At 30.7% G+C, this 72,089-nt stretch overlaps 2 protein-coding genes across 2 annotated transcripts; one reads left to right on the top strand and one right to left on the bottom strand.

Annotated features, from left to right (window-relative positions):
- Window positions 1–5,885: 5,885 nt before the first annotated feature.
- Window positions 5,886–12,043, bottom strand: LOC142223141 (esterase E4). Its single transcript, XM_075292966.1, has 9 exons — window positions 11,122–12,043; window positions 10,733–11,059; window positions 9,503–9,635; window positions 9,246–9,427; window positions 6,890–6,968; window positions 6,341–6,511; window positions 6,168–6,295; window positions 6,046–6,116; window positions 5,886–5,930 (listed from the first exon to the last, which is right to left on the bottom strand). The coding sequence occupies exons 1-9, from the start codon at window positions 11,831–11,833 to the stop codon at window positions 5,886–5,888; spliced, it is 1,848 nt and encodes a 615-aa protein (XP_075149081.1). The 5' UTR covers window positions 11,834–12,043.
- A 37,001-nt stretch (window positions 12,044–49,044) lies between these two features.
- On the top strand, window positions 49,045–51,738 carry gcm (glial cells missing). The gene is made up of 2 exons (XM_075296771.1): window positions 49,045–49,689; window positions 49,788–51,738. The coding sequence occupies exons 1-2, from the start codon at window positions 49,313–49,315 to the stop codon at window positions 51,100–51,102; spliced, it is 1,692 nt and encodes a 563-aa protein (XP_075152886.1). The 5' UTR covers window positions 49,045–49,312; the 3' UTR covers window positions 51,103–51,738.
- The last annotated feature ends 20,351 nt before the right edge of the window (window positions 51,739–72,089 follow it).

The raw sequence follows: 72,089 nt of genomic DNA, 5'->3' as shown, positions 1-72,089 counted from the left end.
ATAGAAATAACATTTTAACAAAATTTTCTATAGAAATAAAACTACACAACTACACTCAAATCGATGATTTGACAGTGGCATAGGAAAAGAGATATGTTTGTTTCGAATTTATTTCGGCATAAGCCGGCTATCATACAAAACCTTTTTTCGGAAGGTTCAAGTGTGGTTCATTGTTGGGTTTAATGAACTGCCTGAATTTATTCTTATAATTGGTTGATAGTTTTGCTGCAAGTAGAGGATGCTGATGAGGAATGCAGTCTTGCAGTCTATAGGGCTTTGCCCAAATAAATTTGACAAACATTCGTTTCCTCTGTTGGTTAAGCTACACTTGTAGTTTAGTCAATGTATGGTTTTAAGCTGAAATAAAAAACAACAACAATGGAATAAAATTTTGAAAAAAAATTTCTTTAGAACTAAAATTTCGACAAAATTTTCTAGACAATATTTTCGTTAGAAGTAAAATTTCGACAAAATTTTCTATAGAAACAAAATTTTGACAAAATTTTCTTTAGAAATAAAATTTTCTTTAGAAAAAAAATAAAATTTTAACAAAATTTTCTATAGAAATAAAATGTTGACAAAATTTTCTATAGAAATAAAATGTTGACAAAATTTTCAATAGAAATAAAATTTTGACAAAATTTTCTAAAAAAATAAAATTTTGACAAAATTTTCTATAGAAATAACATTTTGACAACATTTTTGTTAGAAATAAAATTTTGTGAAAATTTTGTATGCAAATAAAATTTTGACAAAATTTTCTATAGAATTAAATTTTGAGAAAATTTTCTATAGAAATATAATTTTTAAAAAAATTTTTACAAAAATAAAATTTTTAGAAAATTTTTTATAGGAATAAAATTTTTAGAATTTTTTTTTAGAAATAAAATTTTGACAAAGTGGAAGAGGCGATTCGGAAACTGGTCCAGCTTGGCAAAATGGAAGCAATTTAAGGAATCTATTAAAAACACAAAGTTCCTTGACAGAAGGAGGTGAGGCGTAGTGTGTTTCCCCAAAAATCATTGCTTTAAAATTTTGGATAATTTTATTTCCAAAAAAGTTCATCAGTAATCATTAGAGTTACTTTTCTCATCAATTCTTCCTAATAGTAAAAAAATCTACGAACTTATGGCTTGTGCCATAAATGACATGGGAAAGACAAATCGCAGCAGCTGCTGTTAAATGAGAAAGAGAAACATTGTTTTTTAAATTTAAAAAACTCCAACTTGGCATTCACACAAAGACATCATTTGTAGCAAAAGTAGAAAAAATTAAAAAAAAAATGTCAATAGTGTTGCAAACATACTTTCAACCACCATCATCTCATCTTTCTTTTTGGCTCGAATGTTTACACAACCCAAGAGTTCTTTTTTCTCTCTCCCCACTGTCTACTCTCCTTTGTGTATTTGTCTCATCTTATATTATCTGTTTATGTTAGGAAAAATTGATAAAAGCCATAAACCCACTTCAACATTGAAAGGACCTCAAACGTTTAAAGTCCTTTGTTTTGTAAAAGTTTTCAATTTTGGAGTGAGTTTGACTCAGGGCCCAAAACATCCATGTCTATGTGTCTCTCAGCAATCATGCTTTTGTCTTTTATGTCCTTTCATAACCTTTCGGTAGTTCTGGCTAGAGTAACAGATACTGTAATCATTGCTGATGACTTTAGCTCACACCCTGAAACCAGCCTTCATTGGTATTGTTCAAGTGACGCGCAGCATACGTTTTTTTTCCGGCTTTTTGTTTCCTGCACTTCAGTGTGACGTTATTAAAAGTCCATTATTAATCTAATGTGACACCGACCCAGTGGAGTGGAGTGTTGCGATTTTATGGTAGAATTGCTAGTTCCACCACCACTGCCACCACCACCATCTCCCTTTCGCAAGCAGCAAGCGTGAATCCTGCAACATGCATCCTTCCTTCCTGGTCTGCTTGGTTTTCGATTTATCGATTCCATTTCACTGGTTGATTGCTGCTGTCATTAATAGTGTAATATATTTCCGTGTGGGTTATAAGTGAAAAAAAAAAAAAACAACCAACAAATCTCATGGCTCCCACAGTGAAAATCCCATGAAAAGTCATCAAGATTTGGTGTGGCATGTTGTGTTGGCCGCCTCATTATGATGTGCTTCTGATTTTCAGTGGTTTATTAAAAAATGAACCACTTATATGGTATGTTTCGATAGTTCGGAGGTTACGGCAAGGGCGGAGTTTTAAAACCAAGTGTTTATGGTAGATAGGATATGTGGAAGGATTTTATAATAGATTCCTGTTGAGCGTAGATTAGGTAAAGTTAGGTATAACGACAGCCCGAAATTATAGGCTCACATAGACTATTCAGACCATTGTGATACCACAGGTTGTGAACTTTTCTGTTATCAATGAGAGTTGGCCAATTCCATCTATAGAAATAAATAAAATTTTTGACAAATTTTTCTATAGAAATAAAATTTTGACAAAATTTTCTATAGAAATAAAATTGTGACAAAATTTTCTATAGAAATAAAATTTTGACAACATTTTCTATAGAAATCAAGTTTTGACAAAACTTTCTATAGAAATTAAAATTTTTACAAAATTTTCTATAGAAATAAAATTTTGACAAAATTTTCTATAGAAATAAAATTTTGAAAAATTTTTCTATAAAAATAAAATTTTGACAAATGTTTCTATAAAAATAAAATTTTTACAAAATTTTCTATAGAAATAAAATTTTGACAAAATTTTCTATAGAAATAAAATGTTGACCATATTTTCTATAGAAATCAAGTTTTGACAAAAATTTCTATAGAAATAAAATTTTCGAAATAAAATTTTGACAAAATTTTCTATAGAAATAAAATTTTGACAAATTTTTCTATAAAAAAAAAAATTTGACAAATTTTTCTATAAAAATAAAATTTTTACAAAATTTTCTATAGAAACAAAATTTTGACAAAATTTTCTATAGAAATAAAATTTTAGAAATAAAATTTTGACAAAATTTTCTATAGAAATAAAATTTTGACAAAATTTTCTATAGAAATAAAATTTTGACAAAATTTTCTATAGAAATAAAATTTTGACAAAATTTTCTATAGAAATAAAATGTTGAAAAAATTTTCTATAGAAACAAAATTTTGACAACATATTCTATAGAAATAAAATTTTGATAAAATTTTCTATAGAAATAAAATTTTGACAAAATTTTCTATAGAAATAAAATTTTGACAAAATTTTCTATAGAAATAAAATTTTGACAAAATTTTCTATAGAAATAAAATTTTGACAAAATTTTCTATAGAAATAAAATTTTGTCAAAATTTTCTATAGAAATAAAATTTTGACCAAATTTTCTATAGAAATAAAATTTTGACAAAAATTTCTATAGAAATAAAATTTTGACAACATTTATATAGAAATAAAATTTTGACAAAATTTTCTATAGAAATAAAATTTTGACAAAATTGTTGTATGTAGAAATAAAATTGTGACAAAATTTTCTATAGAAATAAAATTTTTACAAAATTTTCTATAGAAATAAAATTTTGACCAAATTTTCTATAGAAATAAAATTTTGACAAAAATTTCTATAGAAATAAAATTTTGACAACATTTATATAGAAATAAAATTTTGACAAAATTTTCTATAGAAATAAAATTTTGACAAAATTGTTGTATGTAGAAATAAAATTGTGACAAAATTTTCTATAGAAATAAAATTTTGACCAAATTTTCTATAGAAATAAAATTTTGACAAATGTTTCTATAAAAATAAAATTTTTACAAAATTTTCTATAGAAATAAAATTTTGACAAAATTTTCTATAGAAATAAAATTTTGACAAAAATTTCTATAAGAATAAAATTTTGACAACATTTTTTATAGAAATAAAACTTTGACAAAATTTTCTATAGAAATAAAATTTTTTCTATGGAAATAAAATTTTGACAAAATTTTCTACAAAATAAAATTTTGACAAAAGTTTCTACAGAAATAAAATTTTTACAAAAATTTCTATAGAAATAAAATTTTGACAAAATTTTCTATAGAAATAAAATTTTGACCAAATTTTCTCTAGAAATAAAATTTTGACAAAATTTTCTATAGAAATAAAAGTTTGGCAAAATTTTCTATAGAAATCAAATTTTGACAAAATTGTTGTATGTAGAAATAAAATTGTGACAAAATTTTCTACAGAAATAAAATTTTGACAAAATTTTCTATAGAAATAAAATTTTGACAAAAATTTCAATAAGAATAAAATTTTGGCAACATTTTTTATAGAAATAAAATTTTGACAAAATTTTCTATAGAAATCAAATTTTGACAAAATTGTATATAGAAATAAAATTGTGGCAAAATTTTCTATAGAGAGTTTTTTTTTGGGAGTTTTTTAGTAGAATTTTTCATAAATTTTGGTAAATTATTTGTGGCGATGATTTTGGTGGCCTTTGTTCGGTAGTAATGGAGCGAGAAACTTCTTTTTTTAAGTCATTCTTGGTCGGCGGTTGTTGAGTGCAATGGTGCTGAGTCCTGTTAGAATGTCCATGGTCTGCGGCCGAAATATTTGTCTGCACTAAACTGTCATAAGGAAATTTTCGTGATAATATGCGGCATATATTTTGATCCCACAATTAATGAATAAGAGGGGAGTGACCATCGGCCTCTACGGCTCACACCACTACCATAGGCGGCGTCTAGTGGACAATCGAAGATATACATTTTAAGCGGGCTCCTTCGGCAAGTAAATCTGAGTATTTTGTTTTTTCACAAACTGCTCAATCAGAGAAAATCAAATTCGATAACTGTCCACTTTCATTCAAGTGAAGCAATTCCTTAGTTCTTTCTAGTCTAACATTTTTGTACATCAGTGAATCGTTGTACTTTTTGGAACTTCAATGGCTTTAATCCAAGCTCATTTTTCGATGCATCCGTTCTCGCGTTATATTCAGCTGACGGGAAAGTTTTCTACCCCTGTGGCGGTTAAATCTGATCTTCACATTTCGGATCATTTCTGGTGACGTTTTTTGGACAATGTGCAACAGTGCCAGTATCACGATAACGAGCAATGGGACGAGAAACAATCTATTTATTCACATTTAAATGTTGAAGGACTTTAACGATAGCCAGCCAAATGTAGAGCAATCACATTCACATTCGTTTCTGAATGCTTTTGTAAGCTTGTAAACTATAAAATGAAATTTTGCTGGAGTAAATCTATTAGCAAGCTGACGAGCGGTTTAGAAATTTTAGCAAGTTGGATATTGGTTGCCATACATATTGGTCACCCTGTATGGTCGTGTCAGTTGTAACTGAAAATCTCTTCTCTCCCCCACAGTGGAAATCCCAAACAAATTCATATGTTTATATATTAAGACGAATTTTAATTAAATAGAATGTAATAGGTACCTAAGAAGTACTACTTATTACAAATGTAATGCACGGTGTTACCAATTTCAGAGCCTACATATCGGTATTCAAGTGATATTAACAATACTAATGGATTAAAAACCTATTGATTGGGTTTTAGGTGCTTGTGAGTGCCTAGAATTGAACCCAAAAATATTTGTGAGTACAGCAGACCTGCGCACAATACCAACTGAATTCGTTTAAGAATAATTCACAAGTTGTCAATGTAGTTTAAACCCTGCTTTAAAAAGTGCTCCTTATCAGTGAGCTAAAAATAGAATAAAACATCACTCTGAGAAAATCTCAACGTATAGTATTCTATTAGACTAGCACTCGAAGGACCATTTTGCCAATAACTTGATCGTGTCCATGAAATAGCTGATCACATACAAAAATATTGAGAACCATTGGTTTATCTTCCGATTGAATTAAGGATAATGAGAAACCAGTCCTAAGTATGTAATTATCCACAGACGGTCATTTGGCCTATACTACTAATCTCTTGATATATTCTCAATATTCCGTGATTCATTGGAATTCTTTAAATCGTATATTAATCATAAAATCGAATGTGTGAATTTTCTCTAATCTTCAAGTTTTCTCAAGAATTCTTCAAATTTGTTATCAACAGCTACAAGTTGGTATTCGTAGTACCTGACCAATAGAACTGAATCTGCTCTTACAGCTCCACTCAACTCCACATATACGTATGGCATTCACATACTCTTAAGCAAAAATAGCTGGCTATCTTAGTTATAGAATGATTAATTACTTACCGATCAAACCTGCGACTGACAAATTTATCTGTAGGCATTTATCGCTCAACTGTAATCTGGGACCAACGAATATTAATGAACATTTGGAAATTATCTCAGGCTTTTGACAACAACAACAATAGCAATAGCTAAACCAAAAATGATTAAAACCAACAAAAATTAACAGCAAATACTCTGGGAACAAAAGACGACATTGCCACACATTGCACCATAACTTCAAAGTAATTTCGGGGAGTCTGATATGTGTACTTCTATCTGGAAGGAAGCAAAATAAACGTATCAACTTCATGGCTATGCGATAAGCTGCTACTGCTGTATGGGTGCTGGGTGAATGACTGGTAGGCCTTTTGTTTGTTTGTATTTGAAATTTTGAGGATAACAAACAAAACCTTTGAAGGACTTTGAAACAAAGGATAATTATTGTGAAATTAAACATACACAAGCTCAAAGGCTTCACTTCAGGGGGTGGCTAGCCTAGTTATCAGAATACAAGTGTTCCTACGGTCATATCAGAGAGAATTTAAATTTAATTTTTATATTACACTGAAAAAAAAAAATTGAAAATTTTGTATCGTATACATTTTGTAATTTCTTTTATGTGCTCTTGATGTATTTGTGGTTTTCTAAAGAAAACGCCTAATTCGCGTTTTGTCTAAACTAGTCGGTAGACTGGTCCTCATATCTCCATATTTACTTCATCTGAATCCCCAAGAGTAACCTACCGGTCGATGATATAGATTTCGCCTTCTTCAGAACCCGTTGGCCGAGTGCAGTCCTTTGTTTCGGGTTTTCCTAGGTTTCCTGTTTATGACATTGGACCCATGTTTCTCTACTCGATGCGAAATGTTATTTTAGATTCCCTATTAAAAACTTTTTTGTTCTTTTGCTAGAGTACATGAACTCGTCCAATTCCACATACGTATCCATCGGATATTCTACAGGACATTTTTGTCTAATAGTAGATTGAAAGTCTCTTCACTGTATATGGTCTATTAGGCTCCTTACACGCTCACAAAAAATCGCTTCTGTAACATATACTCCCAAACATATTTTGCTTCAAGCATATATATTTTTGGGTATTGCCCAAACATTTATATGTTTGATCTCTTCCAATATATAATATGTTTGAAAGCATATTGGTCTAAAAAATATATGTTTGGGTATTCTAAGCTCCAAACATTTTGTATTTTTGCATCCAAATTCAATAATGTTGTCTTCCAAAAAACAATATGTTATTATGTGAACATATAATATGTTTGGAAGCATTTTGCACCCAAAAATATTATATGCTTAAAAAAAATTCTCCCAAACAATATTGTTCTCAAAATTGTATTTATTTATTTATATATTTACAATCATAATGAATTATGAAAATAAACAGCTAATATAGGTGCTAACAACATAGGTTTTCGACCTGAATGCTCAAAATTTTGTTTCTGCCCAATTGTATATTCCCTCACATCTTTCTCACTTCCACGAGATTTTTTAGTTCTTAGCACCTTTTTCTGTAATACAAACATTGTAGAAGAAATTATTCAATTCTATAATTTTTTTTATTTTAATTTTACCTTTTGCCGGACGGGGATTCGAACAGCGGACCACACAGTTTGTAAGGATCAAAGAAGTAGCTGATCAATTGCCCAAGGAAAAATAAAATGTTAATTTTATAATAACAAGCAACAACCACCAACTTAATTCAATATCGCTCCCAGTTAAATAGCGCTCCAAGCTACTAAACACATATATGTTTATAGGCTATTTCTAAATTAATATATGTTTGCATCCAAGCATATTATATTTACAAACATTTTATGTCCCAAACATAATATGTTCTAACATATTAACATATATGTCCCAAACATGTTATGCTAGTTTATGAACATTATATGCTTGCACTCAAAAATATTGTGTTTAAAAATTTGTGTTCCAAACATATAATGTTTATAGCCAAACATATGAAAAACAGTCTTTTTCATCCGTGTAATAAGTTAAGGTATAGAGTGGGCGTAGTCGTCATCACCAATTTTGTGATCTCCAAATTCATAAAATAAATATATGCGTATTACATTTTTTTTGTTTTCAGTGTATATCACATCAATTTGGAGATTGACTGTGTAAACATTAATTCTCCAGCAACATTTAGGGCTTGTGTCCATATATTGGCTCTATAAATGAATGTTAACATGCATCACTATTTCTAAGAGAACAGTTGTAGTGGACATGAATGATGAATGAAAGATGATTTTCATTGTGCACTTTTATCTCTCATTCCTGAATAGATGATTGCTACCTTCTGATATTATCACATTGAAATTTCAAAGAGCAAAGCGAAACGCATAGCGCTGAGAAGGGGGAGCGGAGAGGAAGATAAAATACTTCGGTAAATAATCCTTTTATAAAGTGTTTACGCATTGAGGATAATGCGATGTAATCTTAAATGTCAATAGCACTACATCAAACCAAAAACATTCAGAGTAACATCCAACCATTCATTCACTCACTCACATATCTCAATGCGTAAGACTCTCTAGGTCACATACACACGAACTCTAAGAGTCAAGCTTTCTATTACAGAGGGATAGGGGGAGAAAATATAAAGGCAATTAAGAAAGCAATTACACATAAACAAATAGCTTTACAGCAAAGAGAGCAATACCAATAACAACAAAGGTAAACAATGAGACCTTAACAGGGGGGAATAAACACTCACACGCACACATATCCATAGTATTCACAGTGAGATTTCTTTAATCCTTTAAGACTAATTACTAAAGACATTATCCCCCAAATATTTAGAGCCAGAAAATTCTTAATGCTCTCTTATATCTTTTATGTACACACACAAGCACACATATTTGCTTAGTTAGCATTCCCTTTCTTGAACAGCTCCTTTGAAGGGGACCCAGGATAGCCGAGTATGCAATTTTGGTGTTGATTAATTGAAGAATAACAACATTTTATTTAATCTTAATGACACTTAATGATGACACCCCCTGGTTGGTTGCGAAATGTTTGAATTTATCTCAAAACACACATATTAACTTAATTTCCAAATGCTTAACAATAATCCACAAATGCCTGTAATTGTAGGTAAATTACATCCTTTGGAATTCACAGCGAGAGGAAACATCTCATCCCACAATTGATAACGTTCCACATAAGGCCAGGAGCCAAATGAAGGAGTTTTGTCATTATACAACACAAATGGTTCAGTTTCAGTCAATGCCTTCCAGTTAGGGATATCAGGGGTTATTGGATATCTAGGTAAAATTCAAAGTAAATTGCAATTAATTTTTTTTTATGTAATCGATAAACCTAAAATATTCATTACTTACCCCGTCTGGGCAAAAGTGGCCCAAAGACCAGTCATACGATTTACCATGAATATATCAGGATCATCTTTGCCTAACTGAGTACCATACCAGAGACCAGGCATTATATATTGCAAATCGTCAGCATGACCAATACCTGTAAGGAGAGAATTTAAAACCCTTAAATTGTAGAAAACAAGTATCCAAATTGCAGGAGAAAAAAGCGCTGCTCATGCTCAATATGACAATCGGCAAATTTAAGAAACGCCGAAAAGCTATGGTTATCCTTCAGAAACTAGGACCAATTGAAGACATATCATTTCGAATCCTTTTTTTGGAATCACATTAACTTTTAGTTGTGTTGCTCTTTCTCTTCTAAAGGCGTAGCATAGATTTCTATGATATTAAACAATTTGTTAAATGGGGCAGTCGGAATTTAGGAATTGTAATTCAGCATATTTGCTTAAATATTCTACTTTGTCCATATTGCTCTGCTTGATCATTATATGCCAAAATATCTGATTTTAAATAAATATATAAATTCTGATCAACAATAAACTATTTTGAAGGCTAAGGCTACTTTTGTCTTATAGTAGAATGGGACAGGGGGAATTTAAATCAGTATTGGGCATAGGCTTAAATATTCCACTTTGCTATGCCATTTCATTTTCCATTTTGCACTCCTTTATAAACAAAATATTAACTAAAATTGGTTACACTTTGAATCATAGTAGAATTGGATAGTAGGAATTTAGATTTATTTTAGAGCAATCGTGTTATAACAAAATATCTACTTTTCAATAAATTTTATACGAAAATATGAGATCAGTCGTAAGCGTTTTAATATTCTATTTTACACATATATATACATATATGCTTTCATTATAATAAATATAGTCGGTTTGGTATCAAATGTCATATAAAGATGGGGTATGTTCCGATATTCGGAACCGCAAAATTCTCGTTTGGCGATATTTTCTTAAACCTAAAACATACAAATTTTAATTATGGTAACATTGTTCTCTGTGATAAGAATTTCAAATACAAATTAAATTAAAGACCTCAATAGTATCTCAATTTTTTTCTTTATAAAAAAAAATAAATTCTTGCAATTTGTGATTCCAAATATTGGAACATCGGGGTATGTGATAATTTTCAAGTGAATTCCCCATTTGATTCATTTATGGTTCATAGCTTTATTCAAATTAAATTTGAATTTTTACTACTACTTATATAAACAAAATCATATCTTACCTCTTGGTTGTCCATTATTATCCTCATAAAGACTTCTTCTTCCAACATAATCAGTTCGATAATAATAAATTTCTGTATCTTTGGACAATAACTTTACCAGACGATGAATACCATGACCCAAAATAGCATCAGAGAATATTTCACCAAAATTCTGCAAATTTGTTTCATTGATGGCAACAGTGTTTTGGCCCATATAAAAATTCCAAATACGACGACTCTTCAATTGATCTTTTGGTACTGATGGAGACTCAGGTTCATAAAGAAATATCTCAGGCGCATAACTATCGAAACTTACGGCCAAATCATTCAATAGGCGACTATTGTTTTCTTGATCTACAATGTCATTTAATTAACACTCTTTTATAATTACTTCACTTCACTTTACTTACGATGTACCGAATAATCCAATTCATTTCGTGAAAAACCCACAATCATGGGAACCTTATTGTGTTTCCCTTGGGCGAAAATTGTGCTAGGATGCTCTGGTAAAAAATAACCATCCACTTCATAATTCCATTTCATATTGACAAATGAATATGGTTCCCATTCAGCACATTTGTTGACGATAGTCTTCCAACTAATCTCTCTTAAACATTCCACCATATCTGTGGGATTATATTGGGGGCATGAAAGCTCTTTTGCCAATTTCCGGGTCCAATATATATTATCGATGGCATAGTGATTCGCAGCAGATCCACTCATTAGTATGGCCTTATGAAAGAGGCCCTTGGATAAGGGTGAAGCAATATGCAAAGAAACTGCCATTGATCCAGCACTCATACCAAAAATCGTCACCGAATCAGGATCTCCTCCGAAATTAGCAATATGCTCCTTTACCCATTTTAATGCTAACACTTGATCAAGATAACCATAGTTTCCTGGATATTCTTCCGTTTGAGTGCTAAGGAATCCCAAAGCACCCAAACGATAATTGAAAGCCACCAATACAACATCATGATCCAATAGATAATTTGGTCCTGCTTCGTATAAACTATGACCACTACCCAAAACATTAGCTCCTCCATGTATATAGACCATAACGGGAAAACGAGCAGTGATGTTTCTGGTGAAGACATTCAGCTTTAAACAATCCTCACTCATAACTATCTGTAAGGCCCCAGGTTGAGGACATACTAAACTATCCGATGTAGCTTTCACTGTGTCATTCCACGGATCCACAGGTACGGGTGGTTTAAACCTCAACTCTTCCACAGGAGCCTTGGCATAACGTATTCCTCGATATGCAAAGATATTTTGTCCATAGAGTGTAGTTAATAATTTGCCTTGGATTTTGCCCAAAGATGTTGTAATCACTGGAACTTCATCATCAGGTTCTTCATCATCGTCAGCTGATTTTACCTGACCAGCGAGTATAAATAGCGATATACTCAAGAATATTGCTAAACCCCACACTTTCATTTCAATGTTCAGAACTAAACTAAAAATTGAAAGTTTTTTTATCATATCAACATCAGCATAATTTTATTGACATTTTCTCTTCTGATAAGATTTCTTCCGAAACTATGTAGATTGAGCATTTTTAATTGAAAAAGAACTCAATCGTTTCTGATGACAATAATTGCTCTTTAATAAAAACTTGCCTGAACTATGAAAGGTAAGAGATTTTTAATCCCAATAACTTATCGATGAGGTGATTAGTATAAAAGTTATTTGATAAAGAAGTGGAATAAAGAGGAGGGGGGGGGGGGGGGTGTGAAGTGGCATATAGGATGGTATGGCATATGTAAGGCTTTATTTGTTGACTGTAATAAAGTGGACAATAATCATTAAAATTATCATAAGGTTTTAATGTGGATGTTAAGCTTTTCACTAGACGTTATTATGTATATATGTTATTCCCAATGTTAATATAAGTAAACAGGTTCTATGTTAAATGCTACTGCCACTATTCTCGATACTCAAGTGGTTATTTCACAGTGATCATTTCTTACATCTCATTCTTACTCTCAATTTCAGATATATTTATTTGCATGCTATTCTCTCATTCTCATTTGTTTGCTAAAATGACCATACAGCTAAAATTGTTTGCTTTAGTCTTATTTGATTACTGATCATTAACATAATTTTTATGGTTTATTTTTAATGTTAAGCTTTTCACCAAATGTTATTTTATATTTATTTTATTTCCCATGTCAAACTAAGTTAACAGAATGTATATTGCTGTCTTTTTTCTGGATACTCAGTTCTCTATTTCACAATATTGTGAGTACGGTTACCACTCGAGCCCAAAATAATCTATCAAAAATTGTTGAAAATGTTACCATAAAAATACCAAACATCAAAATCTTATTTTCTTAAATTTTATTTCTATAGAAAATGTTGTCTAAATTTTATTTCTATAGAAAATTTTGTCAAAATTGTACTTCTATAGAAAATTTTGTCAATATTTAATTTCTATAGAAAATTTTGTAAAAATTTTATTTCTATAGAAAATTTTGTCAAAATTTTATTTCTATCGAAAATTTCGTCAACATTTTATTTCTATCGAAAACTGCGTCAACATTTTATTTCTGTAGAAAATTTTGTTAAAATTTTATTTCCATAGAAAGTTTTGTCTAAATTTTATTTCTATAGAAAATTTTGTCAACATTTTATTTCTATAGAACATTTTGTCAAAAATGTATTAAATTCTATAGGAAATTGAGCCAATATGTTATTTCTATAGAAAAAATGTTGTCTAAATTTTATTTCTATAGAAAATTTTATCAAAATTTTATTTCTATAGAAAATTTTGTCAATATTTCATTTCTATACAAAATTTTGTCAAAATTTCATTTCTATAGAAAATTTTGTCAAAATTTTATTTCTATCGAAAATTTCGTCAACATTTTATTTCTGTAGAAAATTTTGTTAAAATTTTATTTCTATAGAAAGTTTTGTAAAATTGTATTTATCTCTATAGAAAATTTTGTCAAAACTTTATTAATTTTTATAGGAAATTGAGCCAAAATTTTATTTCTATAGAAAATTTTGTCAATTTTTTTTATAGAAATATTTGTCAAAATATTTTTTCTATAGAAAATTTTGACAAAATTTTATATCTATAGAAAATTTTGTCAATATTTCATTTCTTTAGAAAATTATGTCAAAATTTTATTTCTATAGAAAATTTTGTCAAAATTTTTTTTTTATAGAAAATTTTGTCAAAATTTTATTTCCATAGAAAATTTTATTTCTATAGACAATTTTGTCAAAATTGTATTTATTTCTATAGAAAATTTTGTCAAACTTTATTAATTTTTTTAGGAAATTGAGCCAAAATTTTATTTCTATAGAAAATTTTGTAACAATTTTATTTCTATAAAACATTTTGTAAAAATTTTATTTCTATAGAAAATTTTGTCAAAATTTCATTTCTAGCGAAAATTTTGTTAAAATTTTATTTCTATAGAAAATCTTTTTAAAATTTTATTTCTATAGAAAATTTTGTCAAAATTTTTTTTCTATAGAAAATTTTATCAAAATTTTAATTCTATACAAAATTTTGTCAAAATTGTATTCATTTCTATAGAAAATTTTGTCAAAACTTTATTAATTTTTATAGGAAATTGAGCCAAAATTTTATTTCTATAGAAAATTTTGTCAATTTTTTTTATAGAAATATTTGTCAAAATGTTTTTTCTATAGAAAATTTTGTCAATTTTTTTTATAGAAATATTTGTCAAAATGTTTTTTCTATAGAAAATTTTGACAAAATTTTATATCTATAGAAAATTTTGTCAATATTTCATTTCTTTAGAAAATTATGTCAAAATTTTATTTCTATAGAAAATTTTGTCAAAATTTTTTTTTCTATAGAAAATTTTGTCAAAATTTTATTTCCATAGAAAATTTTATTTCTATAGACAATTTTGTCAAAATTGTATTTATTTCTATAGAAAATTTTTGTCAAAATTTTATTTCTATCGAAAATTTCGTCAACATTTTATATCTGTAGAAAATTTTGTTTAAATTTTATTTCTATAGAAAGTTTTGTCAAAATTGTATTTATCTCTATAGAAAATTTTGTCAAAATTTTATTTCTATAGAAAATTTTGTCAAAAATTTATTCATTTCTATAGGAAATTGAGCCAAAATGTTATTTCTATAGAAAATTTTGTCAAATTTTTGTTTTCTTTAGAAATATTTGTCAACATTTTATTTCTATAGAAAATTTTGTAAAAATTTTATTTCTATAGAAACTTTTGTTAAAATTTTATTTCATTAGAAAATTTTGTCAAAATTTGATTTCTATAGAAAATTTTGTAACAATTTTATTTCTATAAAACATTTTGTCAAAATTTTATTTCTATCGAAAATTTCGTCAACATTTTATTTCTGTAGAAAATTTTGTTAAAATTTTATTTCTATACAAAGTTTTGTCAAAATTGTATTTATTTCTATAGAGAATTTTGTAACAATTTTATTTATATAAAACATTTTGTTAAAATTTTATTTCTATAGAAAATGTTGTCAACATTTTTTTTCTATAGAAAATTTTGTCAACATTTTTTTCTATAGAAATATTTGTCAAAATTTTATTTCAATAGAAAATTTTGTCAAAATTTTATTTCTATCGAAAATTTCGTCAACATTTTATTTCTGTAGAAAATGTTGTTAAAATTTTATTTCTATAGAGAATTTTGTCAAAATTTCATTTCTAAAGAAAATTTTGTCAAAAATTTATTAATTTTTATAGGAAACTAGCGTAACCCGGCCCGCTTCGCTGCGCCTTCCGAAGCGTATTTGGAGGAACATTTTGCGTTAACTTAGTCAACTATATCCTTCGTGCTGAAAACAAATTCGAAAAGATTTGAATTCTTTTAAACAAATCGGACTACTTGATTTTTCGTTTATAGGTACAAATACGGCGGGAGAGGGTGTACCTTCTTCTATAATTCTTGTGAATTTTAAGTGTGGTTTGTCAAGGAAAAGTATCCTTCTCCTCAACATATCTGAAAATTAAGCATTATATTATAATAACATACAAAGAATTACTGTTTCCCATCCAATAAATCGGAAAAGGCAAAAGTAGTAAAAAATTTTACCACATTAACATTTGCTAAAATGTTGGAAAATGATGCACCCTCTACGTTGGCTGCCAATTTCATGTAAATTTAAGTTCTTTACTAAAAAGAAGTCTGGCAGAAGCCTGTGCAAAAATCATAAAATTATGTACCGAGTTCCCATTTACGGACAACCCCCTACTTTCAACTTAAGAAAAAAAAAAACGGACAAAAGGGAACCCTCCCCCACCTTCGCTCCACTCCGACCTGATATCGGACTATCACGTACCCTATTAATTTCACAACTACTCAATGGTCCCTATAAATTCTATCGAAGTAAATCGACAAAGTTTATTTCAATTTTCCCCTTCCCCAACCAGATATCGAAAAATCATATACTAATTTAAAAATCGTGTATAAATTTAATCACCTCTTCCCACGTTCCCTGTAAATTTCATGAAGATCGGCGATGTTTAAATTTTGCTCTATTGTTTTAAAGGGACGTCACTTTCCCCGATACAATATCGACAAACACCGTAGTGAATAGCACCCCTAACCTTCCCTGAAAATTCTTGAAACTTTCCTTCAAGTGTGGGGGGGGGGGAAGGAAGTGTCCTCTTCGTTCATAACCTTCCCCCACTGCCTATGTAAATTTCAAGAAAACTTAAGACTTGTTTTTTTTTCAGTTTTAGAGGAGGACCTCCTCCCCGACTAAATATCGAAAAGTGATGTAGCGTATCTTTTGTAAACGTCCCAGAAAATGTCAAGCAAATTATAAGCCTAAAAGGGCGGCCTCTCTTCCGTCCAAATATCACAAAATCAAGTAGCAACTATTAATATCGTAACCTCTCCCCAGTCCTCTGTAAATTTCAAGTAATTCGGTAAAAGTTTAATTGTTTCTCTGTATGTACTTAAGAGAAGCGGATGTCTCCCTATGCCCTTTTATTTTTATTAAAAAATCAAGAACCTGATATAAATTTCAAAACCCATTTTTTCCGTAAAATTTCAATCGGGGGAGTTTAGTTTTGTTTGTACTTTCAAACAAAACAATTCGGGCTAAGGGGTGGTCCCCCTCCCCGACCAAATATCGAAAAATAATGTAGAGGATTTTTGTCTAGATGCCAACCCCAACATTCAATGAAAATTTCAAGCAAATCGCATAATTTTGTTCCAAGTTTCAAAAAGTAGGGCAAGGGGGAGGTCCCCCTCCCCATCCACATATGAAATCATCGGGTACCCCATATTAATTCCATATCCTCACCACATGTTCTCTGTAAATCGCAGATAATTTAGAGAATTTTAGTTTTTTCACTGTACTTAAAAAAAAGTCGAACAAAGGGGAGGCCCCCCTCCGCCACCAAATATCGAAATAAAAAGTAGCGGATCTTTGTCTAGATGCCAACCCCAATCTTCAATGAAAATTTCAAGCAAATCGGTCAACTTTGGTCTAATTTTCAAAAAGTCGGACAAAGGGGAGGTTCCTCTCCGCGACCATATGTCAAAATATGAGGTACCCTATTTTCAGCACATGAGTGCACCCCACGATCTCTGAAAGTTTCAAGTAAATCAGTTCAGCCGTTTTCGCGCCAACCCGGAACATACAAATAAACAAACAAACAAACAAACAAATAAACAAACATAATTTGAATTTTATATATATAGAAGATAGAAGATAGATATATAGATAGATAGATTGTGCCAAAATTTTATTTCTATAGAAAATTTTGTCAATTTTTTTTATAGAACTATTTGTCAAAATGTTATTTCTATAGAAAATTTTGTCAACATTTTATTTCTGTAGAAAATTTTGTTAAAATTTTATTTCTATAGAAAATTTTATCAAAATTTTATTTATATAGAAAAATTGTATTTATTTCTATAGAGAATTTTGTCAAAGATTTATTAATTTTTATAGGAAATTGAGCCAAAATGTTATTTTTATAGAAAATTTTGTCAACGTTTATTTTTTCTATAGAAATATTTGTCAAAATTTTATTTCTATAGAAAATTTTATCAAAATTTTATTTCTATAGAAAATTTTGTCAAAATTTTATTTCTATAAAGAATTTTGTCAAAATTTTATTTCTATAGAATAATTTGTCATAGTTTTATTTCTATACAAAATTTTATTTCTGTAGAAAATTTTGTTAAAATTTTATTTCTATAGAAAATTTTGTCAAAAGTTTATTTCTATAGTAAATTTGGTCAAAATTTTATTTCTATAGAAAGTTTTGTCAAAATTGTATTTCTATAGATAAAAAAAATTATCAAAATTTTATTTCTATAGAAAATTTTTGCAAAATTTTATTTTTATAGAAAATATTGTGAAAATTTTATTTCTATAGAAAGTTTGTGAAGTAAATACTTCTTAGTTGGAGAGGAATAATTTGAAAAATCTACCAAAACATCAAGAATTCTACAGTAAAATATCTAGTATTTTTGGTAGAATTCTACCAACTGTGACAACCGTGATTGACAGACATTTATTTGCATGCTAATTTCTCAGATTGCTTTGACTCAAAATGCACATTTGCTAACATGACTATTATGCGCACCATAAGATTGTTTGGTTTTGGATATTAATATTTTGTAAGTGATACATTGTGGGGGGCTGATATGTAATGCACTCCACCATTAAAATGTGAATAAATCTTTTGCTTCTCGTACCATTGCTCGTGTCTATGATACATCCAGAGATCAAAATCCACGCCGCAGTGGTAGAATATTTGTAACTAAAGCCATTGAAATTCCATAGAGTCCAAGAGCTCATCGATTCAAAATAAAAACTTATGCTTTGGTCACACTAGGCAAAAATTTGACAGAATTCAAAAAAGAATCCGTCGCCACAGCCAAACCAGCTAACATTTTGAGTTCATATTGAATATAGTGACCAAAATGAGTGTCAAACATTTGTCCAGAACCATTTTCCAAATATCCGGAAAATACTCCTACCATGATGTTATATATTCAATATGAACTCAAAATGTTAGCTGGTTTGGCTGTGGCGACGGATTCTTTTTTGAATTCTGTCAAATATTTGCCTAGTGTGACCAAAGCATTAAACTTTTTATTTTCCGATCAGAAGTCATTTTAAATTGAGCAATTTGCGAACCAACAACATGATCGCCAAAGAGGTCAGCTGAAAAGTCATACATTCGATTGGTTATCAAAATTCAAACTCAGCCACCCTGTAAAGGATAAAAAAAATTATCGATAAGTAGGGAAGATATACTTTGTAAAAATCATCCTCAGTTTTATCTGCAATAAATAAGAAGAATAAGAAGAAATTGAGAAAACTTAATTGCTTTAATTCATTAGGTAGACTTAAACGCTACTTTTTACAACAAGATTGGTGTTTTTATTTGGTATTTAAGAATTAATTTCATTAAAATAAAATTTTTGAACATTTTTCCTAATTTTTATAAAAAAAAAATTAACTGCATCAAAATAAAGTTTTTATGAATTGTTTCTTAAATTTTTTAACCCTCGCAAGTCATTCTTATTTTTTGAACACTAACGGCATCATCCGTCATTTGGAATACGGCCTATTTTAAGACGCTGTAATTTGCATCACCTGCGAAAATGAGGACCAAAACTGAGTTTTTTTCTTATTTGTTTTTAATTGTATAAAACAAAAATTAAATGGTTGAATTAGTATAACTTAAATTTATCATTTTCCAATCGTCAAAAGCGCAGTTTAGATCGATAATGTAATTTCGCATTGTAATTTTGGCGAAGAGTGAATGTCTAGGATTAAGGGCATTAACATTTTAGAAAAATGATTTTCAATCTGTAAATAAATTAAATAAAAAAAAATAACCAATTCGTTATTTTTACTTCTAAGGTGGCGGAATATTTAAATAATTTGTTCTGTTACAAGCCTGCGGCCTTGAAAATCTAATTTAATAATAATAATAAAAACAACAAATCATATTTTAACCATACAGCTTCATAAATGTTGAAAATAAATCAAATTTGTTTCCATATTAAATGGTTTTAAAGATTTAACAAATTTTCCCATCTCATTGAATGGTCGTAATGGAACGTTTTAATCTCTAAACAAACAAAAAACATTAATTTCCATTTAAATACGAAATATTTAGAGATATATGTTAAATTCCCAAATACATTCAACATTGAGGATTTCATTGAGAGAAACGAATCAATACATTTTGAAAGATTGAAAAACGAAGAACAAACATTGGGCCCGCATTTCCCACTGATAGGCAATTCATGTTCTCATCTTTGGCTTCTTAAATCTGAGCGTGCTGAATGATTGTTGGTGGCATTGTGTGGATGTCGCTAATGCGTTTTTTTTTTTAAATTGCCAAAATAGCCTCTAATAGACAGTGGTTGTTTAAGGTTTTATTGATTATGAAAAAAAAAATCGAATCTTAAAATTTTGAAAACAGTTACAAATTCCTATTGAGCATGGGCACTTATATGTGATGGCTGTGGCCATACTTCAAATAAAACGCGTGTCAGCCTTGAGTTCTTGCTGGCAGGGGCTATGCGATTTTATTTGAGTAGAGCAATTTTAGGGTTCTTTACCCGATACGCTTGACTTAGTCTGGCATTAATCTATCTTCTTCGTGACAATATTCGCTGATGTCCTTTATTTCCGTTTACTTGATTTCAAGAGTGAGAACGTGTGTGTGTGATGAGCGTAAAAAAGGCATTTTTGATTATTTATGTTTTAAAATGTTCGCCCTTTGATTTTACAACAACATTTTAACTGTGATAAAGCTAGACAATATTCTCACTTATTCTCTCTCACTCTCTCTAAAAACTAAAGACATGCCTCAGCAATCATATGGATTTGTTCTACAATTTAAGTGTTGGAAACAAACGTTTAGCATTAGTAATGGTTTCTGGTAGTCCACTAGATGATGATCGGCCTTTACATGGATTTTATGGTGACACAGAAGCCTAGGTAGACACAAAAAACAGTAAAAAAAGAAAAACAATGATTAAACTGACAATTATGAGAATTTTAAAAAATTACATTTTATTTTAAGTAAACCCAACCCATAGGAAAGGTATTTTTTTTTAAGTTTGCACACATTTTTCGCACAATAGGGACAATAACATAGTTTTTTAAGGGGTGATTGGTAGGATATCCCCACCTATAATTCGTTCCTTGTGGTCTTTGATGTCTTTTAGAGAGTTTGCGTGTTTGAATTGTATGCACTCACACGCCTTTGTACTCACCAAAACAAAAAAGGGAATGTCCCTTTGATATGTTCTTACACGTTGATAATTAAGGTGTGTAATGAGTTTTTATTGACAATGTTCCTTTTTTTAAGTTTTGCTAATTGCTGTTTATTGCGTGTATCGAATTCACATGGGAATGATTTCATAGAATTGATATGAGTCCCTGTGATAGCCTGTCAACATTTTGTCTTCTTTGCTTATAACGAATTGATTTGATGAGTGCTAAGGAAAATTTGCTTTTGTCTTCCAATGTTAAAAAAAGAAAAAATTAAAAATTTTATTGCAAATTATGTTTTTCTTTGGGAAACCGAAAAAGAAAGATATTTGCCATTTTTAACATTGTATATTTACAAAAACTGCACGGTCGCTTATAACACATAGAAATATTTGTAAACATTTTTACAAATATATATCTTAAAATTATGCAGTGTAGAAATATAGCTACAGGTAATTTTTAAACGAAGGATATAGTTCAGTCCAGTTCATCAAGCAAATTACCAGTAATGCAAAATCGAGTCATTCAACGAATAACAACATAGACAGGTTATATGTGCAACCGAACTAGAACGAAGCATTTTGTGTTTAATAAGAAAATTGTTGGTTCGTTTCTGTATAATTTTGTCTCCTGTATTTCATTGTTTGTAGAAATTTGTAGACTCGCGTATAATTTCAAGTAAATGAACAAATTTTTGTGACTAATACATAATGTAATCGAATGCAATAGCAAAAATAAACTACAGAGTTTTAGTATATAGAAATAGAGGTATTTAAATAAGGGTTATATTAAAAAATGGTCAATTTAAAAAAATTATTAAATTTTTTTCCTGTTTTTTATGAAAAAAATCATATTATGGAAAAAAAAATTGGCATTAAATATTGTTAAAATGTCTTAAGGGCTATATGAAGTTCTAGACAGACACAATTTAAGTAAAATTTACTCTTTTGAAAAACTTATTAACTCTATTTCAGTAAAATTCACAAATTTTAGGAAAATATGAACTATATAAAAAAATATGAAAATTTCGCACACATAATGATACTATTAAACGTACCCCTTGTGCAATATTTAAAGCAAATCAAGGAAAAACTTTGGCTTTTGAGGTCGTATAAGTGCAAATCGGACGAAAAATATATCTGGGAACTATATCTAAATGTGAACCGATTTGGCTGATTTTTGTATATTTTAGGAGAGCCCTCGAAAACATTTGGATGCACTAAATTTTAAGAAAATACGTTGATAAATACGGCAATTATAACCGAATCGGTGATAAATATATATGGTGATAAATAAATCTGAACCGATTTCTTTCAAAATCAATAGCGATTGTCTTTGAACCAAAGTAGAACACACAAAATTACATATACAGACAGACAGACAGACGGACATCGATAAATCGACTCAGAATTTAATTCTAAGACTAAACGATGGGTCTTAGACTTTTCCTTCTTGGCGTTACATACAAATGCACAAACTTATTATACCATGTACCACAGTAGTGGTGAATAGTCGGCCCCGCCCGACTTTAGACTTTACTTACTTGTTTGTTTTAAATTATTGCATAGCTGAGGTTATTATGCACGCTTGCTTATTTGCCCAGTTAAGGTATTTAAACGTACGTCGATTAAGTGTCGATTGCTGCAGTCCTATTTCTAAACGGGTATTATTATCTACCATACACTGAAAAAAGCATGCCCGGTTCTAAAGATTTTGTCTTTACTTTAACAATATTGGTATTGATTCCGAGCCAAAGAAACGGAGAATACAAGTAAGGATACTTTTAAGACACAATTCTCTTTTAAATTTGGGTTTTGTGTACTTGCTTCTAGGAAGAAAATTTTAAGTTTTCGCTTTTTCAGCTATTTTTCTTCATATGCTATCAAAGTCCTTTAAAAACTAGTTAACGACAACTTTATTTTCCAAATTAAGGCTCGACTTCCAGTAGAAATTATGCTATGTTTCAAGTAAAAAACATCTTTAAAATAAAGTGTTGAAAAACATGCCCTATATTTGAACGATTTTTTGCTTTGTAGTCAAGACGCAAAAAGACAACAAATTTAAAGACAATTTCATTAAATTTAAAGAATTTTTCTGAATTATTAAAGTCAAGTTAACCTTAGCCCAAATATTTTTTCTTTCATGTTATGATATCCATTTTTAAATCAAATCACTTAATTATAAGGACAATACGGCTTCATTGAAAAGTTTATCGACCTTTGGTCAAGGAAAAAAACTTTATACTAGAGAAATGCGTCTTCACGACAATATTTTTTTCAGTGTATGTTAGGTTAGGTGACAGCCCGATATATCAGGCTCACATAGACTATTCAGTCCATTGTGATACCACACTGCCGAACTTTCCTCTTATCACTGCCCAACTAAAAAATTTGGAAGTTGGAAATGGTACAAATCATTTAAATTTTGTCGACAAAAATGCTAAATCCAATCTGAAAAAATTGTAAATTTTTGAAAATATTTGAGGTCAAACGTTTCCCACAAGCGTTAGAATCAATTAAAAATTTTAAAAAATTATAAAAATAAATTTTCGACAAAATATCACAGACTTTTTTAATTTACATCCAAAACATTGAATTCGGATCACACCTAAAGAAGTGTGCAAATTCAGTGCAATGGCTGTTGAAATGGAGGACTTCCATCTTATGACAAGCCCATGTTAAATTCATGGCTTCTGCGTCAATTTTGCACCACTTCCGGATCCAAAAAGAACATTTTCATTACTTTTTTGGCGACGCTTTTTTTGCTGGGTGAGTTATGGACGATTCCATGTTAAGCTCAATGACAAGGGACCTCCTCCGAGTCCGAACGGCACTTCATATTGCTGTGTAACCATTTAGAGAAGCTTTTAAACTCTCAGAAATGTCACCAGCATTACTGAGAGGGGATCCACCGCTGAAAAACTTTTTGGTGTTCGGTCAAAGCAGGAATCGAACCCACGACCTTGTGTATGCTAACCATTGCACCACGGTGGCTCCCTTATTATCTACCCTAAATCCACAAAGAAATTTCCACGTATTAAAATCTTTCGAGACTGTCATTTCCTCAGAAATGTCCATTGTTATATCAGAGTTCATTGCCTTTTTGACTATTTCATGAATAGACAACTCATTCAAAGAAACTTTAATGATTTTTGGACATTTATTTGTAATAAAATTAAGCCAATTAATTGAACAAAAACAATTATAATGTCAATTCAAGTTGAAAGCATTATATAAAAAAGCGAGAAATTCAAATCCATGAGGTACACAATTTTCAAGAACAACATTTTTCAAATAAAACATTTTTCAAATAAATTGTGAATGTCCATCTAACAAAATGAAATCCATATATGGTTATATTGTATTTTATGTATATAAAAAGTTTAGGTATACACAAAACTATCCATTTTCCAAAAATCGTATCCCTGTAAAATGATTACGATCATTATGTTGGATTTCAATTTATTTTGTTTATTTGGAGAATAGAAGATGCGTTTGAAGACCTGCAAGCAGCTTAATTGAAATTAATTGAAAAACAACACTGCTCCTCATCATCATCAGCATCAACAACATCGGCAACGTTCCTCGTTTGTCATATTTTCAAATGAAAACAACGAAATTATGTTTCATTTTTGGCCTTTCATGTTTGTGGATATTTTACACTTTTTCAAAAAAACAAAACACATACTGAAAGAATACCGAAACTTCAATTCTCCACAAAACCCAAACAATACCATTGAAATTTTCTACGTCCGTCCTGATCTTTGTTAATAAGCCAACAAATGTTTATTAGAAATTATTGTGTTTTGGGAAAAAGCACCCCTCAAAACCTACTACAGCAACCACTCAACAGTATATTTGAAATCTTTAATTAAATTTAATAAAGTAAAATAATAAACCTATAAAACAAAGTCATAAACTCAAGCCAAGGCAACCATTCAGCCAGCCCATTCTAAAGCTAAATGTTTGAAAAACATCATCAGCATATCATCTCATATACAGAAAAATGATGAGATTAAATTCAAGACTGGGGGTTGTTTGCTCGCTCTGGAATTCCATCATTTAAGTCATCAGTAAATATGCGTTGAGTATTGTGTCTGCAGATGAATTAACGCACAATGCAATTTGAATGGTTTACGGCTATTTCATCTCCTCTCTTTCTCTCTCGCACTCTCTTTGTTTATAATTGAATCTTGCTCTCTGCTAGACTCTTCTAAATTGGTTTACTGTTAAATTCTTTGGGTGATGAATGCAAATCACGCACATTCCTCCATCATTCAAACTTCAAATTCAACTATTCCGTGGTTGGCTAGAGGTTAATGCACTTTTCTTCCCCAAAATTTGAAAGGCAGTTAGTTGATTTTTTGTATCTATTTTGGTGTTGGATATGTCATTTATTTCAATTAATAACGACACACAACCACCAACAACAACAAAATATTAATAAATTTGGTTGGATTGAAATGGAGTATTCGAATGAAATGAAGTGATTTTGTTGTGTAGATCCACTAATATGAACTAATTAAGGAGAGGAAACTAAAGCATTTTGTTTCTATCTAATAGAATTTATTCTATTTAATAGAATAATCTCAAAAGATGGCTCACCGGACAATGAGAGCAACTATGAAACCGTATCATAAGAGTATCATACGGTTTCGAAAAAATAAGTGGTTACTGAACTTTATACAGACTTAACAGCAATTATATATACCTGGTAAAGGGTAATGATACAATCTCGACATCCGCATCGCTGGGACCCCCCCATTGGATCTGCTGAAAACGGAAATATCCAAGATTTTTAAAGAACAGATATCAAAGTTGAACGACAATAGGGGACTACGCGAAAGAATACTAATTAAATTTGCACAAAATTTCCTATAGAAATAAAATTTTGACAAAATTTTCTTTAGAAATTAAATTTTTGACAAATTTTCTATAGAAAAAAAAACGTGACAAAATTTTCTATTGAAATAAAGTTTTAATAAATTTTTCTATAGATATAAAAATTTTGACAAAATTTGGATAATGGTACAATCTCGTTATCCGCATCGCTGGAATTTTTAAAGAACATGCATAAATGCTGAACAAAAGGAGCAACAATAGGGGACTATGCCAAAAAGTACTACTTAAATTTTGACAACATTTTCTATAGAAATAAAATTTTGACAAAATTTTCCATAGAAATTAAAATTTTGACAAAATTTTCCATAGAAATTAAAATTTGACAAATTTCTCTATATAAATAAAATTTTGACAACATTTTCTATAGAAATAAAATTTTGACAAAAATTTTTTAATAGAAATAACATTTTGAGAAAATTTTATATAGAAATAAAATTTTGACAAAATTATCTGTAGAAATAAAATGTAGACAAAATTATCAATAGAAATAAAATTTCGACAGACAAAATTATCTGTAGAAATAAAATTTTTACAAAATTTTCTGTAGAAATAAAATTTCGACAACATTTTCTACACACAAAAAATTTTTTTTCTGATTCAATCACGAAATTAATTGATCCAATTTCGACAACATTTTCTACACACAAAAAATTTTTTTTCTGATTCAATCACGAAATTAATTGATCCAATTAATTTTTTAATTGAAATGTCTTCAATCACGAAAATGATAGTATCAATCACAGTTTTAATTGGGCATAGAAAAAATTCTTGATTAAAAAATTAATTGATTTCATTACCAAATTTCAATTAATTTTTTAATTAATTCAATTAAAAATTTAATTGATGTTGATTGCAAAACTCAATTAATTTAGTAATTAAAAAAAGGTAACTATTTTCAATTACATTCTGAATTGGCTTAGAAATTTTATTTGGATTAACAATTGATTGTTTGAAAAAAATTTTAATTAAAAATTTAAAAAAAATGTTCATTACTTTCTTCCGAATTTGATTAAAAGTTAATTGTAACAATCAACTTTTTAATTAAAAATTTTAAAATTTTCAATCATTGACTTAATTAACTTAATGTTTCTATCTTGATTAAAAAGTTAATTGTACCAATTAATTTATTAATTGAACAAAATTTCAACTTCAATTAACTTTTTTAATTGGAAATATTTTGGTGATATTTTTTCTGTGTATAGAAATAAAATTTTGACAAATTTTTCTGTAGAAATAAAATTTCGACAATATTTTCTATTGAAATAAAATTTTGACAAAATTTTCTATAGAAATAAAATTTTTACAAAATTATCTATAGAAATAAAATTTAGACAAAATTATCTATAGAAATAAAATTTAGACAAAATTATCTATAGAAATAAAATTTTGACAAAATTTTCTATTGAAATAAAATTTTGAGAAAATATTATATAGAAATAAAATTTGGACAACATTTTCTATAGAAATAAAATGTTGATAAAATTATCTATAGAAATAAAATTTTGACAAAATTATCTATAGAAATAACATTTTGACAAAATTATCTATAGAAATAAAATTTTGACAAAATTATCTATAGAAATAAAATTTTTACAAAATTATCTATAGAAACAAAATTTTGACAAAATTATCTATAGAAATAAAATTTTGAGAAAATTGTATATAGAAATAAAATTTTGACAAAATTTTCTATAGCAATAAAATTTCGACAACATTTTCTATAGAAATAAGATTTTGACAAAATTTTCTATAGAAATAAAATTTTGACAAAATTTTCTATAGCAATAAAATTTTGACAAAATTTTCTATAGAAATAAACTTTTGACAAAATTTTCTATAGAAATAAACTTTTGACAAAATTTTCTACATAAACAAATGTTTGAAAACATTTTCTGTAGAAATAAAATTTTGAGAAAATTGTCTACAAAATTTTCTATAGAAAAATAAAAATATTGACAAAATTTTCTATAGAAAAAAAATTTGAGAAAATTGTCTACAGAAATAAAATATTGACAAAATTTTCCATAGAAATAAAATTTTGACAAAAGATTTTCTATTGAAATAAAATTTTTACAAAATTTTCTATAGAAATAAAATTTTGGCAAAATTTTCTATAGAAATAAACTTTTGACAAAGTTTTCTATAGAAATAAAATTTTGACAAAGTTTTCTATAGAAATAACATTTTGACAAAATTTTCTATAAAAATAAAACTTTGAAATTTTTTTCTATAGAGAAACAATTTTGACAAATTTTTCTATAAAAATAAAATTTTGACTTCAAAATACGGTTTTTTTTAATTTGGTAGATTTTTGGTAATATTTTCTTCAACGTTTAGTAGTTTAGTTTTGGCACGAGTGACAACCCTGACTGTAGTACTTACATCAATTCCCCACTTAACCTATTTAAAAAGACTGAGCGTATTGTGAAAATGCCTATTTTATTTTAGCAAGTATGCACATTTTAACAAGTAAGTTCACATGAATTGAAAGACTATTTCAATAGTTCCATACTTTGTAACGTCTATATTAAGACCAAATTTTGACAAAATTTTCTATAGAAATAAAATGTAGACAAAATTTTCTATAGAAATAAATTTTTGTTTTCAAAATTTTTAAAAATACTGAGAGTATCGCAGAAATGCCATCATATTTCAGCTAATATATGTTCCCATGAATTCAGTATCCCCCCATCAATTAAAAGACAATTTCAATACTTCTATATTTTGTAACGTTTATATTAAGACCAAAGGAAATTGATATGCTATACATCCCAAATGAAGGCTAATTCATTAAATCAATGAAAGTCATATAGAGGCAGCTGTTTCTTTCTTTCTCAAGAGACATTTTCATAATTAGGTATAATATTCAAAATCCCTGGCAAACTCAAGTGACCACCATATAGGATTGGCAAATTATATGCATACGGCGGTTTTGTTATATTTCATGAAATTCCCAACTATCCTCAAATGCTTAAGGGTCACAGTAACGCCTTGGGCGGAACAAAAACTCTAAAATCCACTCAAGCAAACAATAAGGAAATGAACTCTAAGAACATTTGCGTATTAAGACACAATTAAATAATATTTTGTAGTTCAAATGAAGTAATCGATCAAAATGATATGGAATGCTACATTAGTATCACTGGAGTACTACACACAATAATGGCAAAGTGCGGACAGACTTAAGACAATAATGTCGTACGACATTGCACATAAAGGATCGCAAAAGATACTTGAAACAATACTCAACGAATTCAATGTGTTCCTCCATCCGTCCTTGTATTGTATGGAATTTTGGTGAGTGTGTTTCTTTGAAAGGTTCCGGAACAATGGAGAGGCGTTTTCTATGACCCTATTTGCATATCGTTTTCACAGCTTCATCTTGTGTCATGGAGAGATTATACACAATCTTTTGGTGGTTGTTTGCCTTATTACAGAGGTTTATAGGAATTCTCTTGCGATAAGAGAAAGATTTACTAAACAATGGCAAATCCTCTGTTCTTAAATTTTAAAGAGAGAAAGAGAGAGGGAGAGAGTAAGAATGAATGTAACAAAATCTTCAAGACTGTATACTGTACAGTGCCTTAAAAGGTCTTCAATTCAAGAGAAATATACCCACAATGAAAATAATGGAACTGTAATCTATACTCTGGGGAAAATTCAAGGATAAATTCTAAATTAAATATTTCGATAAGACAATAAACCCAACCACATCATAATCCCAATATACAAGTCTTTCCATAAAATAATTGATATTTACATGGAGTATTTGTTTTTCATATGGATGTTCTTAAGTTTGCTTATCGATGAAGAAAATATGCATATGCCCAAAGTCTTATTGTATAATATTGTCATACATGGCCATGATTATGATATCACTCACTCTTACTCTGTGTTCTTGGCTTAGCCTTGCTTGTCCTTCAGACCCTTGTCTTAGGGTCAGACATTTGGTTGTGTCAACAACAAAGGACCAACCACAATCATAAAACACAAAGTGTGCTCCTTGAAGAAGGACAAAGTGGTGTTTCATTGTTGTGTCTTTGGTGGTTTTTGTATTCATTGCTTATTGATTGTTGTAGCCTTTAAATACCCAAAACACGATCTTTATTTCTACATTGCCCATTCCTTAAGCAATATACAAAGAACTTGGCAATGGCAAGGGAACACACAACGGCAATAAGAAAATGATCTCTTCTTGATTGCTTGTCCTTGTTTTATGGTTTAGAGTTCAGAAAACAATAAACCGATCTCAAATGTCGCAATCCAGAAATGAATTCAATTGAATTTTAGGTCAAAGGACCTCACATGTTCGAATTTTCGATAAATGCTAATTCTGTTGAAATGAAAAAATCCATCATTGATTTTAGCGAGATTTTTATTTGGTGGTTTTATGGTTGGTTCGTAGAAATAAAACCAAAAATGTTACATTTAATTATAAACGCTTGGGCACTTGATGATCCAACGATGCGTGAGAATTTCCTAGCGTATCCTTATTACAAAGCATAAGGCTCGAATATTTATCAGCAGACTGGAAAGTTTGATCAAGCTTCTAGCTCTCTCTCTCTCTTTCTAATATAAAAATTGTAGTTTGAATTAATGTTTCATTTTATTTCCCTCCTGCTGTGGGTCTTGTGCAATACATCGTTTCCTAACCATGGACATCCCAACAAAGATCCTTTTTTTATTTCTACATTGTTGTTCATGCCTCTTCAAGTCTTTTGTGGCTTTCAATATGTTTTTTTGTTGAGCTTAGATTTCGCAAACAGAATACAGAAGGGAATGATAACTTTGCAAGGCAATGGGGAAATTTAGTTGCCCTACATAAATATCTTAAATATAAAGATCCAATATATCAGTAAATTTAGAGCGAGATTTCTTTAAATCAAAAATGCTTTCCTTTAGTTTAGAAAACGCTGTCAAAATTTTATTTCTATAGAAAATTTTGTCAAAATTTTATTTCTATAAAAAATGTTGTCAAAATTGTATTTCTATAGAAAATTTTGTCAAAATTTTATTTCTATAGAAAATTTTGTCAACATTTTATTTCTATAGAAAATGTTGTCATAATTTTATTTCTATAGAAAGTTTTCTCAAAATATTATTTCTTTAGAAAACTGTGTCAAAATTTTATTTCTATAGAAAATTTTGTCAAAATTTTACTTCTTTAGAAAATTGTGTCAAAATTTTATTTCTATAGAAAATGTTGTCAAAATTTTATTTCTATAGGAAATTTTGTCAAAATTTTATTTCTATACAAAATTTTGTAAAAAAAAATTATTTCTATAGAAAATGTTGTCATAATTTTATTTCTATTAAAAAATTTCTCAAAATTTTTTTTCTTTAGATTTTTTTTTCAAAATTTTATTTCTATAGAAAATTTTGTCTAAATTATATTTCTGCCTTACATAGATAATTTGAAGTGTTTTTATCTTAAATTTAAAGATTCAATATATCAGTAAATTTAGAGAGAGATTTTTTTAAAATACTTTCCGTTAGTTTAATGAACATTTTTTTGGTTGAATGGCATACGGCCTTTACCGGAGAACAAAAAATTACAAGATTTGTGTCCTAAATTTAATGAAAAAATTTTTGAAGCAACGATTGGAAACTTTCTTTTAATTACAATTTAAATATTTTAAATAAAATTGCGTGTCGCAAAATTTAGAAATTACTAAATGATTCCCAAATCTAGTATATATTTCATCCTATTGTAGGGTTCATGAATACTTCATACCTCACAAAGGGGGATGGTACCATAGAATCTGTCAAGTGGCCTCTTATAGGTTTTGCAACATGTAGAGTGAAGTATGAAAGCAACAGCTATGTAGCAAAATTCACATGACGTTCCTCAGAACATTGAAGGATGTACGAGTTTTTAACCCAGACTATTGAAAAGATTTTGCTACTGGAGTGTAATGAATGCGAAGCTAGTTTTCATTTTTTTTTTGTTCTCAAGACAAATTACTATTTAATTTGTGTAATATACCATAAAACTAGATATTAACAGGCTATCACACTCAGATGAAATTATGTGTGAATTAATTTAAATTTAATATTCATTTTTACCAGAAGGTTTGATGGTATTCCTACTGTGCCCATCTACTGCGAAATTATACAAACCAAAATAATATCATACTACAGACAGTAATGAAAATTTGTGCGAATTAATTTAAATTAATTAAAAATAAATACATAAACAAGTAAATAATAAATAACAATTAATTTTGAAAATAAAAATTGCAAAGGATAATTTGATAGGACTATTACTGTACTCAACTACTTCATGAATAAAGATAAAGGCTATCAGGCATAGATGAAATTAGGTGTGAATTAATCTCAATTTAAAACTAATTACTTACCATAAAGTTTAGTATTATTCTTAATGTTCCCATCTACTAAGAAATTACGCAAAACAAAACATTATCTACTACAGACAGTGATAAAATTATGTGCGAATTAATTTATTAATTAATTTTAAAAATAAAAATTTCAAAGGAGGATTTGATAGGATTTCTACTCGTTACATATACAATTAGGTGTCTCTAGATTTTATAAATGCAATACGTTAATAACACTAGTTTACAAAAAAAATCATGTACAATTGATGAAAATCAACTTTTCTTATGTATTTTGAGTTGCTGAGTTCGAAAAAATTTAAAAAATTTATTAAGATATCCCGTTATTTTTAAATTTTCGCCCTTTTTCACTAAACACAATATATCGCGAGTCAGAAATGTCAGATTATAACGGTGTTGGTACTTAAATGAATCGATACTCTGAACATTGCAGTATGTACGAAAATCCTATTGATTCGTTTTATTTACTCATAAAATGTATATTTTGTCAGTGTCTAAGGAAATCAAAATATCTAATCTCACAAATTATATAGGAGGATATATAGTGTAACCTCTCAAAAAAGCTTTGTAATATTATAGGATTAGGTAGAATTCCTACTGTACCCTTCTACTACATGTATAGAGAAGAAGTATTGCTGATAAATTTAAGTGTCTCTAGCTTATATAAATGTACTACATTACTAATTATAGCATAAAAATAACATACTGATCACCTTCCGAAAAAAGGTTTTGCATGATAGCCGGCTTATGCCGAAATAAATTCGACACAAACATATCTTTTTTCCTATGCCTCTGTCAAATCATCGATTTGAGAAAACGAATGGAAAAAGAAGAGGATGCACGTTCAAAATAAACCCAGACAACTGCACTCAAATCGATGATTTGACAGTGGCGTAGGAAAAGAGATATGTTTGTTTCGAATTTATTTCGGCATAAGCCGGCTATCATGCAAAACCTCTTTTCGGAAGGTTCAAGTGTGGTTCATTGTTTGGTTTAATGAACTGCCTGAATTTATTCTGATAATTTGTTGATAGTTTTGCTGCAAGTAGAGGATGCTGATGAGGAATATGGTATTTCCGAAACGTGCGTCCATCCTACCATCTTGCAGTCTATAGGGCTTTGCCCAAATAAATTTGACAAACATTCTTTCTATAGAAAATTTTGTAAAAATTTTATTTCTATAGAAAATTTTATCAAAATTTTATTTCTATAGAAAATTTCCGAAAATTTTATTTCTATAGAAATTTTGTCATAATTTTATTTCTATAGAAAATTTTATCAAAATTTTATTTCTATAGAAAATTTTGCGAAAATTTTATTTCTATAGAAATTTTGTCATAATTTTATTTCTATAAAAAATTTTGTCAAAATTTTATTTCTATAGAAAATTTTGTCAAAATTTTATTTCTCAAGAAAATTTTATCAAAATTTTATTTCTAGAGAAAATTGTTTCAAAATTTTATTTCTAGAGAAAATTGTGTCAAAATTTTATTTCTATAGAAAATTTTGTCAAAATTTTATTATATAAAAAATTTTGAAAAAAATTTATTTCTATAGCAAAAGTTGTCAAAATGTTATTTCTATAGAAAATTTTGCGAACATTTTATTTCTATAAAAAATTTTGTCAAAATTTTATTTCTATATGTTGTCAAAATGTTATTTCTATAGAAAATTTTGCTATAATATTATTTCTATAGAAAATATTGTCAAAAATTTATTTATATAGAAAATTTTGCCAAAATTTTATTTCTATATACAAGTTTGTCGAAATTTTATTTCTATAGAACATTTTGCGAAAATTTTATTTTTATAGAAAATGTCAAAATTGTATTTCTTAAGAAATTTTTATCAAAATTTTATTTCTATAAAAAATTCTGTCCAAATTTTATTTCTATAGGCAATATTGTCAAAATTTTATTTCTATAGAAAATTTTATCAAAATTTTATTTTTATAGAAAATGTTGCCAAAATTTTTTTTCTTAAGAAATTTTTATTAAAATTTTATTTCTATAGAAAATTTTGCGAAAATTTTATTTCTATAGAAATTTTGTCATAATTTTATTTCTATAGCAAATTTTGCCAAAATTTTATTTCTATAAAAAAATTTGTCAAAATTTTATTTCTATAGAAAATTTTGTCAAAATTTTATTTCTCAAGAAAATTTTGTCAAAATTTTATTTCTCAAGAAAATTTTATCAAAATTTTATTTCTCAAGAAAATTTTATCAAAATTTTTTTCTAGAGAAAATTGTGTCAAAATTTTATTTCTATAGAAAATTTTGTCAAAATTTTATTCTATAAAAAATTTTGTAAAAATTTTATTTTTATAGTAAAAGTTGTCAAAATGTTATTTCTATAGAAAATTTTGCGAAAATTTTATTTCTATAACAAATTTTGTCAAAATTTTATTTCTGTAGAAAATTTTGTAAAAATTTAATTTCTATAGAAAATTTTGTAAAAATTTAATTTCTGTAGAACATTTTGTCAAAATTTTATATCTATAGAAAATTTTGTCGAAATTTTATTTCTATAGAAAATTTTGTCGAAATTTTATTTCTATAGAAATTTTGTCATAATTTTATTTCGATAGAAAGTTTTGCCAAAATTTTATTTCTATAGAAAATTTTGTCAAAATTTTATTTCTATAGAAAATGTTGTCAAAATTTTATTTCTATAGAAAATTTTGCTAAAATATTATTTCTATAGAAAATTTTGTCAAAAATTTATTTATATAGAAAATTTTGCCAAAATTTTTTTTCTATAGACAAGTTTGTCGAAATTTTATTTCTATAGAAAATTTTGCGAAAATTTTATTTTTATAGAAAAATTTTTTCTATAGAAATTTTGTCATAATTTTATTTCTATAGAAAATTTTTTCAAAATTTTATTTCTATAGAAAATTTTGTCAAATTTTTATCTCTATAGAAAATTTTGTCAACATTTTATTTCTATAGAAAATTTTGTCAACATTTTATCTCTATAGAAAACGTTGTCAAAATTTTATTTCTATAGAAAATTTTGTCAAAATTTTATTTCTGTAGAAAAGTTTTGGAAAAAAATATTTTGCAAAATCTACCAAAAGAAGAATTTCGCATACTTATGACATAGATGGGGACAGTAGGAATCTCACAAAATCTATATTTTATAAATGACTAAGGAAATTGAAATAGTTGTACTCACAAATTTTACAGATATTATATGCAGTGTAACCTCGAAGATGTAAACGCTTACGCCAAAATTTTGTTCATGAGAAAAAGCTTCATAATATTAACGAAATTATTATTTATTTATTTATTACTTAATTTATTATAATTACAAATTATAATAAAATTATTTATACGGACACTAGCTACTAGAAGCTATCGAAATTTGTCATTGCAATTGAACAATTTCTTAAATAAAATGAAAATGTTCTCTATTATTATAAATTTTCGATTAAATAAAGAAATATTTCATAATATTAATGAAAATTTTCGTCATGTCAATGAAATGATTTAGTTGGCTCAATTTCAATGAAATGTGATTTCCTTGCTGGAAAGTCAATATCTCTTTTTGCAAGATATCCGTTATTCAGAGTTTCCCAGTTTGAAAAGTAACGTTGTAGTTTGTTACTATTTTAATTATGATTTGTTTTTTTTCGAAATTTATTTCTCTTCTCCTTTGACGAGTGCTGCAATATGATTCCCATCCAATGCATTTCCATCAAAATAAAATTATGTGAATAGTGAAAGGATCCTTTATGTTACCATATCCTAGTTATTTATGGATTTTTGCTATAACCCGCATAGCATATCTTCAAGACCAAAAAAAAAAAAAAAACTGCATAATAATTTTCCATGAAAAATGTGATGAGAAAACTACAAGAAAATCATCAAAAACTATCCCAAAGGAAACCATCAAACGCATCAAAAACGTAGTAATGCAATTGAATTAGAAGCATTATCATTTTAAGGGTTGTTGTTATACCACCACATAAACTTTGAATTCTTGGCTTGCTGGAGTACTGGCCTTTTTGGCGATAATTAAAATACCGACAACTCTTTAGAGTAAAGGAAACATGTATCCCAGAAAAAGAAGCACCATCATAATTTTCATCAAAAATTCCAAAATTCACACCGTAGGAAAGGAGATTACATACATTACGCGAAAGCAGCAATTGTTTAGATGTTACGCATGCGCAATGTCAATGGCCGTGTTGTTGTTAAAAATTACAAAGAATTTTCTGTTTCAGTTTGCAATTTATTTAACAGTCTTTGGAGAGTGTTAGTGTAACTGTGTAACAGAACCAGAATGATCCTACGCCCGCAGCTTTTCAATGTCAATGTTCAATTATATTTTCTATGGATTTGGTTCTCATCATTGATGTGAAGAGGCTAGCGATGTTGATGCCGACAACGAAGAGTGTGAGTGCCTATGTTTGGTAATTTAGGTCTTGGTGGGCTGTGATTTAAATAGATTTCCTTATTAAATGAATTCAATGACATAGGCCAAGGGAGGTGGTGGTGGGAATCTAATGAGAATAGATGATCGGTCCATTCAAAAAAATTAAATCACATAAAAATTTCCCTTCCATAATAGGACAAATGACAAAACGATATATATTTTGAATATGCACAGGCGCACATCATAGTTTTGTTAAAACTCCAAAAAATAGTTGGGTATGAGAATACATCCGGAAATTGATTGATTCCCGAATTCGGGATTGTCATTTGTCCAGCCCAATGGTTTTTTTATAATGGATTATTGTTTACCAATTACCAAACTAAATTCTTTGTTTTCCTTCAGATTTTTGTCAAAGGCCTCTTATGTCCGTTATCTGGACATAAAATTACATAGCATTGAATTTTTGTTTGTTTGTTTTTTTTTTTTTTTCAAATTGCCTTTAATCCTGGCTATAGAAAATGTTACAAAACAAAAATATATTTTCATTGATATTTTGGAATGTTAAAATCGTGAGACAATTTGTTGTCATTTAAATCCTCTTAATCCTTTGAAGAGAATCATTACTAAATCACATTATTCATGTTATCCTTGTTTATTATCGTTATTGTATGTAGGTTCTTCATTGTTTTCCATTTTTCCAGGAGCATAAACATTTTTTCTTTTTTTTGTATCTAATATCAGGTAATCCTTAGAATCTCATTTCTATGACCCTGTGTGCGAACATGTGTAATTATCCTTATGCAGTCCTTGTTGTAAAGTACTCACTCTCACTCCAGTGTGTCCAGTAAAGGTCATTTTAATTTTTTGAAAATTCTTTTTGTCTATAGGATATGTGGATTTTGAAACAAACAGTTTGGTTTTGTTAAAGAGATTAGATAATGTCTTATTGTTAACCGAACCCATGTTGGTAAGTGTCTATTTGTTTCACAAAATCTATGTAGGTTTGATAGTATTAGGGTTTTAAAAGAGATAATTGCAGTTGATTTGTAACTTTGTATAGATTTTAATAGAAGAATCATTTAAATACTAAGTTTATTTCAAGCCACAAATATAGTCATGAAAACTACAAGTCTGGTAATAATTCTCTTGATATTTAAAATTTCAAATTAGATATATTCAAATATCTACCTACTCATCATAATGCATCTAAATGTTAAAAAAAAAAAAAACAATTAAAATTGTTCCTCAGAAATTTGTTGCAAATCTAAACGAACACTAGAACAGAGGGAACCAGAGAAGTAAATCATTCGATTAAATTGCTCAAACTCAGATTGCGATTTTCAGGGAAATCGAATAAAAATGTTACATCTACATATTCTAGCAATGAAACCTGATGAGAGCTAAATAGAAATATTGTCCAATTGTACATTACCTATAGGATTTAATTACAATAGATATGCCATAGTCGAAAATCGACATGTTCTAATCCCCTATTTATGATATCGATTTTTTCCAAACTTTAAATCGAGTTTTTCCAGGTCTTCTCTACTTGAACGACGAGGGAAATCAAATACAAAATTGTTATACAAGGTGGTTATAATTCCACAAAGTAAAGATCAATATATGTTTCAACTTTTTTCATATTATTGTTCAAAAATGTCGGAAATAACATAAAATTTAGAGTAAGTTTAGATTTGTTCGAATTGATACATTTGGCACGAATTGTGGCCCGTTTTAAACGTTTACAAATCTACACAAAAGTGACACGGTGTTTTGGTTCATTCCTGGCGAAGCGCCGTGTTGACATGATCGACATTTTGGTGTTTTCCAACCTTTGTCCTTAATATTTTGTAAATTTTGCCTCCTAAAATTTAGGTTGCTTAATCCGTCCGTCTATTTGTGAACACATTTTTGAGATCAAAGTCTAGGTAGCAATTTAAGTCCAATCGACAATCAAATTTGGCACAAGCATGCTTGTGTTTTGGGTCAAAATAGAACCCTATTTATTTTGGAAGAAATCGGTTCAGATTTAGATATAGCTCCCTTATATATCATTCCCCCGATTTTCACTCATATGACCACAGAGACCAGAGTTGTTATCCGATTTACTTGAAATATTGCACAGGGAGTAGAATTAATATTGCAACTACACTCAAAAAAAAGTTTACTTGGATCCAAAGATTTTGACCTTCCTAGGATCGATAAAATTAAAATTGGATACAGATCTCATTCATCGAATGTTTTCTCTGTTTGCGATATATTAATAAAGGTATTCATGTACAAACAAATTCCAGTTTCAAAATCCAAATTATGCCAAGTACTTCAAAGTAAAAACTGTTTTCTTAATGCTAAAAAACTTTAAACCAAAGATGCAAATCCTTAAAATAAGTCTTAGCCTATATTTGAAGCATTTTTATCTTAAATTTAAAAATTCAATATGTCAGTGGAGCTAAAGACGATTTCTTTAAATTAAAAATGTTTTTCTTTATTTCAAAGAGGGACGCAAAATGTCAAGATTTTTGTCCTAAATGTAATGAAAAAAAATTTTGACGCAAGGATTATAAACTTTCTTTTTAATAAAATGTCATTATTTTAAAGAATTTTGTCCTTAAGATTACGTAAATTTCGAGCACTAAAATTAAAGTTGCATAATCTTCCATATTAGGTCAATATTTTTTTCAGTGTATGCATGCCAAATTTGGTTGAAATCGGTTCAGGCAAAAATGGCCACAATACCAACATTTTTCTTGTAAAATCGGCATTGCTATCAATTTTCCTAATAATTTCTAATACAAAGCTATTGACCGATAAATCATAAATACACTTTTGCAATGTTGCCTAAAAATTGCTTTTTTGACGGATTTGATGTGGTATCGAAAATGTGGATCTTCAAAGTGGTGCAGGGTATAATATAGTCGGCCCCGCCCACTTTAGACTTTCCTTACTTGTTTTATTATTAATTTTGTTTATTCACAAATTGCTCAATTTGGATTGGCTTCTCATCGGAGAAAACCAAATTCGAAATATTTGTCTGTCCAGGGCTTCAATACTGTTTTAAGGACATTTTCCCTATAACTTTCGCCATATTTTGGCACCATCCGCAAATAACATACACCGGCCCACACCATTATCGTCGGCCTGTCTTCAGTCGTAATGGTCAACTGAAGGTGTACATTTTCAGCTGACCTTTGCTCAATTTGGAATGGCTTCTCATCGGAGAAAACCAAATTCCTTAACTGGCCATTTTCGTGCAAGAGGAACAAGCTCTTGAATTTTTTTTTAGAAACTTTGCTCAATTTGGAATGACTTCCCATTGGAGAAAACCAAATTCCTTAACTGGTCATTTTCGTGCAAGAGGAACAAGCTCTTGATTTTTTTTAGAATGTCAATGACTTTAGCATCATTCACTCTTCATATGTATTGCATCCGTTCTGGCGATATGCTCAGCTTACTAGGAAGTTTTCTACCTCTTTGGCATGGCTCTCCCACCTATCGGATCATTTCTGGTGTTGTTACCGTTCCTCAGTTTTCAAGAAAATTCCACTTATTCGATCTGCATTCATTAGAATGCATGCAAATGACTTTAAGCAAATAATAAATCGACCCATTTGATATGAACGAAAATGTTGTGCTAAAACTTAAATAGAAATGAAATCGAACTATCGAACTATCAAACGAAAATCCTAAATTCTAGTTTTAAAAATGTTCTACAAAAAAGAAATTTCGACTAATGAATAGAAATGCATCATTGTCTGACACATATATATTTTGATTTCTCTATTTCGAATTTTAGCTAAGTGTTGTTCAGTTCTCTGAATGTTATCAATCTAGAAATATCAATTCAAAGTAACATTCGAGGTCTTTCACTCGCAGAGTTTTGTGTAGCTCTGCAGGATACTAAAACAAAACCTTCGTATGGACAAACTAAAATTGAATATTTTTGGCTAAACCACATAATAAAGGGCATTTGCGCATGCGCACACACACGAGAGACGAGTGAATGCAAGTAATTCATATGAACTCTATCACTTCCACAAATGTCCAACCTAGGCACTAAGTATTACTATGAGAATAACACTCCAGTAGATACGAGCGACCACTGATTGACTTGTGTAGTTTTTTCGAGTTCTTTGTTTCCATAGAACCATGTACCATGGTACTTGCTGTGGACACCCTGAACTGAATTGCCGCTGCCGCTGCATGTTGCTTACTTGCTGTTTTGTTGTGGTTATCATTTGGTGTAAATCTTTATGAGCTTGTTCTCGGCTATTGTTTTATTTCGATAGTTTTCCCGATACTGGACAACAAGAGGCATTTACGTCAAGAAAAGAAAACATTTCAACATTTATGAACTAAGTAACGTTACACAAAAAATGTACCGCACAGTGTTTTTGGGGGAATTTTTTATGAAATACAGACTACAATTGTGTATTGAAGATGTAATGTATTGCTAATATTAATTTATGGGTCCAAATTCTAAACCTCAGGCATATTGAATAGAAAATTTGTTTTCTAAATGCTTGAGATATAAAATTGGAATATCCTTTGTTATAATGCCCGATTCCAGTGATGATTTGCGCAAAGCATTCATTTTTTGTTTTCATTTGAAGAAAAGTGCTGATCCGCATCGAATACTTATGGAGGCATATGGTGATCATGCTCTTTCAGAAGCAACATGTAAAAGATGCCTTCAATGGTTCGGAAATAATGATTTTGATATAAGAAATGAAGACCATAAAAAATTTGAAGATACCGAATTGCAGCCGATATTGGATGGAGATGACACTTTGAGTCAAAAGCAAATGACAGCAGTGTTAAATATTGCACAACAAACAATATCTGACCTTTTAAAAGCTATGGCAAAGAAAAAACGCTCATTTCATACCGGTACACCTGGTAGATGGGGACAGTAGCAATCTCACATATATTTTATATTCTATGGAAATTTGTTGTTCACAATTATCAGACGGTGATCATGTTATGTGTGAATTATTTGAAATTAAAAATAGTTTTAAACATACATTTTTTAACAGATTGATTTGGTGGGATTCCTACTGTACCAATCTACTATATGGATACATTTAATGGGTTGCAGATATTTTAATACATTTAGCTTAAATAAATATAATACGTTATTAATTATAGCATAAAAATCCTATAACTCTCCTGTGATCATTAAAGTATGTATACAAATTTGAACCTACTGTTTTTTTTTCAAAATTTACACATTTACTTATGACATATGTGGGGACAATAGGAATCTTGCATTATCTGTATTTTTCATCAATGAATAAGGAAATTAGAATATATTATTCACAAATTGTATAAGAAACCTATCAGAAGTGGATGGCTATGCTAACATTTATCTCAAATTTGGGATAGAGAAAGAATTTGTCTTTTTTTTTGAGATTAATTTTAATGTGAACTGTTTAACGAAAATTTTCCATTTTTTTTTTGGTTTCTAATTTTTCCGTTTTTAAATATTAAATGATTTTTCTCTATTTATTTATCTGTCCTTTATGAATTTATATGAATATTGAAATGATCTTTTGTACTTATGGTCATTTTCTTTTCAGTGTTTCATCAGGAACCCTGATTTTAGATTTTATTGAAATTTTGAATATCCTCCTATAAGACACTGTGCCCTGGTAATATCATTTATAGTTATTTTGTGTCATTTATCAATTTGTGCATAGTGGAAAATGGAAAATGTTTAACAATTTGCTTTTTCTCTCTCGATGTGAAACGATTACAATAAAGGGAAGAGAATTTATGAAAATGGAAAATAACAAAAAACTACAATCTTGGTTCATTGTAAACGAGGGCTTAATTAAAGGTTTTACTACCATAGGGTTGTTCGATAGATGTCATGCTAGCTGGTATAATACTCTCGATGACAATGGGATGTAATGGTGCCATTAAAGCGACAAACAGCGTATGATTGGCCTATGGGATTATTTGAGACTTTGGCAAAGTCATTGACTTGATGTCTTATCGCAAAGATATCATCTCCAATGGCAACGGCATTGATGATGACAATAACGATGATGATGAGGAAAAAGAAAATTCAGTAGTTTCAATAGTCTATAAAGGTTTTCTCCAATGTGGTTTTTAATTGTGTGTAAAGTTTTACCATTTCTCTCACTCTCTATCTCTCCTGGAGATGCTGATATTTCCCTTCAATCAATGTGGCAAAATAGGGAAAAATATTTAATTAACCAAAATATGATGGTATTTCAGGAAAACCCTAGAAATTTCTAGTGATCGGTGTTTGGTGATATCCAGCAAAAGATAAGCTAGGAATTTATTTTGCGGAAAATAGTAACCATCTCCACGGGATACTAGAAACTAAAGGCCAAGGTTTTTAGAAATGAAATTCAAACGTTAGAACTTCATTTGACTTTAAACTCAAATTGGGGCGGTATTTATGAGTCTGGATTTGAAACTCATCAAAAACTCTTCAAATTTATGATGACATTTATGTTAAAATGTTTCTAATTTTCACACAATTGTGTGTGTGTACGGATGAAATACCAACACAAAGTGGTGGTAGTAATGATAGTGGTCATGTTCCCCCTATCCCTTTGAACAAAACTCTTTTTGGATGTCTCGGGATTTGACCTAAATGTGATCTAATTATTTCAATCATTATTTCATTTAAGGCCCATTCACAATGTCAAATAGTTAATTGTGTGGCATAATTAAACTACCACACCTACTTTACCTTTTCCGCTTCCTTTCATTTACTCAGCAGGATATGAGAGCCGCTATAGTGCATTAGTCCAGCACCTTATAGTAATTGTTTCTTTTTTTGCTCGGGGGACAAAAGAAAATGGGAAGACTTCCTTTTCTTGATGACAGCAACCCGTTTAACAGTATCTTGAGAATAAACATCACCCTTTGCTTCTTCTGACTATGGCGTAGAGTCCTTTTAAATCCTTTTTATCAACAGTCATAACAAATACGCAGAATAAAAAAATCGACTTTTCCCAATTCCTCCCCTAAAAATTGCACACAAACTAAAATAGTCCTCATCTCTTTCTTTGTTTTTTTTTTTGTTGCTTCCAAGGAGTTAAAATAAACCTTTTATTCTTCATCACCTCTAATTGTAGCCTTTTGGTGTAAATTATATATACATTTATTCATTTCATTTGGCAGTTCAAAACTGCAGTCCTTGGTCCTTTCAGATGATGGCTGATTACAGTTGGGTTTAAGCATCACAATTTTTGCTCTTCTTTATCAATTGCTAAAGATCTTTGGGCTGAGCCATCAACAACTAAGACTTCCATTCTTGGTTTGATTCTCTATCTGACTTCTATAAATTATGTGATATCCTTGCGATCCCTAGACTTTGGTGTTGGTTTTAGCACCTTTTTTTTTCTTTCGACAAGGCAACTAAATTTGATTTCCCTTTAAAAGAAATCGTGTTGGGTGTTGCGAATGTTGCAATGTCCTTGAAAAGGGGTTGTTATTTAACGTGTCATATCTTCAATGATCTTTGACGAAACAGCTAGAATCTCTAAGAGAGTCTTATCAGATTTTAGATTGAGACATTTACTGCACTAGAAATGCGTGAGAAAATGCTTAATGTTATCATAAAAATATCCCATATGAGATTGTTTTATGTGAATATATTATTTTAAAATATATATATATATATATATATATATATATATATATATATATATATATATATATATATATATATATATATATATATATATATATATAACAGACCATTGAATTGAAAAGACGGAAATTCTCTGTCGACCCATCTCTAAGGCAGTATTGCTATTGTTGTGGGACCTTATATGGAGTTGATGAAATTAGTACTTTTGTACATTTTTTGGTATTGCAAAAGTACCCTAATTCAACTCTGACCCATACTCATCAATATTCTGGTGGACGTCAACAGAAAAGAAGTTCAACATGAGAATAATAATAAGAGAAGAAAGAGACCAGCGAACTTGTAGTCTCGGTGAGGAGATGAGAACCATTTCACCTTATGCAAAGTTGATGAAATAAGTACTTCTGTACTTTTTCAGTTATGGAAAAGTACCCTGACTTTAACGTGATTGCTGTCATGAATGGAAAAAAAGTCCAATATGAGAATAATACTAAGAATCCAGCAGATTTGTCATCTTGTTGGAATTGAGACAATGGGGATCGCGTCAACAGGAGTGTTTAACAGCAAAAAGTCGATTAGACTAAGAATGATGGGAGAGTTAGAGTTGAAAAATAACAATTTGCTCTAGGAGGTGATCATACTCCTTCTCTAGGTGCGGTACGATTGATATCATCTGGATTCCACGGCACATAGAAATAACGTTCGAGCTAAAACGCTACTGGCTTTTAAAGAACGCAAGATCTTTAGAGTTGAGATGGTCAGACGCACCAGAAGAATACTACAATTAAACCCAACCGAAATCAGAACCATGCAACTAATAAAGGAGAGTATGACTTCAGTCGTACTCATAGAGTCAGTGCGCATTTGTGCCGGGTGAGATTTATGGAATAAATCTATGCCTGAATTAGAGAGCTTAGAAAATATTTTTAACAAGTATATGTTAGGTTAGGTTAGGTTAGGTGGCAGCACGATGTATCAGGCTCACTTAGACTATTCAGTCCATCGTGATACCCCATTGGTGAACTTCTCTCTTATCACTGAGTGCTGGCCGATTTCATGTTAAGCTCAATGACAAGGGACCTCCTTTTTATAGCCGAGTCAGAACGGCGTTCGGTCGGGGGCGAATCTTAAATACAACCACCCTCCAGCATGAATCAAATATAATTGTTTCCTTTGTAAACTCTTCGTAGTAGGGGGTTACTTGAAAATATATAGAATTACAGACGGGTTTGAAGACATAGCAAATGTGTATACCAATCACGAACATCGGGACATTGATCTATTTGGGTACACTGAAAAAACAGTGAACCCACCAGGAAGATAACTTTCGGTTAATTTTAGAAAATTTTTAATATTTGTAGAAAATTTTTAATATTTGTAGAAAATTTTAACTAAACAGTATTACAACCGTTGGCATCACGCCGATGTCATAAAAATAAGTAAATATTTTTCGACAAATTCAAGAAAATTTATTAGACATAACTAAGTTTTTTCACTTGTTAAAGAAAATTTTGTAGTTTGAAGGAAAAACTTGGAGTTCAAAATTGCAAGAATGTCTTTAGTGACATACGAAGTTCATGATGGACGCTTTTTTGGTAAAATTTACAAATTTAAAGAAATTCTGAACTATTTTGTGGAATACACGAATTTAGTTAATCTTTATGCTTCATTTGAGTATATTTTTTTCCTCGGTTTTAGTTAATTTAACTAACGTAAACAAAAAATTATTAAAGTAAAGGCAACTTTCTCCAAACATAATAATTCCATGAACTAAGATAAAGTTAAATTGGCTTTAGTGAAATAGAGAGTTCACTTTTTTTTGAGTGTATATAGCAAAACATGCACCGATTCACACAATACTAGCCACAACTATTTATGGACCTAAAATACATCCAGATTTTGAATTTCAAACAAATCGGATAAAAATTCGGATCACTAGACGCTTGAAAGATCAAATCGGGAGATTGGTGTATATGTGGGAGATACCAAAACATGGACCGATACACAGAATCTTCGTCACAATTATGTGTATCTCTAGATTTCCAATTTCAAGCAAATCGGATAAAAATTGAGGTGTCCAGAAGCCCAACAAATCAAATCAGGAGATCAGGCTATATGGTGGCTATACCGAAACATGAAACGATACACACCATATTAGACCCACTTATTTAAGGACCCAAAATACCTATAGATTTTCAATTTCAGGCAAATCCGATAAATATTCGGATGTCTAGATGTCGTAGAAGTCAAATCGGGAGATCGGATAAAAATTGCGGTGTCTAGAAGCCCAAGAATTCAATTCGGGAGATCGTGATATAAGGGGGCTATACCAAAACGTGGACTTGTTTGGTATTCTTACATATACATACACCCAAAATCTCTTTGGATTTAATAAAAAATTGCGGTATCTACATGCTCAAGACCCCAAATTGAGGGGTCGGTTTGTATGGAGGCTATATCAAAATCTGAACCGATATTTTCCATTTTCGATCTTGACCGGCCTGCAGACAACAGACGATTTTATGCAAAATTTCAGCACGATAGCTTTATTATTGAAGACTGCAGCGTGATTACTACAGACGGACATCGTTATATAGTCTTAGAATTTCTTCCTGATCAAGAATATATTGATGTCTCCATTCCAAAGTACGCTAAGTCTAAAAAGTGAATTTTAAGGAAACAAGTTCAATGTTTTGTTTTTTTGGAATTTCTCAAAAACCGATATAAAATCACTTTTTCGGTCTTAAAATTATGTTTATTGTAGATTTTTTTTGTATGTACGAATTCAAAATAGTGCTAATAGAACTTGGCTAAAAATGACTTAGACCACTTTAGATCGAACAAAGCTTTTTGCCCTTTTTTGATTGGAACTTTAATCACATGCTACGTACAATATTAACCACAACTTTTGATAGGAGTGTCCAATAAATTTGAACTTTTGACAGGATGCAATTCACATCAATCCGAATAAAAAACAACGAACTCCATCCAAGTCGACTTAGCGTACTCTGGAATGAGGACATCGATATATAGTTTCTGTAGTCGGAAATCGATATTTCGATGTGAGAGATGACAGACGATGACAGACTTATTATACCCCCATCACCATTCTATGGTGGTGGGTATAAAAAATGGATGTTTGTAGTAACACATCAGGGAGACTTCATTTTAAAATAGGAGTGAGTTTAACTAAAGCATTAATCAGACATTTAAATCACCATAAAACTCTTCGGAATATGCAAGCAAAAAGACCATGAACAGGCTTAGATCTCCCAACGAGACGTCTTAATACGTATAGAGGATCTACAATCTGCTGATATTCCCTCTTTCAACTAGCAAGCTCCAAATGTTACCCCATCTAAATTGATGCCGCTTTCGATTGGAATAAAAAGTGCAACATTCTCGAAATTTATTGCAAAATATAAAAGACACGGTCATAGCTTTCGGAAACAGGAGCCCTCAAAATATTATGAATGAAATGGGGGAAAAGTAGTGTAACACTAAGGCAACATATTTTTACCAAACGAAATTGCCCTTCATAAGTTCACAAGGTTTATTTATGGTCTCGAGACTTGAACTAAAACTTGACATTGAACTAACTATTGGTGTGATTTTTCTGATTTATGTATAAGGCATAAGGGAGGGAACTTTTGTGCCATATCACTTTGGAGAACTGGGGGAATTATCGGAACTTATCTTTATCAGTTCTATCAGACGAGTATAATTGGGTGGAATAGATTTATGTTACTCAGACTGTTTCATATATTTATGTTATGTTGGTTTCCAGGGACTATTTCATAAATGTGTCAAAGCTAAACGGCATTCCAAAGGGTGGTCAACATAGTGGGAAGGCTATGAAAACTTTAATATTTTCTTACGACTTTAGATATAAGGTTAAATCAGCATAACATTTTGCATTTTATCTGTTCTGTTTAAAAATATTCAAACATATACATGTATAAGGGTACTTACGTATGTATTTCCAAAAAGGACTTTCACCTTCAATTTGAAAAGAAAGTTTAACTTAGTTATACAACCATTTCGATTCTAACCCACTGACTTAAGAAAACCATCCCCGCACCCACTCCCAGTCATCCCACATATTAAATACCTTTTGAAAATAATCAAAAATCGATAGTAAAAAGTAACTAAACATTAAATTCTAATCCAATATCTATTGTTACACTCCTATTATGGTTATTGTTGTTCTTATCTGCTACCAAATACCACCGCATAATAAATGTACGACACCAACAAATACAACAACAAAAAAATATGTTATACGAATGGCAACAACAGCAAACGTATGTTCTCTAATCGGAGGACACTCGACATTCGCATTCTCAACACAAATTATTCACGGGGACAGACAGAAGATGAACAAAAGTACCATGCCATAATAGAAAAAATCCCCCCAACTACTCGATCACAATACCAGTTACAACCACCAGCAGTCGTCATAAAAGAAACTTCTTCAAGTGTTGCTTAATGGATAAAATTCTTATTGTTACTCTAAGTCTGGATAAATGTGGATAAATTTACGGATAGTGAAGTCAATAGCCAATCAGAATGCATAGTGAAGAGTATATGTGAGTGTGACTGTGTGGGGTCATGAATTGAAGTTGTTTCCAAAGAGAGATAGAGAGCAAGAGTGTATATGAGTGTGTGTGTGTTTGTAATGCATTAATGCCATACAACAAGCCAGTTATATGGATTGAAAACAACCCTGGTTCTACGTTGGATTTCAGTCGTAAGCGATTCGGTCGAAAGGAACTTAGGCTGATGGCAAGGCAGAGTGAAGTCAGTCAGCATTGCGCAGTCGTTCGAATCAGTTGTACGTTCTAGTGCAGTGATAAAAAGAAAATTGAAAAAAACTAGCGAAACGAAAAAGACTTAAAAGAAAAAAACGAATCTAGATTTCATAACAACAAAAAAACACAACTCTTAAATATTTAAACCAAAACGAACTTTCATTTTTCTATATATACATATATGACGAACCGTGATAAGTGATTACTTAAAACAAAAATCTTAAATTATCTCATCTTTAAAAATTAAAATCGTCTAACGAAAACTTTTACAAAACAAAAGTCGCTAAAATGGTCATCAACACGCCACTCACTGTGCCTTGCGGCACTACGAGTCCCCCAGCTACCAGATCTCGTGTACAAATTGATTGGGATATTAATGATAGTGTGGTGCCGATGGTAACAGAATTTGATGAATTCCATGATTGGGCAAATGGTCATTGCCGTCTTGTCTATTCGAGTAGCAGTGAGGAGGCCAAGAAACATTCCTCCGGATGGGCCATGAGAAATACCAACAATCATAATATCAATATTCTTAAGAAAAGCTGTTTGGGAGTTTTATTGTGTTCGGCCCATTGTAAATTACCCAACGGTAATAGTGTACATCTACGTCCAGCCATATGTGACAAAGCCCGTCGCAAGCAACAGGGAAAAGCTTGTCCAAATAGGTAGGTTGAAATAGAAAACAAAAATCTAGAATATTGTGGAACTCTTCAAAACTCCCCAAAAATATGAAAACTAATTTTCTTTTTTGATTTTTTTTTAGAAATTGTAATGGTCGTTTGGAAATTCAACCTTGCCGAGGCCATTGTGGTTATCCCGTTACACATTTTTGGCGCCGTGCTGGTAACTCCATATTTTTCCAGGCCAAGGGAACCCATGATCATCCCCGGCCCGAAGCCAAAGGGTCCAGTGAAGCTCGTCGTCTTTTGGGTAGTGGTCGCAGGGCTCGTAGCTTGGCTGTACTTTTAGCCCGAGATGCTGCTCTTAATGAAAAACTAACCAGTCTAAGGGGTGGCAAGAGACCAAAATTAGATAACACCGCAGAAGGTTCTACGCTCAAAAAGAAAAGAGTTATGCGTGAATTATCTACCAACACATCCACCAATAATCAAAATGAGCAAGTTACCTATAATACTTCGCTGGAAATGTCACATTTCGAGCCTACTGCCTCGCAAAATCAACAATGGTTAAGTGATCTCAATAGCCCTATGTATACAGCGACAGCCAGTCCCACCACCACAACATTACCCGAATTCAGTTATACCGCAAATCAAATTGCTTCAATGGATCACCAAGCCTATAATATTCACTATGAAACACCTTCATCATGTCTTACCTCACCACAATCCAATTACTCCTATCCTCAACATTATTCACCCAATAATTCAGCAATTGAAGAATCCTTAATTAACCACCATGGATCAGGATCTGGATATACACAACAAACTCCATTGATTCCTTCAGAATTTCCCCCTATGGATAGTAATAAGAAATGGTTATATGAAAGTTGTGATGATGCCTCCAGTCTGACAAGTAGTTCCGGATACAATTCTGATGATTATTACTATTCCTCCTTTGTATCGTCCAGTATGAATATCTTCGATCCCTCAGCAAGCGTGGCCAATGAGCCTCAACAACAGCAGCTTTCTAGTCCCACATATTATAGTTCCTCATCTCCCACGGCTACCGATATTTATCATAGTGTATTCGATGCTGACCTACCCTCGTCCATGTATGGATCGACGACTGATAACAATTACCAGAGTCCAAGCCTCACCCATTCAGAGTTTGGTGATAACATGCTCAATCATTCACCCCAGCAACAATATCAGACCTTATCCAACTACACTTCCGATGTCAATGGCAATGCCAGCGTCACACAATCAGGATCCGATTTTTACTATAGTAATTCGGGTGGTGATAATGGAGGAGAATGGAACATTCAAATGGAGGCCTCCACAACTTTGTATTCGCAGCATCATCATCAACAGCAGCAGCAAATGGATAATGCAGTTTTACATCATCACCAACAGCAGCAACAACATATCATGCCTTCTCTATCCACGGGAGTTTTTTAATAGAAATTCCCAAGTGAAGTGAGCCATTGTTAGTCTGTTACAGATTATTGGTGTTGTTATCCATTTCTTTTGACTTGCCAAATATTTTGTTGGGAAATTCTTGGACTTTCCATCGTAGTAGTAGTCTCCTTATCAATGGAGCAAGTTAAGTTTATTTATTTTTCCCTATTTGATAAATAGTTTTTGTAAGTTTTTTTTTTGTATGCCTAAAATAACCTCGTCTCATATTGAGCCTTTTTTATATAATTAAACACAAAGTAAATTGTATACTACATGCGTTGTTCTAGTCTAGTCATCCTCACAACTTATGATATCTCTCCAAAAAAAAAACATTTCCAATAAAGTTTATGCCTTTATCTTCACCATAGATTGTAAGAAATAAAATAATGTACTGCAAATCACAAGAGAAAATCGAAATATACTCTAAAGTAAATTCACATTCGATGAAATATCCACCGGAAAATAAATTCGATCCGTTCTTATGTCGCGGATTTGTTAACACTACCTTTCCCATTTTTGTGTATTGTTCTAGTATTAAGAATATTTGTATATATTTTTAAGTTAATTTTACATTTATTCTATTTTAAACTCATCGATCATCAATCAATTTTAAGATAGTTTTTAAGACCAAAGAGATCATAGTCAATAGAGTTTTTCATAATTTTGCAAAAAGAATAATTCTTTATTATTTTTAAGTTGAATAATTTTAAGAGAAACCCTTAAATGATGATAAACAAATACAAAGAATTTGAATACAAAATTGAAATTATGAGCGTTTTTTGTTTTGTTTGATATTGGGAATGAAAGGATGGGTCTTACTCCAGTGGCAGTTCGGTTTTAGTTAACAAATTATTGGTGATATTTTTTCTGTTTGCGAGAGCAGCTTCAACGGAGTTGTCTAAGTATACGAGTTTGTTGCGAAAAGCCTACAAACATTTGAGAAATTGTCGTTTTAATTTTCAACATAGACTCATTCTGTCTGGATTCAATTGACCCATGTATACTCTAGCTTTTTAACTCGTAAGAGAAATACGTCTCCCTGGTGGCTGCGATCTTCTGAACTGATTGACATTGCCAAGCAAGTGCTTTTTTTAATTTTGGAAATACAGCGAAGTCGCCCAAATCACCGGTGTACTGATGCATTATCATGGTGAAAAAAATGCATCAATTTAAAGTCGAAGTGAAAAATGCTTCATTATAGTGTACCGTCGTGATCTCTTTACCAATCTCCAGGTAGACAATGTGGATCACAACTTGTGAATCTCAGAGAGTAGTAATAAAAATCGCCGATTGGAAAGTATACGCCTTCTTCGAGGCAGGATCGCAGGGTGTAACCCACTGTGTATCCCCTTCGCATAGGACCGATGGCACCAGAGAATGAAGATATCGAGACACTCCTCAAATGTCCTCCCAGCCATGAACGACACCGACTGAAAAAAATCCTTTAATCACAAATGGATAATTGTGATATTATCATCATAAAATAACAAAACTTCCCCATAATACAATATCGTTGAATAATGTCAACTTATAGACTACAATTAGTTGTACAATTAATCATATAACCATTCAGGAAACAATTTTGTGGTATTTCCATTGGATAACAAGTCTCGGCCGACTATTGCTCAGCCTCCACCGGCGAAATTGGGACGAATTCATTCTTCTGGTTAGGACTGTCTTCGTCTTCCTCGGAGCAAGGTCGCCGGGTGCAATCCCTTTCACGACTTTTCTTTATATCCCCTGTGTACAAATGGACCAAATTTTTGTCGACTGCCGCGAAATGACACAAAAACACTCGAATTGAAGTGAAACACTTTATGCGTGTCACTTTATGCGTATCAAAAGCTGGTCGGGTAGCATTCCCCGACGCCATCCCTATTCCATTGGCTTTTCACAGCAGCTGCCACGTCTGGTGGACCATTACTAGACATCGGAACCATATACAGAAATTCAACAGGATAAACAGAACGGCTCTCATTTACATGACTGGTGCTATGAGGACAACGGCCACTGCAGCTCTAGAGGTTTTAATGGGAATTGGCCAGCTTGGTCTGCACATCAGGAATACAGCCGAGGTGATACACATGACACTGAAGAGCTTGGACTTACTCGGACACACGGCCTGCAGGTACACGGAACTTGTTGCTTCAGTTGGGCAACGCTTAAGGACGGACTATATGGCGACTCGGCATATATGTGAGGGCAAGCTAAAGGGTGATAGGTTCAAAATTTGGTCAAGGGAAAACGCGTGTAAATAGGTAAAATCGTTCATTTAAAAAATCAAATTAAATTTCTTTTTCAAGTTCAATTAGTATAAAATTCAGGAAAAATATTCAGTTAGGCTTTCGCTTTTCCAAATCCGAATTGCCGGGCCTCACGCTTGACACCTGCCATCAGATTTTGTACAGCCACCTTGTCCACCTTCTTCGCCACAGAAAGCCAGTATGCCTTGAACTGCTGCTCGTCCTTAGCAGTTTTTTGGTCTTCTTTAGGTTCCGCTTGACAATAGCCCAGTATTTGTCAATTGGGCGGAGCTCTGGCGTGATGGGAGGGTTCTTGTCCTTGGGAACCACCTGCACGTTGTTGGCGGCGTACCACTCCATGGCCTTTTTACCGCAATGGCAAGATGCCAAATCCCGCCAAAACAGTACTGAACAACCGTGTTTCTTCAGGAAAGGCAGCAGACGTTTATTCAAACACTCTTTTACGTAAATTTCTTGGTTGACAGTCCCGGAAGCTATGAAAATGCTGCTTTTCAAGCCACAGGTACAGATGGCTTGCCAAACCAGATATTTCTTTGCGAACTTTGACAGTTTTATGTGCTTGAAAATATCTGCTACTTTTCCCCCTTCCTTTTGCCGTATAAAACTCCTGTCCCGGAAGCTGATTGTAGTCGGCTTTGACGTAGGTTTCGTCGTCCATTACCACGCATTCAAACTTCGTCAGCATCGTCGTGTACAGTCGTGTACACCCAGCTTATTTGCGGCATCTCGGAGAGAGAGGTTAGCGTTTCGCTTGAAACTACCGGCAACTCTCTTTGTCGTCTCAGCGGCTTCCGGTTTTCGATTTTCCCCCGCTAGGTTAAAGTAGCAGCCCGATTAAATTTCAGGCTCACTTAGAATATTCAGTCCATTGTGATAATATTTATATACTTACAGGATCAACGTTAAATATAATGAATGATGGACTTCCTCTGTGGGTTGCGAGCAGACCAAGCTGATATTGAACGAAAAGAGTAGTAGGAACTCAGGATTTCTAATGGCGACGAATAGAGAGGATTTGAGGCCGTTAATACTCATCATAACAGGACACAACACACTTGGGAAGCATATGGTAATAATTGGCTCTTTTTACCACTTTCTGTACCAGTGTCCGGCATTATCTTTTAAAAGAAACAATATACTGGGTTCCTTTTTCTTTCAGGATATTACTGAGGTACGGGACTGTAAATTAAAGGATATACTCGCCTTTATCAAGGCTTCTGGATGGAAGACCTAGAGAACCGTATTCTTTAAAGAACACAAAGGAAATGTGACCGACAGACAGTGGAAAGAACAACCATGAGGAATCACAATAAACCAACATGGTTTAAGTGGACACCATTTTTCCTTTCAACAGTTTTGGTGTCATCCCCTATAACCTAACCTATCCTAACTGAAACACCATCAAATTCTTTTCTTAAATGGTCTTACGGTTGCGCTTGTTGTCTGGATTCCTGTCTACACGCTGTATTCCTGTCTACGAGTTAGCTGATTTTTAGCACTTCGTTGTTTCCGGGTTACATGGACGAGACTCATAAAGAAGTGTCGTGCGACAAAATTGAACCGCGTATTACCATAAACTACATTCAAATGATCTTTTATTTGTGCTGCGCAGTATAATTGCACTTTTTCATTTTTTCTAGAATCAGCTGGGACACACCCGATTCTAGTACATGGCGTAGAAATAGAATTTCTATCTTGATCTGGGAGCCACTGTAGAAATAGAATTTCTACCTTGATCTGGGAGCCACCGTGGTGCAATGGTTAGCATGCCCGTCTTGCATACACAAGGTCTTGGGTTCGATTCCTGCTTCGACCGAACACCACAAAAGTTTATCAGTGGTGGATTATCCCACCTCAGTAATGCTGGTAACATTTCTGAGGCTTTCAAAGCTTCTCTAAGTGGTTTCACTGCAATGTGGAACGCCGTTCGGATTCGGTTATAAAATGGAGGTCCCTTGTCATTGAGCTTAACATGGAATCGGGCAGCACTAAGTGATAAGAGAGAAGTCCACCAATGTGATATCACAATGGACTGAATAGTCTAAGTGAACCTGATACATCGGGCTGCCACCTAACCTACCTTGATTTGGATGAAAAACTAAAGCCCTCAAACTTCATGCATTTCTAACTTCCTGACATTCACCGAGGTAAATCCTTACTCAAGCATACTCACAGGTAAGGGAGTATCTGTGCAAATCCGTACTCACGCACGAACAAATGAAGACACTCGCTCTCAACTGGAGACATTTTACTCATGTACACTAACGATAGGAAAACGACATTCACATACACGTGCCAGTGAATTAACTCATTACTTCCAATCACACGGTATTGCTGGGGGTAATGGTATACGGTCTTTTGGTAACCCGTTTTTGAGGTTATGTTTTTTCGTTTTTTTTTTTTTGAGAGCTGCAGTGATGCAATGGTTGGCTTGCCCATCTTACAAACAAAGGGTCATTGGTTTAGTCCCAGTTTTGACCGGACACCAAAACATTTTTCAGCAATTCTTTATCCCCTCTCAGTTATGCTTATAATATTTCTGTGATTTATCTGTAGAGATTGTGTCTTTTATAACAACTCTCAAGATCAGAGAGGATAATTAAGCAGTGACTGTATCTTTTGTCTTTTATAATATCTCTCAAATTCAGGGAAAATAATTAAGCAGTGACTGTATCTCTTTCTTGCTTTCGTAGTACTCTATAACCTCACAAAGGTCGACCAATATTTTTACATCATTTATTTTTTTTTTTTGCCAAAAAATATTAAAATTCGATATGAGTTTATGATAACGATAATATATTAACCCCTTAAATAGAATATCCTCATTAAAATCCCATAAATGTATTGTTCCCTACATGGACACTTAAAACTAATTAAGTCCTTTAAATCTCTTTAAAATGACACATATCTTGTTGAAAATGTAAAAAGGGATTAAAAACCGTAAAAATTATCAGAGAAAAGTTGGCCTTTTTTAATGAAATTATAAGGACCTTAAAATGTCACCTGGGCTGATACAAAAAAGGGGTTTGATTTGTTTGTTATGCCTAAATAACCGCAACCGTTTACCAAAAAAAATTAAACATTTATAAGCTGATTAATAAGAAGGATTATTGAATACCAGCGCAAAAAAAACAGATACTCAAAATTATGCTAAATTTCTGACATTCATAGATGATGGTAAACAGGGGGTTGTTCCATATGTACCCCTAATAGAAACCCTTAACAGAAAGTTAATCAAATCAATTCAATGGCATTCAATTCATATGCAATTGAAGGCCTAATAAAACGCCCATTATCCTTTTTGGGCGGCCTTGGGTGACGCACCAGTCCTTTGTTTAATGTGGTTGGCTTTTGAATGCTCACTTTGTGCCAAACTCTCGTAGACTCTCGATTTTAGAATTTACACGAAGGTCATAGGAAAAGCATTTGAGGATTTTGTGTAAAATATTTTGTGTCTTATGTTTCCGTTTCCGTGAAAACAAAAACAATAAAACGTAAATATTTGCATAAATAATGTTTACACACGTTGCACACACGCCAGGGCCTACAAACACACACACTCGAATATTCTCTGGTGAGAAGAATCTGACTTTCCTCCCTCATTAGGCAAATGCTTATGGGAAGAGAGCTAGAATGAGAGAAGAGAATACCAGGCTCGAAATGCTTTATTTAGAGTTAGTTATGTTTTGATTTCATTTTATGTTAATTTGTGTGCAATAAATCACACAAGGCTACAACAAACGTGTGCTTCCTGTCTCATGTACCGTGTGCCATCTCCTAGAGTCCTCAAAGGATGCTACTTCAAAAGGCATACCTCACAAATTAAAACATTCAAGAGCTGAAAAAGGGATTACATTTGGGTGCTGTTGCATTTATGCTAATGAGAGGGATTTTCGGTATCATTTTCCTCATCATCATCACAATCACCTTAACCCAACTATAAACTCTCATAGAAAAACATAGACTTTTTTGTTCTCGCAGGATCTATGGCTGAATGAGTTAATGTTGTAAGTCGTTTGTTTATTAACGTATTATGCAAATTAGATTTAAATTCGCCTTTTGTTTGTGTGTTATAGATTTTGTTTTTGTTTTTCCCCTCTCTCCCAAGAGTGTAATTCAATATTCGCGTGAAAAGCCTTTTTTTTATGATTGAAGGAGGGTTAACTTAAATTTGTGGTACCTTTTTTTGCATTTGCCAATAAAATGGTAATCTAGATATCTAATTTTGCAAATACAAAAAGTCAGATGCCTTTTTGCCGGATCAGTTTTTTGTTTGTTTACCCAAAAATTTGCATATATGATTTTGGCAATTCGCAAATTTGCACCTTTGCAATTTTTATATTGCGAAATGATTTCACAGGGTAATTTTGTTGACATTTCTATTGTAAAACAAATTACTGTGAAAAGGGATTAGCCGAAAATTTGCAAAATTATCAAATTAAGTCATTACATGAATAATGGATCAAGGGCCTCAATTTAAGGCAAAATCAGCATAAATTATTAAAAATTGATTTAATCAGACAAAAAAAAAACAATCTGAGGGGGGATTTTTTTAATGTTGTGGTAGATTTTATAAAATATTCATCTCCAACTAAGAGGTAATTCATAAATAGAAATACAATTTTGACAACATTTTCTATAGAAATATAATTTTAACAAAATTTTCTATGAAAATAAAATTTCGACAAAATTTCCCATAGAAAAAAAATTTTGACAAAATTTTCGATAGAAATAAATTTTTGACAAAATTTTATATAGATATAAAATTTTGGCAACATTTTCTTCATAAATAAAACTTTGACAAAATTTTGTATAGAAATACAATTTTGATAAAATTTTCTATAGAAATAAAATTTTGACAAAATGTTCGATAGAAATAAAATTGTGACAAAATTTTCTATAGAAATAAAAATGTGACAAAATGTTCTATAGAAATAAAATTTTGACAAAATGTTCTATAGAAATAAAATTTTGACAAAATGTTCTATAGAAATAAAATTTTGCTAAAATTTTCTATAGAAATAAAATTTTGATAAAACTTCCATGGAAATAAAATTTTGACAAATTTTTCTGTAGAAATAAAATTTTGACAAAATTTTCTATAGAAATAAAATTTTGACTACATTTTCTATAGAAATAAAATTTTGACAATATTTTCTATAGAAATAAAATTTTGACAAAATTTTCTATAAAAATAAAATGTTGACAAAATTTTCTAAAGAAAGAAAATTTTGACAAAATTTTCTATAGAAATAAATTGTTTAGAAAATATTCTGTAGAAATTGACAGAATTTCATATATTCAATATTTCGCAATTTCCTTGAATTGCTTCTTCAGGAAGTAAGGATCTATAATAAGTATATTACACTAAATTAAATTAATACCATAAACTAAAATACAAAATTTTCTATAGAAATAAAATTTTAACTAAATTTTCTATAGAAATAAAATTTTGTCAAAATTTTCTATAGAGATAAAATTTTGACAAAATTATCTACAGAAATTAAATTTTAATTATATTTGCTTAGTTCGCAAATATAATTAAAAGTTTAAAGGTCAACTAATTAAAACAACGAAATTAAATTTTGATAAAATTTTCTATAGAAATAAAATTTTGACAAAATTTTCCATAGAAATAAAAACTTGACAAAGTTTTCTATAGAAATAAAATTTTGACAGAATTTTATACAGAAATAAAACTTTGTCAAAATTTTCTATAGAAATACAATTTTGACAAAACTTTCGACAGAAAAGAATATTTGACAAAAATTATCTAAACTAAATACAAAATTTTCTATAGAAATAAAATTTTAACAAAATTTTCTATAGAAATAAAAATTTGACAAAATTTTCTATAGAAATAAAATTTTCTATAGAAATAATAATTAAAACAACGAAATTAAATTTTGATAAAATTTTCTATAGAAATAAAATTTTGACAAAATTTTCCATAGAAATAAAAACTTGACAAAGTTTTCTATAGAAATAAAATTTTGACAGAATTTTATACAGAAATAAAACTTTGTCAAAATTTTCTATAGAAATACAATTTTGACAAAACTTTCGACAGAAAAGAATATTTGACAAAAATTATCTAAACTAAATACAAAATTTTCTATAGAAATAAAATTTTGACTAAATTTTCTACAGAAATAAAAATTTGACAACATTTTCTATAGAAATAAAATGTTGACAAAATATTCTATACAAATAAAATTTTGACAAAATTTTCTATAGAAATAAAATGTGGCAAATTTTTCTATAGAAATAAAATTTTTACAAAATTTTCTATAGAAATAAAATTTTGACAAAATTTTCTATAGCAATAAAATTTCGACAAAATTTCCTATAGAAATAACATTCTGACAAAATTTTCTACAGAACTAAAATTCTGGCAAAATTTTCTACAGAAATAAAATTTTTACAAAATTTTCTACAGAAATAAAATTTTTACAAAATTTTCTATAAAAATAAAATTTTGACAACATTTTCTATAGAAATAAAATTTTGACAAAATTTTCTACAGAAATAAAATCTTGACAGAATTTTCTATAAAAATAAAATTTTGACAAAATTTTCTATTGAAATAAAATTTTGCTAAAATTTTCTATAGAAATAAAATCTTGACAAAATTTTCTATAGAAATAAAATTTTGACAAAATTTTCTATTGAAATAAAATTTTGCTAAAATTTTCTATAGAAATAAAATCTTGACAAAATTTTCTACAGAAATAAAATATTGACAAAATTTTCTATAGAAATAAAATTTTGACAAAATTTTCTACAGAAATAAAAATTTGACAACATTTTCTATAGAAATAAAATTTTGACAAAATATTCTATAGAAATAAAATTTTTACAAAATTTTCTATAGAAATAAAATTTTGACAAAATTTTCTATAGCAATAAAATTTCGACAAAATTTCCTATAGAAATAAAATTCTGACAAAATTTTCTACAGAAATAAAATTCTGGCAAAATTTTCTACAGAAATAAAAGTTTTACAAAATTTTCTATAAAAATAAAATTATGACAAAATTTTCTACAGAAACAAAATTTTGACTAAATTTTCTATAGAAATAAAATTTTGACTAAATTTTCTATAGAAATAAAATTTTGACAATATTTTCTATAGAAATGTTGACAAAATTTTTTAAAGAAAGGAAATTTTCACAAAATTTTCTATAGAAATAAATTGTTTAGGAAATTTTCTATAGAAATAAAATTTTGACAAAATTTTATATATTCAATATTTCGCAATTTCCTTGAATTGCTTCTTCACGAAGTAAGGATCTATAATAAGTATATTACACTAATTTTAATTAATACCATAAACTAAAATACAAAATTTTCTATAGAAATAAAATTTTGACTAAATTTTCTATAGAAATAAAATTTTGACAAAACTTTCTATAGAAATAAAATTTTTACAAAATTACCTACAGAAATAACATTTTGACAAAATTTTCTATAGAAATAAAATTTTGACAGAGTTTTATATATTCAATATTTCGCAATTTCCTTGAATTGCTTCTTCAGGAAGTAATGATCTATAATAGGTATATTATACTAAATTAAATTAATACCATAAACTAAAATACAAAATTTTCTATAGAAATAAAATTTTAACTAAATTTTCTATAGAAATAAAAATTTTACAAAATTTTCTATAGAAATAAAGTTTTGTCAAAATTTTCTATAGAGATAAAATTTTGACAAAATTATCTACAGAATTTTGATACAATTTTCTATAGAAATAAAATTTTGACAAAATTTTCTATTGAAATAAACATTTGACAAAGTTTTCTATAGAAATAAAATTTTGACAGAATTTTCTATAGAAATAAAATTTGACAAAATTTTCTATAGAAATAAAATTTTTGCTATAGAAATAAAATTTTTACAAAGTTGTCTATAAAAATAAAATTTTGACAAAATTATCTATAAAAATAAAATTTTAACAAAATTTCCTATAGAAATAAAATTTTGCTAAAATTTTCTATAGCAATAAAATTTTGACAAAATTTTCTACAGCAATAAAATTTTGACAAAATTTTCTATGGTAATAAAATTTTGACAAGATTTTCTATAGAAATAAAATTTTCTAAAATAAATTTTTTTGTTTGGTAGTTTTTAGGTAAATTTTTTTTCAGTAGATCATTTTTGACTCGAGTGGCAACCGTTTACGTAATCCAACAAAGTAAAGCGCTATATTTTTTATTTTGTTTTAATTTTATTGTTCAAAAGCAAAAAATTAGCATAGGTAGGTGATAACATCAAATTTTGGAATCAGTTTAGATTTGTCCGAATTGGCTATCTTTGGCAAGAATTATGGCATTCAAGCGTCTGACAAAGCCATCACACGATGGGTCCATTTCTGGCGAAGCGCCGTCTTGAAATGATGGACACTTTGGTAGTTTTTCGTGTCAACTTTACTCACCAAAATGCCCCAGGAGTAAACGTCTAACGGATTGATATCCGGAGATTTTAGTGGCCATTGTACGATAGAAATGAAGCAAGGAATCTGTTGGTGCTGAGTCCTGTTGGAATATCCATGGTCTATGCCCGAAAGTTTGTTTGCCCAGCGCTTCAATACTGTGTTTAGGATATTTTAGCGATAATATTCGGCATTTATTTTGACCCCAACATTGATGAATACGAGCGAGGAGCGACTGTCGGTTTTTACGGCGGCCCACGTCATTACCATCGACGGCGCTTGGGTTCAGGCGGCCAATCGAAGGTGTGTATTTTCAGCTGCCCTCTTTGGTAATTAAACCGGATCATTTTGTTTGTTCACAAACTGCTCGATTTGGAATGGCTTTTCATCGGAAAAAGTTTTCTACCACTGTGGCATGCATTTCGATCAAATCCTTCCTTCACTTTTCGGTTCATTTCTGGTGTTTTTAGTTTTTTTTTCACTTTTTTGGACCCGAAGTTGGTTGCAATACATATCAGCCATCCAGTATACATGTGTATATCCCAGCATGTATGTAATCAATATCTTTAGATTCCCTACTGTACCTCTTCTAAACATTCACAGAAATCACATTTCGAATTTTTTAAAGTGATTTTTGTGATTTGTACTATTTGTGTCAAATTTAGATCATTTGGTTGAAACATTTGCCATTGTTCTTTCTCATTATCCTTAACGGTGATAGTCAGTCGTTCTGCTTTGATGCACGTTTGCTGACTTTTATTGACATTTACGAAGGCAATTCCTGACAACCTTGACAAAATGCCAATAAAGGTCAGTTTGCCAACAGTGGTTGGCCGCCAATGAAATCGTTAAATACCTACGATTTCAAAACAAACCGCAAAGGACAATAACTTGACAAAGGATCGCAAGGATGTTTACAAGTGATGTGTGAAATTCGCTCGTTGAATAGTAGTTTTGAAACAATTTGGAGAAAACACACACAAAAAGGAATGCTTTGTTTCTCGAACAATAGTGAACAGAGGCAGTTGTCATCATCATCACCATCATCATTTTAGATCTCATCTGCTTAGTGAATTTGACTCTCTAAACCATCACACTACACTTAAGGATACTTGAAAAAATATGCGTCCTTTATCCATTCAGAGATCTATGCTAACCTTCTAACAAAGGCTCAATCTACAATAAATTTGGCATTTGATGACCATAAGCGTTAAGTCAAACAATCATAGATTGACAGTAACAAGACCTTATGGACCTTTTCACTAGAGATCTTGTAACCTATGTAGGCAGTAGATCTTTGCTAGCATTTGAGGTCTACCACTAGAAATTCGCTCGAGCATGTATTTTTGGCAATTTTGTAAAGTTACATAAAGGCTTTATAGTCTTTCGTTAGGCTGCAGGAATACTTTCGGTTAATATCGGAAAAAATAAATCAAATAAGTATGTTTTGAATTTTTGTCCACATTTGGGTATATTTATAGGAAGTTAATTTTAATGTGATAATATTAACGAACGTCTCGCACATATTGTCCACCTCTGGGAGATGTTCAGAAGGTTTATATGTGTACTTTAAAAATAAAATGTAACATTTTTATAATAATAACGTCTTTTCCAATAAGCGTTCTTAGCTATGTAGAGTTCATAGGTTCTGCATGAAAATATTAGATATCAATTTGGCAAACATACTCTTCCCCTCTTGGTTACGCTACTCTTGTAGTTTAGTCAACGCATGTTTTTAATCTGCAATCAAAATAATAATGTATTAAGAATATTTAAAACCATGCAAGAAAAACTGGGCTTTCTTCTTTTTGGGAATAAAAAAAAATTTACCATATTCCCCTTTCATACGCTTTATAATATTGTACATATGGCAACACCATAATATGGCACCTTCCGATAGTGCATGTCCAAGCTACAACCTTGATTCTCACCCCACATCCAATATATTATGTTGGAAAAGATGTAAATCTTAAAGATATTTTTTCCCGAAATTTCCTTGTTGAGATATCAAAATTTCATTTCAAATAAGAGTGAACTAAAAATCTCACAAATGATATTTTAAATATGTGTATGTGCCACTTAGAGCGAAAATGCCCCAATGGCAACAGAGAAACGATTTCGTTCCAAATATGCAACAGCGACATCTATTGGCTGATTGTCTTTGTCTATGGTGGTGGTGCGAAAATAGCTCACATACCCACCACACAGTATTAAGGTTGTAGCTTAGACAACAACCTACTTTAGCAAAAGTGAAATAACATCTAATCCGCAAGAGTTCGCTAAGCTACATGAAGTTGGGACAACGAGGAGCGTTCATTAATGAGTTTAACCTGGAAACATGAAAATAGCGTTGACATAAAAAGACTTCCATTCCAATTTCTTAGAAAATATGTTGTAGATGAAACTGAAAATTCAGACTCAAGGTGGGTATTAAGTTCGAGTTTAGCCGCTAAAATCGTCATTTTTTCATGATTACTTTTCTTTAATAATCAATTTTAAGGAATACAAACTTTGTGAAAATTTGCTTTGGGCTTTTCCCCATCAAGTTATAAAAAAATTTGCAACAAATATGTATAATTTTATGCCTTTTTCTTACTGATTTAGTTTTCACTTTAGCGATTTTAGCGGCTAAACTCGAACCTTCATTCTGTAAAAGTATTTGAGTGAGGTAAAACGTTTGGCTCTACAGGGTAGCTGACATGCAGTGTTATAAGTAAAAATTACCTATTTATAATCAAATGACAAAAATGTATCGATGCAATTTAAATCTGCATTGAAATCTGTTTTATTTTCGATTCGATCCAATTTGCCTGTAAAATTGCTCTAATTGGATAACACATAGACAAACTAGCAAACATACATGTACAGTACATTAGTTTGTCATTTGGCGAATTGGACCTCCACTGTGTACACGAAATGAATTGAGGTCATGAATTCATGGTTTAAAACAGGATCTAAATTCGAAAATCAAAACTACAAGTAAACGGGCTTGAAGAGCGGCATTTGAATGTAACAGCCATCAATAGAATCCCTTGCATGCAGACCAGGAATAACATATGAACACCTCCTAGAGCAAAATCTTATTTTTGGATGGGGGAAAATGGAACATTTTTGCCTCAAAAATTTTGTTTTCTCGGTAAGCATAAAGTTAGGTTAGGAATAGTGGCAGCCCGACATTTCAGGCTCAGACTGAATAGTCGATTGTGATACCGCAGTGGTGTCTTATCACTGAATGCTGACCGATTCTTTCTTAAACTCAATGACAAGGTACTTCCAGCCGAGCCCGAACGGCGTTCCATATTGCAGTGAAACGACTTATGCGCTTTACATACTATCAGTTATTCCGGACGACAGTGCTCGTGTCGAACATATCTCGTATATTGTGCACATTATAAGTTAAGTCCGAAGACATAATCGATACTGCTGCATGTTTATGGGATCGATAACACATTTACCGATTATTTAGTCATCGCCGACAAGTCGATCCGATCCGACACACTGTAAGATTCTTTACAAACACCGACATTCCGTCCGGAATAACTGATACTACGTTCGCACTAGACATGAAATCTGGCTATTTAGAACCAAAATCTCTTTACAAATCTCAAGTGTTCGGACGAGCAAAATAACGAGATTTCGTAAATTTGAAGATTTAACAGCTGTTTGTAAATATATCAATACAAAAACACAAACCCGTATGTGCACACGCACACACACATTCATCTACAAGCAAAATTGGGCAGGGTTGCAAAAAGCTCATTTTTAGTACTAAAACCACAGTTGTACAAGGCAGTATAGGGGATTTTGAAAGTGATTTTGTTGAAATCCTCCAGCTGATATTTGCCTATTGCAAATCTACTGAGATCTAGGAGGATTTCGGTAAAAATCCTCGTTTACGAAGATTTCGTGTCTAGTGTGAACGTAGTATGATAGTCTCTAAAGCGCATTAGACAAGATTTGAAACAATCAGAAATGTCACTAGAAATACTGAAAAGCTTTTTGGTGTTTGGTCGAAACTGGGTTTGAACCCACGACCCTGTGTATGCAAGGCGGGCATGCTAACCATAGCACCACGATGGCTCCAAACCTAAAATAGTTGTCGAAATAATATACACAATGTCTGAGATGGTTACGATAAACTTGTTATATGATCACCTTCCATAACTAACATTTTGCTCTAGGAGGTGATCATATTCCTTCTCTGGACGTGAGTTGGGTACTTCGGGTGGCCGTTACTACATACAAGTTCTCGTATGTGCACACGGTTAAGTAAACTTGACAAATCAGGATTTTTCAATTAGCTCAATTTTTAAATTGGTTAAGGCAAACCTCTTGCATTCTAAACTTTTAGATAAAAAACTGTAAAAAAAAACAAAAACAAATAAATTGTTCTAATAAACTCAAACATAAACATTTTTGTTGCCTTGTAAACAATGTAATGAGCAAAATACAAATAAGACGTCATGTGGCTGCGATTGCTAATTTCACAGATATATCACATTTCGTGATAGCTACCCTTTATATTTAGATGTGATGACAACAGGATACGAAGTTGCTCTTTTAGCAAACGGCAGTCCAATAAGTGATCTTAGAGGAAACCTATATTATGCATTAGTAGGACTATACTAGAGAGAGAGTGAGAGAGAGAGAGAGAGATTATTTCTAAGAATAGTATATATATTAGAGGTCTGCATCATAATACCACCAAGTACTTATCCGAAACAATATGTGTTCCGAAAGAAAGGAACAATAAAAATGCAGGTACTTGAGAAAAAGTACAACATGGATTCTCTTCACTTCACATGGTACCACAAGTATTTCTCAGTTATGTGCGAAGCAAAACTTTCCATTATTATTAATCATAGATATGTATGTATGTCACATATTTCATATATTTATGTATGACACACACTTACCTTAACGTTTGCCGTTCTTTATAACAAACGGAAAACATATATTGTGGAGAGTAACTGTTTTTTTTGTATTTCTGAAACTGCACGTGGTACATGGAGTACTCTATGAAGTTTTGTTCTCGCAACATACTCGACGTGATCACCTGAGTACACTTCAATAAGAGAGAAAGAGGAATATGTGTTTGTTGGTAGTGAAGACATAAGAGTAGCAACAAGAAGTTACTCGTGGCTTTTGGTGTTCATCAAAATGTGTACCAATTGTTTTGCGACTCTCTCAAATAGATGTACTCATGTAGCAAGTACACGTGTACTCTACATTTACAAATGGAATTGTGCAGACCTCTAATATATATCTTAGACTTGATCTCAACAAATTCAATTACACACAAGAGAAACATAATTGCTATGTTTCTCTTGTTCTCAAGAGGCATGATTCTCTAGAAAGAGATACAAGGTGTTTCAATGTAATCGATTTCAAAGAGCATATACAGAATATATCGTATCTCTTCATCACTGGCATTTCCGCTCTCTGTTGTTGAATAAAAAATCTTTGGTTAACGGATAATAAGGTGAAACTCTTAATATAGGATTTTAGATCAATGTCTGCTAAATGCAATATAATCAAACGCACATCATGTCCATGTCGCAATAAAATCACCAATGTAAATGCGTTAATGAATGTGTAATGCAATAATAATTTAAGATCATTCCAGTCATAAATCATATGCGGTTCCAAAGTTCGCCCTTTTCGAATATGAAAACAAATCAGATTTTATTGTTGATCTCATTGTGTCACAAATTAGGAACGTTTCGTGCAAACATTCGCAGTTTGTTATGCATTTCCGGGTTAAACAGAGAGATACTCGCCATTCGTCGCCATGACACCTTACATCCCACAATTCGGGCTATGGTTGATGATGCCATTGTTCATGATTCGGAAGCAAATTAATTTGTTTGGACCCCAAACGAATGGGGGTAGGCAAGATAGAACAAGAATAGAATTTAACAGTAGATTTTAACGAAACCATAAACGATGAACCATGGTGTGTCGTTGGTTCATTGCAATCAAATCTCATCGTGGACGAAATTGAAATCGAGCTTTTCCATCACACACACACATGCGAGCGCTCATAAAAATGGATGTATCACTAGAGATTATATTCCCACCAGCAGGGTATCATTCATAGTTGATATCCCTCACGTTCTTGATGTTAGAAACATGGGCACAGAGTGTCATATGAATCTTTGATGATGTTGGAATGCTGATTTGATGATATTCGTATCCAGTGGTCATCTTTGCTTACGCTGATTTCGGTTGATTATTTGTTGTGATGGTTATGTTTTGCTCATCATCAGGTGGCCTTAACAAGTGGATGTGGTAGAGAGGTGATCGTGCCAAATCCCAGGCTATTAAAAGAAAATAAAAGTATGCCGCTCACCACATGTCATGGGACATATGGAGGGATGGATTGTTGGACTCCAATTGACGCAAACTAATGGATTATTTATACACTTGTATACGGCTTGTTGTGACCGTGTTAAATATGAGTATTTTCGTTTTGTTTTTTATTTTTGATAATCAGACCGGATCTGTCGATCTTCATTGCCTGCCCATGGAAGATTTGTGGTATATGCTCGATTTATTTTGCCCAGCATCATCATGTTTTTTTTCTACATTGGAAACTTTGCTTATTCTATTAAAATTATATTAGATTTGGAGTTGGGAATATGAGACATTAGTCATAAGATTAAAATAAAATAATTAACAAAAGTTGTATTGAAAATTAATATGAAAAATAATAATATTAGGAGTCGACTTTATCATTGCGAAACTCTCGCTCTCTCTCTCTCTCTCTCTCTCTCTCTTTGTCAACATACTCTTATTGAGTTTGCTTCGATGTGGCTCTCAAATGTCAATTTGCGTAGAAAAATATCAAAATTTAAGGTTGATTAATTGTTGTATAAAACACCGCAAAAAAATTAGACAAAAAATTAAATTTGAAAGCCTTCGTGTGAGAAAGTGAGTATTTATTGGCTTCAAAGGTATATTTAACGTTGTTTCCAGTGTCACCCTCTAGACCTTGAAATTTGTTTGCTAATTGACAAAGCACAAATCTTCTATTACTATTAAATGCTCTTAGACAAGAGATCTCTTATTGCTTTAAATTTTCTAGATTCATGAGAGATAGAGAGAAGATGAGATATAACTCCCAAAAATAAAGTTGGATTGAGTAAAAGTGTAACTTTTAAAGGTGAGTATTAAGTTCGAGTTTAGCCGCTAAAATCGTCATTTTTTTCACTAAAGTGAAAGCTAAATCAGTAAAACAAGGCATAAAATTATACATATTTGTTGCATATTTCATTATAACTTGATGGGGAATAGCCGAAAGCAAATTTTAACAAAGTTTGTATTCTTTAAAATGGATTAAATATTAAAGAAAAGTAATCGTGAAAAAATTACGATTTTAGCGGCTAAACTCGAACTTAATACTCACCTTAATGGAGGAAATCTGCTACTAGTATATGATACAGGGTTGCCAATAAAATTTAAGAAAAATTGTCACTTTTTCCCGAATAAATCGGCATTTTAAAAATTTTCAAAAAATCGGGAATTCAAATAATATTAAAAGAAAACACATGTTTTGGTTAAAAACAAAACAAGGGTATTCATTTCATATAAAAACACACACTTCTATTATAATTAGTATAAGTTTGTATTACGCACTCTGAGTAAGTAATAGCCGAAAAGAACGCGAACGCTATCCGTGTAACTATTTCATCAGTCGGTTTGTCTATGTATGTTATTGTGATGAAACTTGGTTCAGCGTTTTTTTTTTTTTTGGCTCAAAGAATTTAGCTTTCGAATTCTATCGATTTTTCCAAATTTTTGAACGGACTAAATATAGTCATTTTCGAGGCAAAAATCGGAAACTGCAATTTTTTGAGTCAAAATGCGGATAAATCGGCAAAATTGGCAGCCCTGATGGGATATATTCAGTGAGTGAACTGGAAGTCAGTGGAGTAGGACAAGTGTAAGTGCGAGGTGTTTCAGTTGCAGTACTCACAGAAAAAAATTTCCGTAGTTAAACTAACGCTAAATTTACCTTATTTTTATTGGAAAAGATTTATTTGCTTGTAGTTAAATTTTATTATTTTCATCGAAATGTTCCACAGTTTAATGAAATCTTATTTTTTTTTAAGTATATCTCAAAAAAATTATGAACTAAACGTGAGTATAAAGTTCAATGACCGTACATATAAGTTCAATATGAACTAAAGCAAAAGACGATTTTCGTACGATTCTCAAAAATAGTAAGAATGAACTACTGTATAGTTAAAATGGTCATGATTTGGCGCCAATTATGTTCTTCTTTATTTTTAGTTAATTTTTTCTTCTATGAGATGATGTAATTTCGTGAACTGCAGTTAAAAAGTACAACAGGGCATTAAAATTTCCTGGTTTTAACAACACTTTGTGGAAATCTCAAAATGTGGAGTAAAATTTAGTGCAATTTTCGTGCGAGGTAGTTCATTCTTCCTATAAAACAGTTCACTTTTTTTTCGGTGCAGACGGCTGCAATTGCTTGATCTTAATTGGCGACAACGGCTTGACGGCTAACCCGATATAAATATGTATATTCGGTAGCGGACAATTATCCATTATAAAATCAATTTGAAGTTATCCTAATGGAAATGAGATTAGTTTTACAATTAATCTTAAAATCAAATTTACATTTCTGAGCTACATTTTTGCAAAATTATTATAGCAACTTGATACTGATTGATTGTGGTTGGAAGGTTCCAAATTTTGACAAAAATACAACAATTATTAATATATTTTTCTGATACAAATCAATATTTTTGTTTAATTAGTGCTAAATTTGAGTCTACACTGAAAAAACAGTGAACCCGCCAGGAGAAAATTTTCAGTTAATTTTAGAAAATTTTGAACATTTTTAGAAAATTTTAACTAAACAGTATTACAAACGCTGTCATCACGCCGATGTCATTAAAATAAGTAAATATTTTTCAACAAGTTCAAAAAAATTTTTTAGATATAATTAAGTTTTTTCACTTGCTAAAGAAAAATTTGTAGTTTGAAAGAAAAAAAATGAAGTTCAAAATTGCGAGAATGTCTTTAGTGACATACGAAGTTCATGATGAACGCATTTGTAGTAGAATTGGAAAATTTAAAGAAATAATGAACTATTTTGTGGAAGACACGAATTTAGTTAATCTTTATGCTTCATTTGTGTATATTTTTTCCTCGGTTTTAGTTAATTTAACTAACGTACGCAAAAAATTATTAGAGTAAAGGAAACATAATAATTCCATGAATTAAAATAAATTTAAATTGGCTTTAGTGAAATAGAGAGTTCACTATTTTTCATACCCTTCACCACTACTGTGGTACAGGGTATAATAAGTTTGTATGTAACGCCAAGAAGGAGTAATCATAGACCAACCTTTTAGTATACGGATCGGCTTAGAATTAAATTCTGAGTCGATTTAGCGATGTCCGTCTGTCTGTCTGTCTGTTGATGTATTTTTGTGTGCAAAGTACAGCTCGCAGTTTTAGTCCGATTGTCTTAAAATTTGGTATAGGGTCCTGTTTCGGCTCAAAGACGATCTCTATTGATTTTGGAAAAAATCGTTTCAGATTTAGATATAGCTGCCATATATATTTTTCACCGATCTGGTCATAATCTCCGATCTTCCTCAAATTCGGTACATCCGAATATTTTATGAGTCTCGAAAAACTTGCAAAATATCAGCCAAATCGGTTCAGATTTAGATATAGCTCCAATATATAGCTTTCGCCCGATTTACACTCATTTGCCCACAGAGGCCTATTTTTTGCTCCGATTTAGTTGAAATTTTGCATAGGGAGTAGAATTAGCATTGTAACTATGCGTGCCAAATTTGGTTGAAATCGGTTCAGATTTGGATATATCTCCCATATATAGCTTTCGCCCGATTTACACTCATATGACCACAGAGGCCAATTTTTAACTCCGATTTAGTTGAAATTTTGCACAGGGAGTAGAATTAGCATTGTAGCTATGCGTGCCAAATTTGGTTGACATCGGTTCAGATTTAGATATAGCTATGTTTTTCTGATCTCGACAAAAATGGTAAAAATACCAACATTTTCCTTGTTAAATCGCCACTGCTTAGTCGAAAAGTTGTAAAAATGACTCTAATTTTCCTAAACTTCTAATACATATATATCGAGCGATAAATCATAAATAAACTTTTGCGAAGTTTCCTTAAAATTGCTTCAGATTTAAATGTTTCCCCTATTTATTTTTTACTAAAATTGTGTTCCACCCTAGTACATTAGCCAACTTAAATTTTGAGTCTATAGATTTT

Source organism: Haematobia irritans, chromosome 2 (assembly GCF_050003625.1).
Source record: "Haematobia irritans isolate KBUSLIRL chromosome 2, ASM5000362v1, whole genome shotgun sequence".
In the NCBI taxonomy this organism is placed as follows: domain Eukaryota; kingdom Metazoa; phylum Arthropoda; class Insecta; order Diptera; family Muscidae; genus Haematobia; species Haematobia irritans.
Note: the sequence above shows the minus strand (reverse complement) of the source record. Positions and strands in the feature narration are given on the sequence as shown.

Excerpts from the sequence above, each read along its gene's own strand:
- LOC142223141 (XM_075292966.1), bottom strand. The coding sequence starts at position 11,833 with ATGAGTGAGGATTGTTTAAAGCTGAATGTCTTCACCAGAAACATCACT. Across the intron at positions 9,428-9,502 it reads GCCACTTTTGCCCAGACGGG|ATATCCAATAACCCCTGATA; the intron begins GTAAGTAATGAA and ends AATTTTACCTAG. Across the intron at positions 6,296-6,340 it reads TGTCGTCTTTTGTTCCCAGA|CTATTGCTATTGTTGTTGTT; the intron begins GTATTTGCTGTT and ends TTTTTGGTTTAG.
- gcm (XM_075296771.1), top strand. The coding sequence starts at position 49,313 with ATGGTCATCAACACGCCACTCACTGTGCCTTGCGGCACTACGAGTCCC. Across the intron at positions 49,690-49,787 it reads GGAAAAGCTTGTCCAAATAG|AAATTGTAATGGTCGTTTGG; the intron begins GTAGGTTGAAAT and ends ATTTTTTTTTAG.